The 72,089-nt window shown below is 25.4% G+C and overlaps 14 protein-coding genes across 14 annotated transcripts in view; 9 read left to right on the forward strand and 5 right to left on the reverse strand.

Annotated features, from left to right (window-relative positions):
- Window positions 1-972: 972 nt before the first annotated feature.
- Window positions 973-1,921, forward strand: OCT59_020100 (uncharacterized protein; the record flags this gene model as incomplete). The annotated part of the gene is made up of 5 exons (XM_066148951.1): window positions 973-985; window positions 1,074-1,139; window positions 1,213-1,294; window positions 1,386-1,401; window positions 1,880-1,921. The coding sequence occupies 5 exons, from the start codon at window positions 973-975 to the stop codon at window positions 1,919-1,921; spliced, it is 219 nt and encodes a 72-aa protein (XP_065989909.1).
- Window positions 1,922-3,478: 1,557 nt separating this feature from the next.
- Window positions 3,479-5,552, forward strand: OCT59_020101 (uncharacterized protein; the record flags this gene model as incomplete). Its single annotated transcript, XM_025320759.2, has 6 exons — window positions 3,479-3,602; window positions 3,682-4,146; window positions 4,223-5,198; window positions 5,273-5,311; window positions 5,400-5,435; window positions 5,509-5,552. Exons 1-6 carry the CDS (start codon window positions 3,549-3,551, stop codon window positions 5,550-5,552), a joined length of 1,614 nt encoding a protein of 537 aa, XP_025170587.1. The 5' UTR covers window positions 3,479-3,548.
- A 14,842-nt stretch (window positions 5,553-20,394) lies between these two features.
- On the forward strand, window positions 20,395-21,811 carry OCT59_020102 (uncharacterized protein; the record flags this gene model as incomplete). Its single annotated transcript, XM_066148952.1, has 7 exons — window positions 20,395-20,433; window positions 20,520-20,532; window positions 20,657-20,719; window positions 20,788-20,991; window positions 21,386-21,408; window positions 21,476-21,518; window positions 21,588-21,811. The coding sequence occupies 7 exons, from the start codon at window positions 20,395-20,397 to the stop codon at window positions 21,809-21,811; spliced, it is 609 nt and encodes a 202-aa protein (XP_065989910.1).
- Window positions 21,812-23,521: 1,710 nt separating this feature from the next.
- Window positions 23,522-24,233, forward strand: OCT59_020103 (uncharacterized protein; the record flags this gene model as incomplete). The annotated part of the gene is made up of 3 exons (XM_025333630.2): window positions 23,522-23,575; window positions 23,665-23,794; window positions 24,229-24,233. 3 exons carry the CDS (start codon window positions 23,522-23,524, stop codon window positions 24,231-24,233), a joined length of 189 nt encoding a protein of 62 aa, XP_025170591.2.
- A 3,393-nt stretch (window positions 24,234-27,626) lies between these two features.
- On the reverse strand, window positions 27,627-28,085 carry OCT59_020104 (uncharacterized protein; the record flags this gene model as incomplete). The annotated part of the gene is made up of 2 exons (XM_025330694.2): window positions 27,627-27,959; window positions 28,023-28,085. The coding sequence occupies 2 exons, from the start codon at window positions 28,083-28,085 to the stop codon at window positions 27,627-27,629; spliced, it is 396 nt and encodes a 131-aa protein (XP_025170593.2).
- Window positions 28,086-28,622: 537 nt separating this feature from the next.
- Window positions 28,623-28,829, reverse strand: OCT59_020105 (uncharacterized protein; the record flags this gene model as incomplete). The annotated part of the gene is made up of 1 exon (XM_066148954.1): window positions 28,623-28,829. The coding sequence occupies one exon, from the start codon at window positions 28,827-28,829 to the stop codon at window positions 28,623-28,625; it is 207 nt and encodes a 68-aa protein (XP_065989911.1).
- Window positions 28,830-29,435: 606 nt separating this feature from the next.
- On the forward strand, window positions 29,436-29,753 carry OCT59_020106 (uncharacterized protein; the record flags this gene model as incomplete). The annotated part of the gene is made up of 1 exon (XM_066148955.1): window positions 29,436-29,753. One exon carries the CDS (start codon window positions 29,436-29,438, stop codon window positions 29,751-29,753), a length of 318 nt encoding a protein of 105 aa, XP_065989912.1.
- A 5,561-nt stretch (window positions 29,754-35,314) lies between these two features.
- OCT59_020107 (uncharacterized protein) lies at window positions 35,315-36,853 on the forward strand (the record flags this gene model as incomplete). The annotated part of the gene is made up of 8 exons (XM_025327573.1): window positions 35,315-35,447; window positions 35,514-35,591; window positions 35,665-35,699; window positions 35,781-35,903; window positions 35,989-36,143; window positions 36,234-36,507; window positions 36,595-36,631; window positions 36,714-36,853. 8 exons carry the CDS (start codon window positions 35,315-35,317, stop codon window positions 36,851-36,853), a joined length of 975 nt encoding a protein of 324 aa, XP_025170594.1.
- A 6,242-nt stretch (window positions 36,854-43,095) lies between these two features.
- On the forward strand, window positions 43,096-44,709 carry OCT59_020108 (uncharacterized protein; the record flags this gene model as incomplete). Its single annotated transcript, XM_025332542.1, has 8 exons — window positions 43,096-43,291; window positions 43,372-43,449; window positions 43,529-43,563; window positions 43,667-43,789; window positions 43,871-44,025; window positions 44,103-44,367; window positions 44,447-44,483; window positions 44,567-44,709. 8 exons carry the CDS (start codon window positions 43,096-43,098, stop codon window positions 44,707-44,709), a joined length of 1,032 nt encoding a protein of 343 aa, XP_025170595.1.
- A 4,954-nt stretch (window positions 44,710-49,663) lies between these two features.
- Window positions 49,664-51,324, forward strand: OCT59_020109 (uncharacterized protein; the record flags this gene model as incomplete). The annotated part of the gene is made up of 8 exons (XM_025327574.2): window positions 49,664-49,853; window positions 49,921-49,998; window positions 50,090-50,124; window positions 50,234-50,353; window positions 50,444-50,598; window positions 50,670-50,943; window positions 51,026-51,062; window positions 51,158-51,324. 8 exons carry the CDS (start codon window positions 49,664-49,666, stop codon window positions 51,322-51,324), a joined length of 1,056 nt encoding a protein of 351 aa, XP_025170596.2.
- A 1,571-nt stretch (window positions 51,325-52,895) lies between these two features.
- On the reverse strand, window positions 52,896-53,576 carry OCT59_020110 (uncharacterized protein; the record flags this gene model as incomplete). The annotated part of the gene is made up of 1 exon (XM_025327575.2): window positions 52,896-53,576. The coding sequence occupies one exon, from the start codon at window positions 53,574-53,576 to the stop codon at window positions 52,896-52,898; it is 681 nt and encodes a 226-aa protein (XP_025170597.2).
- A 4,947-nt stretch (window positions 53,577-58,523) lies between these two features.
- OCT59_020111 (uncharacterized protein) lies at window positions 58,524-60,181 on the forward strand (the record flags this gene model as incomplete). The annotated part of the gene is made up of 8 exons (XM_066148956.1): window positions 58,524-58,713; window positions 58,783-58,860; window positions 58,951-58,985; window positions 59,060-59,179; window positions 59,279-59,433; window positions 59,518-59,791; window positions 59,873-59,909; window positions 60,006-60,181. The coding sequence occupies 8 exons, from the start codon at window positions 58,524-58,526 to the stop codon at window positions 60,179-60,181; spliced, it is 1,065 nt and encodes a 354-aa protein (XP_065989913.1).
- A 4,995-nt stretch (window positions 60,182-65,176) lies between these two features.
- OCT59_020112 (uncharacterized protein) lies at window positions 65,177-67,633 on the reverse strand (the record flags this gene model as incomplete). Its single annotated transcript, XM_025330695.2, has 8 exons — window positions 65,177-65,229; window positions 65,306-65,415; window positions 65,481-65,526; window positions 65,609-65,773; window positions 66,035-66,273; window positions 66,347-66,434; window positions 66,491-66,545; window positions 66,623-67,633. 8 exons carry the CDS (start codon window positions 67,631-67,633, stop codon window positions 65,177-65,179), a joined length of 1,767 nt encoding a protein of 588 aa, XP_025170600.2.
- Window positions 67,634-70,871: 3,238 nt separating this feature from the next.
- The window catches only part of OCT59_020113 (uncharacterized protein), a gene marked incomplete at both ends in the record, with an annotated part of 1,497 nt that continues 279 nt past the window's right edge, over window positions 70,872-72,089 (reverse strand). Inside the window, one exon of the mRNA XM_066148957.1 lies at window positions 70,872-72,089. This exon is cut by the window's right edge and continues 279 nt beyond it. Coding sequence (XP_065989914.1) covers window positions 70,872-72,089 — 1,218 coding nt within the window.

Raw genomic sequence — 72,089 nt, forward strand, 5'->3', positions numbered from 1 at the left:
TGTAATGTATAAGAACAAATTATTTAGCGAAAATCAAGTTAAGTATAAATACGTGATCTATTATAGCGAAAGTAATAAGTAAAATGTAGTATCTTAATAGTTTATTATATTATTATATTAAATAATAAATTAAAAGTACATGAAATAAAACATTTTTTGCCAATAAAGAAATACATCACGATAAAATAAAATTACCAAAAATAATTTAACACAAAAATTTTTTTTGTTAACAGAGGTTTAATTATACAACTTACTGTATTTGTTTAATATAATAATTACAGAAAATAATCGTCCCAGATGGCCAGATGTATTCATGTAGATCATGTGTAACCATTTTTTATGGTAATGCTAGGGTCGTTCAGGTTATAAGCGATTAAGTTGATTTTCTCACATTTTGATTTCTTGTAAATTGACGATAACCTATCGCGATAACTTGAAGAATATCTTTATTATCCGCTATAAATATATAAAAAATAAATTATTCCCTAAAAAAAATTGTTATTTTTTTTTTTTTACAGAGATAGTCCGGACTCCGGATATTCTTTAATCTATAAAAACTTTACGATATCAAAAAAAGAAACGAAAAATTTAACGAATACTATATTAATATCATCGTTATTAGTTAATAATTATCTTTCCGGTTATCTTCAACAAAAGAAAGTGTCCATACCACTACAATCATATTTACTAATTTGTGTAAGTAATGACAGTAGATTGCGTTTGTAAACCCGGTCAATATAGGTTTCTCAGAGGCCATACGCTGAAAATTTCAAATATAGCCTGGTCTCTTGCCGGGATCACACCCATTGTCTCCCATTGTTAAAGAATTAGTGGTACGTTATCATAGTCCACTCCATAAGGGCAAGGGATTGTCATCATCTCGTGATTTATATATTAGACGTGTTTTTTAAAAATTTTTTTTTTCTTTGATCGATCAATTAGTCAAGAGAATTAGCTATTGGATTGGCGTTAATGTATCCTATAAGTAAGTCATATTAAAAAATGAGAAAAAGATTTTTTTTGTTTTTAATCTTTTTTAATCTCTCTCTTTTTTTTCTTATTAACATGTACAGCTTCAATAAATAATCAAAGAATGAACATACAAATAATAGTAATAAAAAAGTTCCACCAAATAGATAGTATATAGTAGATATGATAGATTTTTATTGATATCGCCAATATCAACATTATTTTCATTCGCATGGATAACAGGACATTGTGTAGATATTAATGATTTAGATAAAGCGAGTTCAACTCGTAGAATACATAATTTAATTTGGGTAATATGGGTGAAGTATGGGTGATGATGATCTTTTTAATAATTTTGATTTAAAGCATTAACACGTAAAGAAACTGTTAGTAGTACTTATGTTTCAACTTTAAAGACGTGCCGCAATTTATGTAAGTGAATACACGTTAATTTTAAGTATTAAAAAAGAAAAGTTTATTATTTTTTTTTTAACAGAAATTTCAAAATTTCATTACTTCTTCAATTTCTTCATTAGTAATAAATAATAATTATGGCAATATTTTTAATAATGTCATTCATTAATGGGCATTTCATTTATCACGTACATTATTCAATTATAATATGAATATTACATACGTAATCGTATAGAACATCGTCATCTTGATCTGGATCAAAATGATGATTGCTGATGATGTTGTAACAATTGTTGACGATATTGATGTTGGTGTTGCAGTAAATCTTGTTGATCTTGTAATATTTGCTGCTGTTGTTGTTGGATTTTACAATACCAACTGAATATTACAAAATTTGGTTCAATTTTTTTTCATATCAGATATTACTTATCATGCTGTTATATTAACTCATTTATATCAACAATAATAACAATTAACAATCATTATTTTATTTTAGAGCAATAAATCGAAAACACTAAAACACATCAATGACGAATAGATTTGCACTAGCGAATGATTAAAAAAAGACGTGATGAAAGAAGAATGACGTGATGATGAATATTTGATAGGAGGAAGTGGTGGTGGCACGTTAACAACTACTTCTATATTGACGTCATTATTTGTTTCTTCAACTCCACCAGTAACAAACACAATGTCATCAACAAATACCAATAATATTGATTACTTTAATCATTCTAATTCAAATGGATTGAATTCAATGACAAAATAAGCTAGTGGTGAAATAAATCGTAATGTAGCGTACAAAAGGTGAAAATAGTAATGTTGGTAATGGTAAGCGAATTAGCGGAGAGAATACGGGAGTAGTAGAATAAGTAATAAAAGTAGCAGTAGTATAAGAATAAGTGTAGGAACGAATACTATTTAATATTAATAATAATGATTCTTCAAGTAATTTAGGTATAAGAAGAATTTCAGGACATATTAAACATCAAAAATCATTCAAAAGAGATTAATTGCTGAAGAAAATTCTGATGGATCACGTCGAACAATTATGACAAAAAGAAATCATAATAGTGCGAGTGTAAGTAGAGAAGCATCTGACGCAACTTCTACTACAATAGTATTATAGTAACTACCGACCTCAACCACATATATACTGCTAGTACTATAGCATCAACCACTACTACTGTAATAAGTCCCATAGCGGAAGCAGCCGCTAAGGCTTCTTGGAATAAACCTGATATAAATGATCATTTGAGTGCTGATGAAAGAAAAGATTATCAGATTCAGTGGAAAATGTGAATGGTTAACTAAACGTCCTGTCGGTATCATTTTTCCTTAGAAGAAAACTTTATCAATTTACTTAATTTATAAAAAAAAAATAAAAAACAATTATTTACTTTAATTTGTATCAATGTATTTATATATAAATATGCAGTATATTATATTATTCTTTTTTATTATCATTTTTTTTTATTTTTACGGGTGGGAGTTTGTTCTTCTTTATTATTATTTTTTTTTGTATTATATATTTTTCGATGGGTTCGGTTACATATTATATATGTGTATATATATATATACACTTGTATTTATGTTTAATATTGAATCTTTTAATTAAAAAAAAAGAACTTTTTTAGATATCATGCAATAATCCATGATATTTGAAAATAGAAAAATTTTTTTTAGTTATCAAATATTAATTTTTTCTAAAATAAAATTATCTCACTCTTTAATTTACGTAAATATACATACAGTACATGAATGTAGTGGTTTAATATTCTTTACCATATTAATATACCAAGAACATATAAAAGTTGAACAATATTAATTTTTTTTTTTGTGATGATCAGATAATGCCTATAAATTTATTAAATTGTTGAATTGTTAGTCCGATCTTTATTAGTGCTACATTATTTAAATTAAGGTCACAAAACGGTACAGATAAATTGAGTGTATCACAAATACTATTATTGAAACATACAGTAAATACTTTGTTCTCTTGTAATAGTTTAAGCTTAATGTAACTGTAGCACAAATTTTTGCTTTTTTATATTCCTGACCAACCCGTTCGTTTTAACTTTTTTTTTTACGTATATATAATTCTGAAATTTGTTTTTATTACTCACATATATAAAATTATAATTCATATAATTCAAACTAATAGTATGGAAAAAAAACCGAAGAAATTATGGAAGAGTGTTTATTATGAAGAGCATCAGGTATTATAAATTCACATTTATTATTATTAATTATTGAATTTTATAGTAAAAATTGTAATAATTTTTTGATCATTAAAAGGACCATGTTACAATTTCTACTATTGATTCAACTACTGAATCAGATGAAAGAATAGTTTATATGGACGATTTAGAAAAAAGAAAACAAGTATACGGAATATGTGGAGAATGTAATGAACCTGGTACAGGAGAAGCATGGTGTCAACCTTGTAATTCTAAAAGATTTAAGGATAACTTTAAAAATTGGACTAGTGGAAATAAAGACATTGATGAATTTATACAACACTCACAACTTAATGCTTTAAGTTTTCGAAAATGTCTTGAATGGGTACCTTTTGAAAAATTTCAAAATATCACTTATGTTGCCGAAGGTGGTTTTGGTAAAGTATATTCAGCTAAATGGCCTGAAGGATGTATCGAATATTGGGATATTAAAAATCAAAGATGGAAACGTAGTGCTCATAAAAAATATGCATTAAAAAGCTTAAATAATTCTTCTGATATTTGCTCAGACTTTTTAAATGAGGTAATTTATATTTACTTTGAATTTAATAATTGTTGCTTGTATTTATTTATTAGAAAAATTTCTATTTATAAATTAGATTAAAACTCACCTTAATATTCATCTTAATGATGTTATTGAATGTAATGGAATAACTCAAGATCCAAATACTAAAGCGTATATGATGATTTTATTTTACTGTAATAATGGAAATTTGAGAAATTATTTAAATAAATCCGAAGAATATATAGGATATGGATTGAAAATTTTTGAATTACTACTAATTGCAAGAGGACTTTTAGATATTCATAATTCTGGAAAAGTTCATAAAGATTTTCATTCAGGTAATATATTATTTGGGGATGATGAGCCATATATAAGTGATTTAGGAATGTGTCAATCAGCAAGTAAGCAAAAAGTTAAAGAAGAAGGAATTTATGGAGTATTACCATATATGGCACCAGAAGTTTTACGTGGGCATCAGTATACAAAAGCATCAGATATTTATTCATTTGGAATAATAATGAATGAGTTTCTTTCTGAAGAAATTCCTTATGGTGATATTCCTCATAATGAATTTTTAGCTATTACAATATGTAAAGGACAAAGACCAAAAATTTCTGAAGACGTACCAAAATTACTTGCAGATTTGATTATAAGATGTTGGGATGCCGAAATAGAGAACAGACCTACTACCAAAGAATTGTATCAGATATTAAAAAAATGGAGGGATGAAACTTATGATAGTGATGATAGTGATGATGGCGACGATGGTGAAGATAGTGAAGATAGTGAATATGACGAAGATAGTGAAGATAGTGAAGATAGTGAAGAAGATGATGAAGATGATGAAGATGATAAAGATGGTGAAAATATTCAAAATAGTGAAATTTACTCCCAAATAAAAGAAAGTGATGAGATTAGGAGGAAAAAATTTAATAACAAGCCAAAAGAAGATAAATCCAAAAATATTCAAACACATCCACAAGCCATTTATACTAGTAGACTTATAAATTTTAAAAATATTCCAAAACCAGTAAATTCTTCAGATTTATCATCTTTTCAATTTAATTCAGGTAATTTAACTTAATTTGCTTTTTATTACGAAAAATCGTTTACATTATTAATTTTATTATGTTTTTCCCAATAGATACTAATTATACTATTCAATCAACGTTAGCAAATCCAAGCAAGTATTTCTTTTAATTATCGTTACTATAAATAGTATTACATTTAAAATTTATTAACGGTCAAATACCAATTTATTAAATTTACAGTTTCAGAATGTTTAGATGTTCAATTAAGCGAATTAGGTAAGTTATTATTATTTATAACTTTATTAATATTTCTTATTATCTAATTTATTTATTTACTTATTTTTTATAGAACTAAATGAAATTTGTCAAGATAGTGAAAATAATATTGAATGAGACTTCTTTTACTTAAATCAATAGTTAAAGTACCATTCTTTTATCTTTTATCTTTTGTTTACTTTTTTATATATGTATCAATTTAAATAGAATTTTTAAAATTATATTTATTTAAATAAAGATTATAAATTTACAATTATTAATCCCGATATACGTGTATTTCCGGGGTTAGCATTATGATGGAATGCTGATGACTGGAAGAGAAAAATCTATACGACTATCTCCAATCAGTAATTCTGAAATATCGATCAATAGTCATCACAATTATCTTAGAAATAGAAAATAGAAAAGAATTTTATCATATTTTAATTTTCTTTTATTTGAAATAATTTAAAAGTTTTGAAAATGGAATTAATCGATAAGGATCTGCAGAACATGGGAAATCTGGCGTGGCGTCAAATAAAAGTAAAAAATTATGTAAAAAAAAATTATTTTAAAAAATAAACTATTTTGTACTTTGAGATAAATACTATGTATTAAAAATATGTTAGTGTTAAATCCACATAAAGAGCATTATTTAAAGAATGAAAAATCGACGTATGCACCAAAATCATGTTTAACAAATTTTTTCTTTTACTATAAAAATATAATAAAAATATAATAATCTTTTAAGTATTTAAAATGAGTGTGTTCAATAATTTAAAGTTTAAACTAAGATATTGAGATATTTGATAGTAAAACTTTAAAGAAAAATTTTTTGCTATAAATTTTTATAATGTAGTAAATTCGCAAAAAATAATCATTAATAAATTATTAGCAGTTTATCTATCCTAAAGAATTATTAATCAGTTAAATTCGTGATCCGTAATCTGGCATGCACCAAATAAAGGTAAGATCTAAGAAAATATTAGCTAGTGATGATATACGTCTTTTTTTGCAGTTTACTTTACTTACCGATCACGAATTAAAAAAATCTTTGAATACGTTTTTAAAATTTAAGTACTGTATTCATATTTATAATAAATTATTAAATATGAACTCGAAATGTGTAAACATTTTGAAATTACGACAATTACTAGTGACGGAAAACGTTAGTGTCCGAAGTGAGCTTCACGGCTTTGATTTACACATTGGATTAGTTTATTTTTAGTATATTTCTAGGTTTCATTTTTGGCAATGAATGAATGAATGAATGAATAATTATATATGTATTTTTGCTTAATTTGGTTCACACGATACTATGTTAATTTATTCATATATATTTCCGATATATCAATATCAAATACAAGTGCCGCCCGTAACGAATTATTGTATAACGACATGCCATTTGTGGATTTCTTTGGTGTCGTTATATAAAACTTAATAAATCACATTATAACGATAATTACTCGATAATTAGAAAATTTTACTAATATCCCGAAAAATGTCGTTATAACGGGCAGCACTTGTATGAACAAAATACTCATTATTAGCACAATTTACAATGTGATAGTTATATAGTAGTTATATTTAAATTTTTAATCATACTGCTCCTTATTTATTAGGTGAACTCATTAAATATTATAACATTAAATAACAAATTGATTATAAAAAATTTTTATATCAGTATTATATATTTACATATTTTATTTTTTAATCATTCTTAAAAGGAAGTTAGAATAAAGTGACTAAATGAAACTTAATAAGATCAAAAAAAATTATTAACTGCTCATGTTCACACGATATAACAAGTGATTACATTGCGACTATAATTTCGTATTATCTTACGGACAAAGAACAGGACGCTCAACATTTTTCAAAAATTTTAATGTGGTACAATCTAAACAAATTTCTGCTAAAACGCAAGAGCGGCTTATTTGATAAAGTGGAAACATGAGAATCCATATCTATTTAGTTATCTCAAATTCCAATTTTCTAAAATCCGATTTTTTCTGTATTTTATGTACGGTCACATGAGCTAGGACACGGTTTCACTTTGAGTTAAAACTAGTTTAAAAAAATTTAACTAATGTAATTATTTATTGTATTATTGAAAATTTTCATTTATTCTAGATTTATTAATTTTCGTAACTTCATGTAAAGCCTTGGCTAATCGACCGCCGACATTATTAATAATTATTTTTCTCAAAGGAAAAATAATCTTATAACTTATATCACCAAAAGTTAATCGAATTTTTTTCTTAATGAAATTTGAAAAGTGACGTTACTAATGCATATGAGCGATGTGTTTAATACAATGATAGTTGACTTTAATATTGCTAATATACGTACGATTTAAATTTTTTTTTTTTTAAAAAAAAATAAAAAAAATCCTTCGACTTTTGGATACCTTATTAATTGATTCTCACCTTTCCTAAAAAAGAAATCAATAAATCACATGATAATTTATCAACTTAAATAAGCGAAACATTCTGATCATCATGCTTTTCTCACGATTTGATTTCTTGTAAATAACGTGATGTAATAATGTTTGCAATAATTTTGTAATATTAATTTAATTTCTTCGCGATAATAATTAAGGTAGATATTTAATTTTCTTTTTTTTTTCTCTGAATTTTGAATTAATTTATTTATACAATAATATAACGATAATAAAGTTTAAATACAAATACTAATAATAGCCTTTATATAAAATAGATACATGGCAAAAGTTAGAGTTCATCATAAAAGGGTTGTACGGTATACTTGTAGTGATGAGCATAAGGGTGGCTGAGGTATACCACTTGGGTCACTACCATATATATGGTGACCACCTTATCGCAACTACGGAATAACAGAGACTAGGTAACCTTCGTCTCAACATCCAAACCTACTCACCCACGATGATGGTCACGCTTATGCTTAACTTATAAATAAATGATGGTCTACCACGAATTTCAACTATTCTTCTTTAATTACAAGTATAATAAAACAATAAATGAAATCTATAAAATAGTAAGAAAAAAAAGTCGTTAGTATGGCTGGTACCAGGTGGAAGAACCACCACCATACGCGTAAAAAAAAGTCTCCAGAAAGGTGATGGTATCATACTACTCAAGTGGAGACCCTAGAACTTGCACAATAAAGATTTTTTTTTTTTTTTCATTCATTTCTTTTTACTTTTTTTTCTATTTTTTTTTCTTTATTTTTTCATTTTCATTTTCATTTTTTATTTTATATTTTTTTCTTTATTTTTTCATTTTTTTTTCTTCACTTTTTTTTCTTTTTTTTTGTCACTTTTTTTAACCTCTACTGTAATAGTCCTTTGGGATACCACTGACAATATGACACCATGCATACGAGCCAGGTGCATAGGCTAACCCTCTTCCAGGAAAGCCAGTTTCTCATATATACTCCCTTTCAACTTTTTTTATCTGTAAGCCTGTATCATTAAAACTATGCAAGCAGGGAGCGCATGCTTACCTTAATATTGGTCTACCGTAAATCTTAATTTGTAAATACAATCCATACCGTATTACATTCTTTCATCTTCGGTAGAAAATTCAAGATTATATTCTTTATTTTCAACCTAACCTTAAACATTGAGTTTGAGTATTGTTTTATATTGCTTTGTGTTATTTCATTGCCAACCAAGAAAGAATTGTCACGAGTCTTGCCTGGAAATAATAAAAATAAAAAAAATTCATTTTGAATATGTTTTCATAAAATAATAAAATGTATTTTTTCTAATATCGAAAAACAAAAGAAGACCTATATAGTAAAACATATCCTTGTTTCATCTGACGAGTTACCTATTGAAGAGAGAGTTCGTAAAAAGGAAATATTTCATATTGAATATATTTTTCCATAAAGTACGAGTTTAATTTCTCTAAGTTCGGGAGTTCGGTGAGTTTGTTATATAAATATATTTATTTGGTTTTGATAAAAAAACGATAAATGAAGTATTGAGAATATATTTTCCATAAAGTACGGAATATATTCCATATTTTAATTTTTCTGAGTGAGTTCGTTATATGAATATGTTTATTTGAAGTTTTTAAAAAAAATGAAAAATGAAGTATTGAGAAATTTGAGGGAGTTTGGGGTATATTTATACTTTTTAAAAAACCTTTTACACAATAGATGATATGGGAACTTCAATGTACAAAATTTACAAGATCAAGATTTTTTTACTATATTGTTTCATAAAGGAAATAATGACTCATAAAATCTTGAATCTTGATAAAAAAAATCTCTTTTTTTTAAAAAAAATGTAAAAAAAATGTAAAAAAAAGCTTAATATTCATGAGTCATTACTAATATTTAAAGGGGTATATCGATCGTGATTTATCATATCGATCGATTCCTAATTTTCTAATGTATTTAATTAGATCTGGAAACTAGTAATATTACCGTATATGTATGATTTTTGAATAAATTTACATGTTAGGTAGTTGTAAAGTTTGGAACATGTGGATATGACTTTAATTATCCAAACTTTTTTTATTTTTTTTCACTCGAATAAATATATATTTCCGCAGCAATAATATATTAAATGTCTGAAAAGAATGAATGGCTTAACTGGATTGTAGAAGCCATTTCTAAAAAACACATTGACCATTATGAGTATAAACATTTTAAAAATATTGAAGAAATTTGTACCGATGCTTTCAGAAGAGTTTACCGTGCGAAATGAAAACAATATTTTGCGTTAAAATCTCTTCGTAAGTGTAACGTCGCTATATCAAATCGATTCACGTGATTGAAAGTTTCCATTAAAGAGTTTTCTTTTCTAGATTGAAATCCAACGTAAAGTTACTTTTATAAATAACAAGATATAATTGAAACTTGATGACCTAACTGTGAAGTGTAACAAAGGACTAAATATTTCTATACAGTCTTGTGATGTATATAGAGTTATGATAAAAGTTACTCACGCGTAATGTAACACATAATCTTGATGTGAGTTTCATCATGACTCATGAGTAAATGAGTATAATATAAATATATCTCATTACCTTTAATTTTTTTCGTCTTTTTTTTAGGTCTACCTTTTCTCTGTCTAGGTCTTCTCTGTTTGTTGTCTTCTCTTTATTAGGTCTTCTCTTAGGCCCCTTTTCTTTACGTCTTCCTTTAGGTATGTGGGTTGGGAGTGTGAGTTTGTGTGTATGTTTGTGTATTTCCTCCCTTTCGTATTTTCGTTTTCCCCTTTCCCTTCGTTCTCCCTTTCCCTTTCGTATTCCTTTCCCTTTCGTACTCCCTTCCCTTTCGTATTCCCCTTTCCCTTTCGTTCTCCCTTTCCCTATCGTTCTCCCTTTCCCTTTCGTATTCCCCCTTTCCCTTTCATATTACCTTTCCCTGTCGTTCTACCCTTCCCTGTCGTTCTCCCCTTTCCCTGTCGTTCTTCCCTTTCCCTTTCGTATTTCCCTTTCCCTTTCGTATTCCCTTTCCCTTTCGTATTCCCTTCCCTTTCGTATTCCCTTCCCTTTCGTATTCCCCTTTCCCTTTCGTATTCCCCTTTCCCTTTCGTATTCCCTTTCCCTCCTGATCAATGTTGCTGCACCTCAACGTGGTGATCAGGTGACAACAAGTTTTTAAAAGACTTGGCTAAGTCAGCAACAAATAATAATTACGTCTAAATTGATATTTACAAACATTTTTATATTTATATTAAAATTTTTTTTTTCATTTATAATTTCATCTTACTGTAACTTGTGTTCAACATTTTCATAACCATTTCTTTCTATTATATGAATTAAATAAAATAAATTAGTGTCAGTTACAGTATACTTGCTCTTGGCCAGATATAGTAAGTAACAAGTGGAAAAAAATGGTGAGGGTAAAAAAAAGGAAAATTGCAGTTACTTACGTAGACAAGCTTTAAGAAGCGAGATCAGAAGTGACCATCATCGCGGGTGAGTAGGTTTGGATGTTGAGACGAAGGTTACCTAATCTCCGTATTCCGTAGTTGCGATAAGGTGGTCATGGGCATAAGGGTGGCCGAGGTATACCACTTTAGTCAGTACCGTATGTATGGTCACTACAAGTATACCATACAACCACCATCTGTATGGTCACTTCATAGAAAACTATATGGTGCTGCAGAGTCACTTACCCACTTTAGCTTCGCCAAAATGCTTGCTTAGGTTGGTGAAAAGGACTATGAGAACCTTGTCTATGGTAAAGCTGTGGATGCACTCGTGAAAGGCCCCACGAAATTGCTATTAAAAGTTCGGATCCTGTAAGGATTTAGAAAGCTTATAACCTTAGTTTTTGTCCCCATATGCCATATGGGAAATGTCCTTCGCAATAATCTTCTAGATAATTGCGATTGCTCACAACAAGGAAGTCTCGACTTTTAGTCGTTCTTCTGAAGATCTTTTAGATCGTATTGTGATTTTGACATCCATATCTATGCTAAAAGTGATGTTTATGTCATAATTTGGTTTAAATATCTGAAGATTTAAGGAAAATTATTTCGAATCGCGAATGATCGTATAGCACTTATGAACAAATACTAAATTTGTTCAATGACGAGATTCAACAAAGAAAAATCGAAAAAAATCTGACAATTGCATTCAGAAACTTAGATTCATATGAAAGTAATAAGGCAATTCAAATGTAATTTACTGACGTAAGTCTTATCACTGATCAGGGGTGAAGTAGAAGATCACCGGGGCATGGCGTGCTACTGGTTGAGAACATGTTGCCTTATTGATAATGAAGGTGAAAAGTAGGTGACAAATTCGCGACGTCAGTCAATGTCAGAAATTATAAGATCATCAATTTCGTTAATTTCGTTTAAGGTTATAACACAACATTGCAATATTTTTATTGTAAATTTTAAATAATATCTTTGATTTCTTTTATCGCAATATCGCGTTATAAATCTTCGCGACAACATACAAAATCTGTTCAATGGAAAGCGCCGATTCATACAGAAATCTCGTCATTATGGTAAAATTGCTACCAAGACATCTCCTAAATCACTTAAATAACTGCAAGAAAAAAAATATTTTTTTTAATTATCGTTATTGTACAACAAAGTTAAAAAATTCGCGATCTTATTGTATACCCAAAATAAAGCTTTGCTATGATTTTGTACTTTAATTCTTATTATCATTTGATTTTTTTGAGGATTTCACTTACTTGAAGCTTTCACTCACATTGGCTTGTATTTTTACATGTTTGTAATTTACTTTCGAAAGGTTTTACGTTTGGACTAACTGAATGATTAAGAATTTTTTAAAAAAATAATTTTTAACATGATTTTTGTAAATATAAATGCAATCTTTAAAAATGCCCAATTTGCAAAAAAAAAAAATAATATTTCTAATAAAAAAACTATTTATTTAATTATATATATTATACTATATTATTCTTTTTATTATTAACATTTTTTTTGTCATTTTCATGGTGGAAGTTTATTTTTTTTTCTTCACGTTATTTTTTTTTTTGTATTAAATATTTTTCGTTGGGTTTGAATTTCTTCGGTTATACACTATATGTGTGTATATATATACATTTATTTATGATTTTATGTTTAATATTGAATCTTTTAATAAAGAATGGAATCCACGATATTTGAAAATTAAAAAAAAGACTTTTTTATTCTCTTGGAGAATATATGTCATCAATTATTAATTTTTCTCACTCGCTCTTTAATTTACGTAAATATATATGAATGTAATGTTTTAATATTTGTCAACATATATTAGTTTACCAAAAATATATTAATTGAGATTCTACAGAAGCTTGTATTATCACCATATAGCATAAAATATTAATCAAGTATCATAATCAGGAAATTTTTTAAAATCTGAATACTTTTCCAAATACCCTGTGTCAAAACACGTTGGTATTTTCGGCGTAGATCTACAAAATTCGATGATGGACCGGACCGATCTACCTAAAAATTTCTGATAGTCATTATGAAATTTTTCAAATATTTTTTTTTATAAAATTTCTATTTACGAGTATTTTATTACAATAATATTAATAATATAACACGTCATTGGCATGTAACAACTCCTGAAAATCATTTGAACTTACGCTTGTTTGAAAAAAAAAATAGGTACATCCTTGTGAAAATATAACCAGTGAGTTACACAGCATTTTCTATTTCTCTAGAACATCAGTAATCAGACCATGTGTTACTCATGTTTTCATTTTGATTGATTGTTTTTTGTCTTTGCAATTTAGGATATAAAGAAGAAAAGGAAAAATACCAGAAATACTGTGTTTGAACCAATCCATAATCATTCAATACTATTTGCAATAAGGTACAGTATGTCAAATTTATAAGCTCATCATTCTTCTATCCAGAGATTTTGGAAGTTTTAAGTGTAACAAAATAATGAGTGGCGTTTGTGCATCAAAAATAGATTTAGCTATTACGAGTGATTAGAAATACCAAACGTTCGATTATAACCGACCATAACCGGTTTTTACCGTTTGGTACCGACCAGTTAACCCGTTGGTTTTATATATAAAGAAACCGATAAAAAACCCGATCAGTTACAGTAATTGTAAATTTTAATATATTCAAATAAAAAGAGATTGAGAATATCATTAAAAATTATGGTTTTTAGTATTTATAGCAAAATTTAATTTTTTTTTTTGCGTGTTGATCACGTGATTTTTCGTTTCGCCGAAAAAATCACAAAATCGGCATTATTTATTATAAAAAAAAATTATTTAGATTTTAAAAAAAAATAAAATTATAATTAATATTTTTTTAAACATTATTTTATTTAGTTTTGCAATAATTTTACAATCGGTTAATTTTTTCGATCGATTTTTACAGTCTATTCTGTTTTGGTTGCAAAACCGCAGTTTTAAAAACCGAAATAAACATGATCCTTACCTGTTACGTAGTGATTGACGGAAAAAAGAAATTAAAAAATTGAAGTATTGAACAATATTTGTGATTATCAATCATGTTTAACAATGCATTTTACACGTCCATATTTAGTCTAATGTTATTCTCCGCATAAAAAATTTGTATTAGTAATAACTGTGGTACAAATTTTCGCACTTTTTATACTTCAACTTTTTTTTTTTTTTTTTTTTTTACGGATTAATAATTCTGAAATTTATTTTGATTAAATAACTCCGCATAAATATAAAATTATAATTCATATAATTCAAATAAATTAGTATGGAAGAAGAGCCAAAGTGGTTATGGGAGGATGTTGATTATAATAAATATCAGGTATTATAAAATTTATAGTAATATTGTAATATTGAATTTTTATAGTTAAAATTTTAATATTTTTTTTTTTTTTTGATCATTAAAAAAAGAGACATGTTGCGATTTCTACTACCGAATCAGAAGATGTAGATGATACAATAGTTTATATAGAAGATTTAGAAAAAAGAAAACGAGTATATGGAATATGTGGAGAATGTAAAGAACCTGGTACAGGAGAAAGATGGTGTCAACATTGTAATGCTAAAAGATTTAAGGATAACTTTAAAAATTGGACTAGCGGAAATGAAAATATCGATGAATTTATACAACAATCACAACTCGATGCTTTACATTGTAAACAATTTCTTGAATGGATACCTTTTGAAAAATTTCAGAATATTACTTATATTGCAGAAGGTGGATTTGGTAAAATTCATTCTGCTAAATGGTCTGAAGGACATATTGAATATTGGGATATTAAAAAGAAAAAATGGCATAGACATAGTTGGGGTGAATATGTATTGAAAAGTTTAAATAATTCTACTGATATATGTTCAGATTTTTTAAATGAGGTAATATGAATTTACTTTAACATTGAAATTATATTTAATAATTGTGTACTTGCATTTATTTATTAGTAAAATTTCTTCTTATCAATTAGATTAAACCTCATCTTCAGATTCATCTTCATTTCGTTGTTACATGTTATGGAATAACTCGAGATCCAAATACTAAAGAGTATATGATGGTTTTAGAATATTGTAATGATGGAAATTTGAGAAATTATTTAAATAAATCCAAAGAATATATGGGATTTGGATCGAAAATTGATAAATTACAAAAAATTGCAAGAGGACTTTTAGATATTCATGCAGCTGGGAATGTTCATAAAGATTTTCATTCGGGTAATATATTATATTATTATTCTATTCCATATATAAGTGATTTAGGAATGTGTCAACCAGCAAAAAGGCAAGGTAAAGAAGGAATTTATGGAGTATTACCATATATGGCACCAGAAGTTTTACGTGGACAACAATATACAAAAGCAGCAGATATTTATTCATTTGGAATAATAATGAATGAGTTTCTTTCTGAAGAAATTCCTTATTATGATATTCCTCATGATGAATTTTTAGCTATTAAAATATGTGAAGGACTTAGACCAAAAATTCCTAAACATATACCAAAATTCATTTCAGATTTAATAATAAGATGTTGGGATGCTGAAGTAGAAAATAGACTAGCCACTAAAGAATTGTATCAGATATTAAGTAAATTGGGTAAGGAAATATATGATAAAAATAGTGAATTGTATTATCAAATAAAAGAAGGTGATGAAATTGGAAGTAAAAAATTTAAAAACGGCAAGTCAAATGACGATAAATCCAAAAATATTCAAACACATCCACAGGCTGTTTATACTAGTAGACTTATAAATTTTAAAAGTCTTCCAAAACCAGTAAATTCTTCAGATTTATCATCTTTTCAATTTAATTCAGGTAATTTTAACTTACTTTTTATTATGAAAAACCAATTTACATTATTAATTTTATTATGTTTTTCCCAATAGATACTAATTATACTATTCAATCAGCATTAACAAATCCAAGCAAGTATTTCTTTTAATTATCGTTACTATAATATTGCATATAAATTTATTAACGGACAAATGTTATTTTATTAAATTTACAGTTTCAGAATGCTTGGATGTTCAATTAAGCGAATTAGGTAAGCTAATATTTAATATTTATTATTTATTTATAACTTTATTAATATTTATTATCTAATTTATTTATTTACTTATTTTTATAGAACTAAATGAAATTTGTCAAGATTGCGAAAATAATATTGAATGAAACTTCTTTTCACACAAGTCAATGATTAAAATACAAAAGTGTATGTATGTTGAAGTTAGCCTTATTTTTATTAAATTTAAATTTTATACTTTAGTTTTCTTTTGTATTGTATCAGTTTATTAGGATTTTTATTTTTAAAATTATTTTTATATAAATAAAGATTATAGGTTTTTATACTAATTAACTAATTGTTTGTGCATATTAATCTCGACACTTATCATTGCTAGACGCATTTAAAATTTACGTGTATTTTTGGGGTTAGTATTATGCAATGCTGAATGGAAGAGAAAATATCTACACGACTATCTCCAATGAGTAGTTTTGAATTATCGATCTATAGCCATTACATTATCGTAGAGGAGACAAGAAAAGGACTTATCCTATTTTTAATTTTCTTTATTAACAATTTTTATTATTAGTAATAGGTTCGAAAATGAATAAGCGAATTTATGTTTAAACGACATATTCGTTAATACGCTTAACATTTTAAATCAAAATATTGTCAATTTTTTCTTTTAGAATTAAACAAAGAATTATGACATTCAGTTACTGGAGTTTAAAGCCAAGGCATAATAATTGAACAAAAGGTAAGCATAAAATGTTGCAAATAGTTATATTATAACGTGTATCCATTAGTCCGATTTTCATTTCTTAAATACTTTTGCTCCTATGTGAACCAATTCAACACTAAACATATTTTAATACATAATATTTATCCTAAAATGTCAAATAGATTATTTTTTTGAAAAGAATTTTTTTACATAATTTTTTATTTGTTTGACGCCACGCCAATTCCCATTTTCTGTAGATCCTTTGCAGTTTATTCATGAACGACATAAATTTGCATCGAAATCATATATGAATTTTTTGCACTGACTCACGGATCACAAATTAATAAAACAATTTAGAGTTGTGAGTTATTATAAATCATATTAAGATAATAACTGAAATTTTCATATTATTAATTTATTAACAGTACAGTTTATCCTAAAGAATTATTAAACACAAAAACTCTGGGTACGTTTTGATTTTAAATATTCATAATTATATAAAATTTTTATATAATTTATGGTGATGACTTTCTTAAATATGAACTTTGAAATGTGTAAACAATTTGAGAAGGGAAATGTTAGAGTGACCGAAGTGAACTTTACGGCTTTAATTTTCACGTGGTATTTAATCGAATATTAAATTATTTTTTATTCATAATTTTTCGCAAATTTTACGATGAACTCGATAGATGTATACAGTATTGATGCGGTTTAATTTATTAATAATTATATTTGATTGAATCAATATTTATAGTCTCTTTTTTTTCAACGTATATTTATCTCTCTCCTTTGTAAATGGAAAATGGAAAACAATTCATTTTCATCATATTACAAACTATTGATTTTTTGTCATAGAATCTCTTTTATTTTACAAAATTTTTATTAATTCCCATATACACATGCCGATCAAAATTATCCGGCCACTTTTTTAAAGTGATAAACTTACATATGCATAATATTGTGAAATTTAAAATTTAAAGTTATATATATTCATTGTGCCATTGTTTGTTAATTTAAATAAAAATTTAATAATGAATTCTATTTTCATTGGTGGCAATAGCTTCTTCAATTCTATAAAGTATGCTATCAATAATATTCTGGAGATATATCTATCCATGCGTCCTTAACATGCTTTTCAAGTATTTTTATCAGAAAATTTAATAAGGTTAAGTATTATCCATTATGAAATAATATTATATAAGATTATGGCTTGACCTATGACTACTTACATAAACATATTATTATGTAAGTTTATGAAAATTTGCGTAAGATTATAGATTAAAATTTAAAAATCGGATATCAAGAATATTTCGTTACTCAGTGATTGGATCTTCATGAATTAAGATTTGTTAGATTCGTCTCATTAAGTGGATTCGAATGGTAATAATTGCATTCTTGTAGGATCGATATTCGATATGTAATTGCACTTTAAAGATTTAAATAAATTTTATAATAAGTTTTGATCCAGTGATCGTATAGCCATGATTTTTAGCTTATTGGATTCGTCTCATCGAGGCGATTCGAATGGTGATAAATATGTGTTTATTAGATTAATATTGACAAAGTTACGGGATTTTTTAAATCTTTTAATTTATCATCACGTAAATCATAAATTTACTCAGTAAATGATTTATATTTCTGAAAAATTTTGAAGAATATGAAAAATGTGAAGCATGGAAATTTGTTTATTGTAATTATAAATATAAAATCGTATAATATTTTTGTCACCTTAGCACGTGATGATCTGCATAATTTTGGTAAAACAAAGTGGCCGGATAATTTTGATCGGCATGTGTACGTAGCAAATATTTTTTTTTTCGACTATTCCAAATGTTTCTTGTTGGTTAAAGGGAATTGAAAAAAAAAAAACATTCTGGTGAGATTAACGTGACTCATAATTCTTTTCTTACGAATTCATGCAAGAATTAAAAAAAATTTCAACTTAATTTTAGATAAGGATTAAGGAATTTTTTTCGATAATATTGAAAATATTTTTGCTCCATATCTTATAAATTAAGTTGACCTGAAAAAATTGAACGTGTAAAAGTGTAAAATTATAAAATGTATTAAGCATACATTACAATACATTTCAACTTTGTAAAAATAATTATTCAAAACAATAACTTTATGTATGTAAAATATACTGTACGTATATATATCATATAGTACATATATATTTATTTATTATATGGACACACTAGACTGTCATACTAATTTATTATGAAAATGACAATGATAATTACACGTACATTTCTTAGTCGAGAACTAATTTAAACTAATGGAATTAATTGCATTATTGAAATTTTTTATTTATTCTAGATTTATTAATTTCAGCTGACGCTATTAGCAATTTTTTTCTCCTCGAATTAAATGAATGAAACATTTATACGGAGCTCAGAATTAAAAAGGAAAATAATCTTATAATGATAACACCAAAAATTAATCGAAATAAGCTTAATTGTTTTTCTTAATGAAATTTGAAAAGTGACATCACCGATGAGCGAAATTCTGTGTATTGCTGCTGTATTGTTGTCTTCAAAAAATTTGTATGTTTAATAAAATGATATTTGACTTTAATATTGTTAATACCACGTACGGTTAAACACAATCGGGGATTTTGACAAAAATATTTGTTTCCAAAAAAAAAAATTTATCGGATTTCTTCCTTATAAAGTTTATTCGCACCTTTCCTAAAAAAGAAAGTTAGTTTTGCAATGAATCACATGATAATTTATCAGTTTAAATAATCGAAATGTTCAGTGATCATCATGTTTCTCTCATGATTTGATTTCTTTGTAAATATAACGATAAACCTAATTGATGTAATAATGTTTACAATAATTTCATTTCGTAATATTAAATTTTAATGTTCGCGATAATTTGAAGAATATACTTTATGTTACATCCCTTTTGTATCGTCGTTTACAAATACTGTTCACCGTTCATTCAAATAATTCTACTACATTGGAGCGTAATTAAGGTACATATCTTATTTTTATTTTTTTCTTATATCTGAATTTTCTTTTTTTCTTTTTTTTCTCTTTGAATTTGAATTAATTCATTATTTAATTTGTTTATATAAATTATTCTCCTATAGAAATTTTTTAATTAGCGATAGTCTTTTTATAAAAAGATATCCGAAGAAACGAAAAATTTAACGAATAATATCATATCAATATCATCATCATCATCAGTAAATAATCATTTATCGAATTTGGAATAAATTTTAGTAGATGTGAAGAGGAAAATTAAAAGAATTACATTGAATATTAGTACTATAGCGATAGGATTTTTATATTATAAAAATTGTATCATATTAAAACAATCCTTTTGATTATCTTCAACAACAAGAGGAAGAGGTTATTTAAGATCTAAATCTCATGAAGTTATTAATACTACTACAATCATATTTGATTTATGTAAGTAAATTGGAAAGAGTGGAAGTGTGGCAAGTGTCGTTTCGTAAAGCGCAGTAACTAATCATCATTTTTCTTGATTTTTGTAGTTCGATATTAATGGTATTATTTGACGCGTATCCAAATTATATACTACGGCGGAATGTAAGTGAAATCAATTCAATATTTTAAACAAACAAAAAAAACCAAAAAAAAAAATATTAACTAATTTTTTTGATTGATCAAGTTGATCAAAATTTAAGTAGAGAACTAGCCATTGGATTAGCGTTAATATATCCTATAAGCATAAGTAAGTCATATATTAAAAAACGAGAAAATTTTTTTTTTCTGTTTTTAATCTCTCTCTTTTCTTATTAGCTTATACAGCCCTAACAAAAGAATCAAAGAGTGAACTTACAAATAGTAGTAATAATAAAAGTCTACCAAATAGATATATAGCAGATGTAATAGATTTTTTATTATTAATATCACCAATATCAACATTATTTCCATTCGCATGGATAACAGGACATTATGTATATATTAATGATTTAGACTCAATTCGTAAAATACATAATTTAAGTTGGGTGATGATCTAATAAGTTTGAATTATAATCGATATAAATTATATGGGATCATATTAAGGCATTAAAAACGTAAAGAAATTGTTTAGTGGTACTCCGGACTGTTTCCACTTTAGGACGTGCCGAAATTTAAGTAAGTGAATACGCGTTGATTTTAATTATTTTAATTACTAAAAAAAAAATTTTTCCTTTGAATTTTTTTATTAACGAAAATTTCGAAATTTCATTATTCCTTTCTTTCTAGTTGTCTTCATTAGTAATTATTATGGCGGTGTTTTTAATAATGTCATTCACTTATGGATATTTTAGATATTTCACTTATCTCGCTTACAATATAAATATTACATATGTAATCGTATGGAATTTTACAATACCAATAATATAAATTTTAGTTCAATTTTTTTTTCGTATACAAGTAAGTTATTTATCACGCTGTTATATTAAACTCATGTCAACAATAATAATGAACAATTATTTTTTAGAGCAATAAACCAAAAACAAAACACTCGAACATATCAATGACGAGTAAATTTACACTAGCGAATGCAGGATGGAAAATCTTTACGTGACGAACTGATGATGAATCTTTGATAGGAGGTGGTGATGGCACGTTAATAACTAGTACTACCTCATTAACTTCACCATTTGTTTCTTCAACTTCACCAGTAACAAACACTACCACGATATCAACAAATACAAATAATATTGATTATTTTAATCATTTTAATTCAAGTGGATTTAATATAACTGAAATGAATTCAATGTCAAACAAAATAAGTCTAGTATTGAAAATTGTAATGAAACGTATAAAAGGTTAACTTAAGTTTTTAGTAGAGTTAGTAATGATGAACGGATTAGTTGAGAAAATACGGAAAATACGGGAATAAAAAGAATAAGTAAAAGTAGCAGTAGTATAAGAATAAGTGTAAGAACGAATAGTAGTATTAATTTAGGTGATGATTCTTCAAGTAATTTAGGTATAAGAAGAATTTCAAGACATTAAACACCAAAAATCATTTGAAAGCTCAATGGGATTAATTGCCGAAGCAAATTCTGATGGATCGAGCAATCATATTTGTGTGAGTGTAAGTAGAAGCAACTGATGCAACTTTTACTATTATAGTGACTACTTCGACCATGTATACTGTCAGTACTACTGTATCAATTAATACTACTGTAATAAGTATTGTAGCAACAGCAGCCGCTAAAGCTTCTTGAAATATACCTGATAATAACGATCATTTGGGCGCTGATGAAAGCAAAAGATTATCAGATTCAATGGAAAAACGTGAACGGTTAACTAAACGTCCTGTATTATATATTTCTAGATAAAAATCAGTTATTATTTTAATTTGTAATAATGTACTTATATATAAATATGTATTATATTATTGTTTTTTTATTATCATTTTTCTTTATTTTTATGGGTGGGAGTTTGTTCTTTTCCTTCTTCACGTTAGTTTTTTTTTCGTATCACATATTTTTCGTTGGGTTGGATTGCTTCATTTATATATATTCATGTATTTTAATATTGAATCTTTTAGTTAAAAAACAAACTTCTTTTTTGGATATCACACAATCCACGATATTGAAATAGAAAAAAATTTTCTTAGAGAATATATGTTATCAAGTATTAATTTTTCTAAATTAAAATTATCTCCTCTTTAACGTAAATATACATGATATTTTTTATCATATGTTAGTTTATTAGGAAATCTATTTATTAAGATTCTACAGAAGCTTGTATTATGCATAAAATATATAGAATAAATTAATTAATCAAGAATAATAAAAATTTTACCTATAATTCATTAGACGTCGTGAAATTTTCAAATAATTTTTTTTATTTAAGAATATTTATTACTGTATTATAGAATATTAATTTGGACAATAAATTTAAAATACAGCAGGTCCATGCAACTCCTGAAAATAAAAAAAAGGTACATCTTGTGAAAATCATATAACCAGTGAGGTACACAGCATTTTCTTACCCGATAGCTCATTTTGACTATTTCGTGTGAGCTTTTTTGTCTTTGCAATTTAGAATATAAAGAAGAAAAAAAAAATATCAGTAATATTGTATTTGATACTATTTGTAAGATATATAAATTTATAAGCTCATCATTCTTCTATCCAGAGATTTGACAAACTTGAAAGTTAAGTGTAACAAAATAATGAATGGCGTTTGAGCATCAATGCAATCAAATTTAGATTTATTAAAAATTTAGCCATTATAAATGACCGGCATTATCAAATTGATTGAAAAATGAACAATATTATTTTTTTTGTGATGTTTAACAAGCATCATTTTGTTTTTGTAAATTGCTATATTTGATCTAATACTATTTTTTCTCTGCATAAAAAATTGTTTATGCTTAGTATAACTGTAGTATAGATTTTGTGCATTTTTATATTTTGAACAACCCGTTCGTTTTAACTTTTTTTTACGTATTATAATTCTAAAATTTATTTTGAATAAATTACTTGCATATACAAAATAATAATTCATATAATTCAAACTAATTATTATGGAAAATAAGCCAAAGTGGTTATGGAAGAATGTTGATTATGATAAATATCAGGTATTATAAATTCACATTTATTATTAATAACTATAGTAATATTGAATTTTTGTAGTTAAAAATATTAATAATTTTTTGTCTATTAAAAGTGGCATGTTACAATTTCTACTATTGATTCAACTATTGAATCAGAAAATGTAGATGAAAAAGTAGTTTATATAGAAGATTTAGAAAAAAGAAGACAAGCGTATGGAATATGTGGAGAATGTAAAGAACCTGGTACAGGAGAATATTGGTGTCAACCTTGTAATGCTAAAAGATTTAAGGATAACTTTAAAAATTGGACTAGTGGAAATAAAGATATTGATGAATTTATACAACAATCACAACTTAATGTTGTGCATTATTATAAATGTCTTGAATGGATACCTTTTGAAAAATTTCAAAATATCACTTATATTGCAGAAGGTGGTTTTGGAAAGATTTATTCAGCTGAATGGCCTGAAGGAAATATTAATTATTGGGATATTGAAAATCAAAAATGGTATAGATACAAAGATTTTGATAAATATGCATTAAAAAGTTTGAATAATTCTTCTGATATATGTTCAGATTTTTTAAATGAGGTAATTTAAACTTACTTTGTCTTATATATAAAGATTGTTATTTGCATTTATTTATTAATAAAATTTTTCCTTTTTGATGATAATTAGATTAAATCTCATCTTCAGATTTATCTTGGTGATATTGTTCGATGTTATGGAATTACTCAAGATCCAAATAATAAAGAGTATATGATGGTTTTAATTTATTGTGAAAATGGAAATTTGAGAAATTATTTAAATAAATCAAATAATTATATTAATTATAAATCAAAAATTGATCAATTACAACAAATTGCAAGAGGACTTTTAGATATTCATAATGCTGAAAAAGTTCACAAAGATTTTCATTCAGGTAATATACTATATAGAGGTGGTCCATTTATAAGTGATTTAGGAATGTGTCAACCAGCAAATAAGCGAAAAGTTAAAGAAGAAGGAATTTATGGAGTATTACCATATATGGCACCAGAAGTTTTACGTGGATACCAATATACAAAAGCAGCAGATATTTACTCATTTGGAATAATAATGAATGAGTTAATTTTTGAAGAAACTCCTTATAATGATATCCCACATGACGAATTTTTAGCTATTAAGATATGTAAAGGACTTAGACCAAAAATTTCTGAAGATACACCAAAGTTGCTTGCGGATTTAATAATGAAATGTTGGGATGCTGAAATAGAAAATAGACCAACCACTAAACAATTGTCTCAGATATTAACAAAATGGAATGATGAAATTGATGATAGTGATGATGGTGAAGATAGTGAAATTTATTCTCAAATAAAAGTATGTGATGAAATTGGAGAAAAAAAATTTGGAAGCAGATCAAGCAAAGATAAACCCAAAAATTTTCAAACACATCCACAAGCAATTTATACTAGTAGACTTTTAAATTTTAAAAATCTTCCAAAACCAGTAAATTCTTCAGATTTATCATCTTTTCAATTTAATTCAGGTAGTTTAACTCATTTATTTTATCAAAATTCTATTTTATATTACTAATATTTGTTTACTTTAATATGTACAGATACTAATACTCAATCAGAGTCAGCAAATCCAAGTAAGTGCTTCTACCAATAATTACTATAATATTTACATTCATATTTATTAATTACTATATTATTTAATTTATAGTCTCAGAATGCTTGGACGTCCAATTAAGCGAATTAGGTAAATATTATTTGTATAATGTATTAATACATTTGCAATATAATTAATCTAAGTTAAATTCTAACGATTTATTTGTTTTTCAATAGAACTCAATGAAATTTATCAAGATAATAAAAATGATATTGAATGAGTTTTCCTTGTAGTCTCAGTTTAATTATTTAAAAAACATATATTATAAGTTAGCTTTATTAACATATTTTTCTTATATCGTTATACCTTTATATTGATACCTTGATTTTTTTAATATTTCACATTTATATTTAAGATCATTTTTATATGAATAAATTTTCAAATTTATACTTATTAGATATTTTTATTATTTGATTTTTTAATGAAAAGTGCGTTCGTTTGATATGTATAGTATAATAGTACACTAAGTATAGTATATAAATATTCTTCATTTTTATTATTATTTCAAGGATGGGTAATATGATTTAATTTATAACTCCATAATTTCTTATACTACATAATATGTGATAATTAAGCTGCGTTTAAATTTCAATTTGGTATAGTATATAATCGTCGTTTTTTAAATCAATTTAAAAAAGGACACCAGGACGGTTATTAATATAATGCAGTTAGTCATACCAATATCAACCCTTTCTTTTTAAACAATTAATCTGATTAATCTGTGATTTTAATAATCCTCATGACTAACTTTTAGTTTCACCAAATAGTTTCACGTCCATTCCCCAATTGTGGAAAGAATGTTAATATTATGGATCCAAATTTTACTAGGAGCATTCACCATCATCTCAATCAAGTGGAACTTCAGCATTATCTAATTTGATGGGTGAAAAGTTTCTCTGAAGATCCAATGGAGGGTGTCGAGAATGTTCTATTTCAAAATCGAAAGTTGTGTAACTGTAACATGCGCCAAATGTGTTAAAATTTCCCGAAAGACACTGTCTTTTATCCTGTAAATATGCTGTCCCTATGAAAAAAAATTTCTTTAAAATATACTTAAAATGTACTTATATATTTTAAAATATATCTAAAATGTACTTAAAATTTTCAAATGTACTTATAATATACTTAAAATTGCAATTTTAAGTATATTTAAAGTATAAAATTTTATACTTAAATTACATTTAAAATATACTTAATTGCAATTTAAATATAATTTAAGTATAATTTAAGTGCAAAATTTTATACTTTAAATATACTTAAAATTGCAATTTTAAGTATATTTTAAGTATATTTTAAAATGTTAAGTATATTTTAGGTATATTTTAAAAATATATAAGTATATTTTAAGTATATTTTAAAAAATACATAAGTATATTTTAAGTACATTTTAAAGAATTTTTTTTTTATAGGGTGTGCATTATGATTGCATTGACAATTGAAGCAAAAAGTGTCCTATCCGCCCAGCTAAAGATTCAGAATTGTTTCAAGTAGAACAGGCTTCGAGCACCACGCAGAAAAAACGTTCTAGGAATGAGTCTGACGTATCTACATCCAGTAAATGACAAAGTCCGTTGATAATTCCCTACATTGCAAAGACTGATTAAATAATTGTCTACTACTGATCGTCTGATCCTGAAAATGAAGAAATCTTGCAAACCAACTCACCTCTGAACCGAACGGTGACTCAAATATTTTACTCAACTTATATAATAAAATTTTTGATGGTAAAGACCTTCTTAGAACGACAACACAAGATATCCTTCGACACTACTATGATTTTGGTAAAGCATTATCAAAACAATATGATTATTACAGAGAATTAAAATATGGAGATTTGGCGTCTCAGGCTCTAGTTGCCAAATATGTGAGGAAATAGCTTCCTTCAAAAGGTCTATGGCATCGATGTGGTTGCAGATAGGGGTAGGGCAATGATAGGTCGAGTTAAAACTTTTTCACTATCAATTATTATGGGTTTGTCTTGGGATGACATTAAATATGTAATCGCTAAAATGCTTCGTAGATAATTTTATTGTATTAATAATGAATCTTTAAACATTTTCTGCCAAATTGTGTTTGAATAGATTTTTATAATGCAAAATTATCTTTCGGATATATGAAAAAAATTTGCAACTTGCATTAATTTATAAATTTTATTCATTTAAGCAAAGGGTTTTATACTAGGTTTTAGTATATAAGGAAAGAAAAGTAGAACTGATAAGCAAGATTGCAATTATGGAATGTGTGTTTGTGGGATGTCTGAATGAGTTATTTATACACTAGATATATAGTTACTGTAAAAAAGATCTAAAAATTCTACGTATTTTTTATGATCTTCAAAGAAAGCGATCGTCCTAACTCTAATGTGCCATAGCATCAAACGATGCCAATTAGGTAAAATTAACGCGAATAAGCAAAAAGATTTATAGATCACCTGGCTGAATTGGTGGATTTAATGTCAACTCATTCCCATCAAATTCTCTGATATTGACCTCCAAATTTTTCTTGATGTAGTTTAGGAGATTCAACCTTCTTAGATCGTTGAGCATCTTTTGTAAGAATATTGGTTGGGATGGAAATTCCGTTTGATTCAGTTTTTTTACCACTACATTTATCGTTTTTAGATGTGGTAGTAATTTGTTGTCTTCGGGTTCTTTGAGGTGGAGGCGGGCTTCCCTTTTTGGATATTCCATTAATGTTGGGATAAACCCATACATATTTCCAATTGTTCGTTTATCATCATCGTCATCTGGTTCCTTAAAAAGTAAAAAGTCGTGTGAGTTCAGCTTTATTAATCAAGAACATTATAACAGACTTACCAATTGATCTTTTTCTAGTAACCTCACCAACTGATCCAGAGTTAGTGGTGGAGTTAGTACCATTCTTGTGATCTTCGCTTTTCTTAGACTCGAGGTATGCTAGAAGTTCAACGGATAAAAGTTTAAAATTTGAGACTTTGTAATGTTATAAATAATTATAAATACCTAAAATTTCTTCTTCTTCTATAGTAGGTTTTCCAGCTTATTCCCACTTTTTAAATGCAGTAGAATTAAAATTTTTCTGAAAAGATCTCTCATTCCAGGCTTTTCTAATAACTCTAAAGCTCTTTGGTGCGTGTCGTAAAGCTCGTAGTTCATCCATGTTGATTAGTCTTTTTTTTTTCGTGTTAAAAAACATTTAAATCAAACCAGCATGATTTCGAATACCTCGACATCAAGGTCTAAAATAGGATTGTGATTTTACCGGAAATTTTCCGACATGTTTTCAATTTATCGGTTTTTTTAAAAATTTATCGGAAAAAATTTAAAAAATTCCGGCTTATTAATTTTTATAGCCATTTAGTACTAATTTTTATTTATTTCTATTTTATGTTGTTCATTTTTTTTTATTATTTTATTTGATTCTATTAAATTCCTCTATTACATCTTTGATACCAAATTTTTAATATACGAGATTTTAATGTTTTTTCTTTTTTGAGAAAATGAAGTGGAACTTCTATGAGGATTTGCTTCGTCTAATTTATCTATTTCTTCCTCTATGGAAGTAGTCCTTTTCATTTGTTTATTTTTATTTCTATTATTATTTGCATTAGTGTTAACAGGTTTATAATAATGAAGAAGTGACATTTTTTAAAAGTTCGTGTTTTGATAAAAAAAATTTATAATTTACGTAAAAAATCATTTTCAACATAATTTACGTAAATAAATTTTTCCAGGCAAAAATCCGATTAACATAAAAATTTTCGGATATTTTCAAAATACGTCGGTTTTTTAGACCCTGCTCGACATACTCGCCCAATATTTACATTATCAGCTATGGACGGAAATTCTTGAATAGAATCAATCATGCTTGACGGCACGTTTGACCACAAAGCCCAAGATGTACGGCATGTTAAACGTTTTCTTTTGATGTACACCATTCGAGATTAGACGCCCTATTGCTTGTAGCAATATGGTTCACATATTCTTTACCTTCTTCATTCGGAGAAAATGCTAACGCCACCAAACGATGAACCTGATATTTATAAACCCGGCCAATTCGGTAATAGCCTGCATGTAATGATCTTTTGGTAATTAAGACGTTGGTTAACTGAACCCTTCCTAAGGATGAGACTCTGAATTTCTGTGAATTAATCTCTATTTCTCTCCATTCTTCATCAGGATTTTGTTCTACATAATCTTCATAATATATCCAACATCAACCACCATCGGTATTTAGCTTTTTACTACAACATGCTGAATATAGTTGAGACATTACCAGAACTAGCATCACCATCATTATCATCACTATCATCATCGTCGTCATCATCATCATCATCATCACCATCACCATCATCAATATTATGGTCATCGTTAATATTAGGTAATAATCCAGAACCAGCACAATATTCGCCATCATATCCATTATCTCAATATCCACAATATTCTAATATTCACCACTACCACCGCCATCATCACAATTGTCATCAACACTATCACTTCCTTGTATATTATCAACGAGCTGGCAGGTTGACCGTCATGATCGTCATAATCAGACTTATCAAGAAATGAAACTTTGGGATGAGCGAAAGATGAATGATGAATTATATCCGCAATCACAAAAACTAATGCTATTTTTTGAGATTTTAAGTGTATCACCAGCAATACGGATGAAATTCCAGACTCGAACAACATTTCCATCTAACGTTTTCTGAACGATTTGTCTAGAGTTACCTTGACCATGACTAGGATCTGGGAATAGCATTTTCTTTAGGGGTTACCCATTCCAAATTAACAGCCGATTATCATGTCTGATGTCGTTAACATGATTAACATGGGGCTTTTTTTCTGGATTAGGAATGAATGTTTCGTGCAACTAAAATATGGACACTGGTATGCTCCGTAATACCAATTTTTGGTGCAATATGAACTTTCGTAATACCTAATATAAAACTATATGGTTAAAAAGCCACTGTTTTGAACTTCTATTTTTTGACTTAAAATATTCTCCTTATTCAATATTTTTGGTTTGAAACTTTTGTATGAAGTTTTAAAACTTTCACGAATGTCTATTTGTTTTTGCGAATGTGAAATAAAGAATATTACTGGTTTCCATTTATTAGTTTAGTTTTGAGTCAACAATAGCCATATAAAGTTTATTTTTAGAAATATATCCATTATGTAAATATACACTATTTTTTTTTTATTTTTTATTATTTTTAAATATTAGTTCTTTATTCTGTATACTTTAAAATGATTTATTTATTCTTACGTTTTAAACTTGTTTAAAGACTCTTTAAACATATATATGGTATTTTAAATAATATTAGATTTATTTATTAACTTTGTTTTTTCTCTGTCTTCATGTCTTCGTCGCGGTTAACTAGGGAGGATACTCTACCCTTAAATTTACGCAATTTTTTTTTGCTGATTTTGTGATTTTTCAGGGAAACGAAAAATCACGTGATCAACGCGTAAAAATTAAGTTTTGCCAATAATTCTAAAAATGAGAATAAAAAATAAAAATGAGAATACCATACAACCACTAAAACTAGAATTTTAATGGTATTCTCAATAATAGAGAAACATTTTTTTTTTCGGAATAAATATATTAAAAATTTACAACTGATCGGTTTTTTGACCGGTTTTTTTATATATAAACTGACCGAACCCATAACCGAACCGGACAGGATTCTAACAATTTTACTGCCTCCTTCGGCGCTCTGTAATATTCGGAAGATCCTTCTTTACAAGTGTTAACAGTAAACTACTCGAAAAATAAACCAAAATCGAACTTAAACTCACATTTCCCTTTTGTTTCCTACCCATCTTCGATTTGCCCAAAGTCCAATTCTGCTCTGAAATTAACGTTTTCAAGTGATAATCGCACCTTCTCCATTTAAAAATATTATTTCACGGGTTTTTGAGAAACTCATTTTTTTTATTTTATTTTTCCGTCTAAAATCCCGAAACTCAAAATCCTGACAGGTGAGCGACTTTCGGGCAGCTTTAATGTGGGCTAATTTTCGGAATTTTGTACCTGTCAGGATTTTGAACCTGTCAGGATTTTGGATTTCGGATTTTGAGTTTTCGGGATTTCGTACCATATCCTTCCTATTTACACTGTTTACGGTAATTCTTTTATTAAACAAATATACTTCTAGTGGGGGACCATTCAAAATCCTGAACGATCAAAATCCCGTGAAAATTCAGAATCCCGACACTCATTATCCCGACACTTAATTATTTTTCGGATGCCGCAGAATTGTACGAAATTTTAAAACATCGAATACAACACAGCCGAACGCGCTAAGGCGGCAATAATTTTGTCCATCATTTAATGGCTGAACCTTATTTTTTTTTTTTTTAGGCGAATATTTTTATTGATATTAATATGTAAAGTTTTGCAAGAATTAATGTTTTTTATTATAAAAATTAATATTTTTTTTTTTTATATGTCGCTACTTTAGAATATAAACACATAATTGAAGGTGTTAACATCAGAAGAAACACAACATCATTTAATGATTACAAAACATTAAAATCTAAAGTTTTATGCTATATTCGTAACAAATTTTATATAAAGTATTGATTTTTCTTTAAAAATAAATATAATTGTGGATAAATATGGCCAGCTACTAAGTAATTATTAATTTTCGCGGCTATGCAAAACTGACCCTTAGGTCAATCTTTACTAGAATTAGATATCAGATATGATCAGCCACTTGTGTAATTTTCTCTTTATGGGTAAAAAGAAAATATGTTATGCTAAATTCTAAGTATGGATTTATAAAAATAGTAACCTCATACTACAATAGTCATGAAATTTTCAGCCTCTGGCAACATCCGATCGAATGAAAATTTTTAAACTGTCGGAGAATTAAATCATGATATAAACCGTCGAAATAAATAACTATGTTGATAATCTATTTTTACCTATGTAAATGAATAACTACGTTTGATAATCTATTTTTACCTATGTACCACAGTAAGGTTGAACGTAACTTCATTGTAGGTGATAAAATATAAATATAATAGGAAAATACTCCGTTTAATATTTATTTATGCAAAGAAATTGTAAATACGAAAATGAAAATAAAAATATCTGAATCATATGATTCATTAACTGGTAAAGAAGATGAGAAGAATTTTATCTGGATGATGGTCTGATCGTATTGAACCAGTAATTACAATGAATAATCTTGAAACTTAAACTTTACCCGAAATTCCATTAGCGAAATAGAAATACAATAAATACAATAGAAAGACTGAATGAATCGAAATTTTTCGGAGAGCGGTGACACAAAAGCTAAGGACATTGCATACAATTAATTATATTTAAGAAGGGTTTACATAATAGATTGATTAATTACGAGATCATTAAAATAATCGCCAAGGGTTTTATTGAAATATTATTTTGGGTAAATTAAAAACTCAAACAAGGGGAAAGACCATATTTGTTTAAATTTTGTTTATTTATTTACAGTATTATTCACGCGACAATAGGTATATTGTTGATTTGAACCGTTATGAATAATATTATATAACCAAACTAAGGTATTATTAAATAAACAAAAAAGGTAAAAAGAAATGTCACGCAAAGTTCTTTTTTTTTCATTAACAGGGATCCTTCATGACTTGAATCGTACAATAGAATCGAATTTATGTTACGGTGATTTGAGAATTCCGTTTTTACTAAGCGATTACTATTAATTTTGACCAGTCTATAAAAAATTTTATCCGTTATTTCTGTAAAAACTCCGTAAATATGAGCCCTTTCACGGGTCCCATTCACAAAAAAATATATATAACTCCGTAATATAAGGTTATTAATTCCGGAAATGTGAACCTTTTACGGAAAAAAAGATGGAATATCGACTTTTTTTTACAGGTCCAGTAATTGTTCTAAGATCCATTTGTCTCTTAATCTAATTTGCGTGGTCCAATAAGATTACGAAAAACTTATTTAAGATTCATTAATTATGAAATCGTCTTAATAATAAGAATTCATTTATATAGTTTAAAGTGACATGTCAATCGTTACATAATTGAACTTACATGTCTAATTGAAAAAAACTACTAAAATAACGAATTAGAGAATTCCCCTACGATGATTGGACGGCTGACGTAACACATAAATTACATTATTGCAACTTATCTAATATATGATTAATTGAAAAAAAACTACCAAAATAACGAATTAAGAGAATGATTGGACGGCTTGGACGCCTTAGAGCGCAAATTAATAAATTATGATATATTGAATCAACAAATTTAGTTGACTAATTATAAGTAAATTATAGATGTAAAAGATTATTACCAAAAAAAAAATAACAATGTTTTATTACAACATATGATATAACGTGAAAATATGATCGTTATCAATTAATAGTATTATCTTTCACACAAAAACTTTTATGAACCACTTAAGATAATTATTACTGTATAAAATTGAAGACAAATAAAATCGAGAAAAGGGAGATTAATTACTAAATATGAGCGTGAATTTTATTTATTTATTTATTTTCTCCGTAAAAAAATTTATCCGTAATTTCTGTGATTTTGATACGTTTACGGAAATAACATGGAATAAAAAAACACGGAATAAATTTTTTATAGAGTTTTTTAATCCAGGATAAGAATTTGTAAACATAAATTCATAAATTAAATTTACACAGTTTCGAATTAAATATAAAAATATTATGTACTGCTGTAAAAACTTCCGTTATATTATACTTTGCTATATACGATGAATCCGTTCCATTAGTAATTTTCAAAATTCGTTATATCTAGAAATTGAACAAATTTATAATAATCCGGTTCAGACAATTTCATATTTACTTATGGTTCGATATACCGAATTTCGCTGTATATATGATCATATATACTGTATGCACTAATATCACGCATCGATTGACGAATTTTAGAGTTTGGTCTATAAGATATTAAAAGTTACACAATCAGGAAGAATTTGGCCAAGCAAATAATAATTGCAATTTAAAATAATAAATCATTTATAATAAACAAATGAGTTATGGTTTAATTTATTGCATTAATTCGTGATTGGTTATCATTAAAAAACAATAATATCAATAATAGAATTTTTAGACCCGTTGACTCAAAATGACGAATAATCATTAGTCGGTGTCGTTACTCCGGACATCTGATGAACATCATCGTAACACGTGAATTATTCTTATTCTAAATTTCTAATCCTGGTAGGATGAATTTATAATCATTATTCTAAGAATTTTCCTATTATAAAATTTTTTTTAAAAAAAAATTCTTTAATAATTTTGCTAAATTTACGTAGAAAAGAATTATTTGAGTGGTCGTAAATATTTTTAGAATATTTCCATTATTGAATATTCTTATGAAAAGGAGTAATTACTTAAATAATGTGTGTGTAACACAGTTATGTCATGTAAATATTTTGTATATGTAATGCATTAATTATTTAATAGATAATCTTGTGATTTGTTACGTTATAACAACAAAACGGCATAGTATTGAGCCATTGACAAATTTGTAAATTCCCGATTAGGGTCAACAAATGTAGTCAATAACATTTAAGTTCAGAAAATTAGAATTCTAGTTATACTTAATGGAGTTTCTTATCCCCGCCTTCTCCTTTTATTTATTATATTAAAAATCAAGTTTCAGTAAAAATAAGCAACCCAATTTTAATTTTACTATTAGGATCATCAGAAAAGGATCCACATAATTATTTTGAAAAAAATTTTCTGTAACTGTTATCTGTTTTATATGATCTTCGTGAAGTTTATACTAAAAAGTTTAATTCTAACTTTAAAATCCCGCACAAACCTATCAATAAATAAAAAACATTGTTATATTAGAAAACGTAATATATATTTGTAATATATATTAAATAAATTAAAAGTAGGGCACACAAACAGTAAGTATAATTAACTTTTTTAATACAAAACAATATATATAAAAGCCGATCAAAAGTCATTTGCACTTCATGATATTCATACATAAATGTACAATAATCTTCCATTCCCTTATAATTTAATCCTTTTCAGTACTTTATAAGAAAAAAATAAAAAAAAATGTATCTACATTCATCTTCGATTCATATCATTATTTTTATCTCATCATTTCTTTTTTTTATGATACCTTTAAATAATGCTCAGGAGCATTCATCCTATGGTTATGGTGCTGAAACCGATTTTTACATTATTGTTACTATTCCATTATTAGTTAATATCTTTAGTTTTTTAGGAAGTTTATATATTTTTTATCGTAAGTAATTTGATTTATTTGAAATTAATTTTCGAATGAAATCAATTAATATTTTTTGATTTTTAGGAACATTTGTACGATGGAAAAATGATCGTAGAAATATTTCTTTATCATTTAGATTTCCATTTTATATATCAATCACAGGTAAATATAATTTCAATTGTTTTGTATAAATTTATAATAAAAATTTTAAATAATTTTTTTTCTTTTTTTTTAGATTTTGTATATTCTTCATGCATCTTAATGGAGTTTGTAAGTAATTAATAAAAAATTTTTTAAAAAAATTATCACGTTAAATACATTTTAAAACTAATATCATCAATTTATATACAGACATATGTGACGTTTAGTAAATCAGAATTCGTAAATAATAAAGAGTCTGTCACATGGCCATATCTATTCTGTGAAATTATTGGATTAGGCTTTACGTTTATTGTTCTGTTAAATATTTTATTGGTAAATTTTCTTTAAATTTTGTATTATTTTTATATGTATTATTTTACTCTTGATGAACCAACCATGCATAAATTTTCGTTAATAGGTTGGAGCTATATCCATTGTAACTTGGTTAAGAGTAGTTCGAGAACATTATTTAGATTTGGGAAGATATGATTACAAAGTTTGGCTTCCAATCCTTTTCGTATCATCAATTATCCCTCTTAGTACAGTATACGCCCATGGTTCTCGGGGTTATTCGTACGTTACATTTAATATTACATCACAATCATTACGCTTCACAGTGAACGTAACTTGATATATTTATATACACACTATTTGTTTTACTAGGTGCGGGACTAAAATTGGATATCAAATTGTTGGATTCATTGTTCTTGCTATAATACTCGTTACATTAACAACTATCATAATTTGCTACGCATCTGTAATGAGAGCGATTCGTAAAATTAAAGAAGTTAATGAATCCATTACAAATTCGCATAATAATTTGATCCAAATTAACAGTGTTGAAAGAAAAACCTTTAAAAAAATTTTAACTTACATCTTAGTCTTCATTTTACAATACGTACCTATTATGATTTATAACGTTTGTGGATTTTTAAAGGTAAAAAGATAAATGGATATTTGAAATAATTATGATGTTATATTCAATAGTTATATTTAATACAATGATTTGATTTTTTATTTATAGGTTCGCCACGTTATACTTGACGCTCTTATCCCAGCAGGTACAGTAATTTGAATTTATTAATATATAATTATATTAAAAAGTATCCCATTCTAAAATTATTTATTTTTTTATTTTTTTAGTTATAAGTTTAGGAGGAATAGGAAATATAATCCAATTTTTATATAATGAAGGATTATCAGCTAATAAATATACTTCAAATTATAAACTTGAATCGAATGAGCAATCACAGAAATCAAATAATACAATGAGCGAACTTTAATTTTAAAAGAATTAATTTAATTTAATTTAAATAATTATTTTTTTTTTATTATACGAGTTTGATTTTTTTTTTAAGATTTAATATTTACTTAACACTAGTATGATTAAGAATGTTGAATACAAATATATGTATAATTTGTATATATTGGTTTGTTAATTAATAATAAATTTATGAATACAAATATATGTATAATTTGACATAATTTACTTGCAATATGACGAATTTGACGACATTAACTCAGAATAAGTCATCAACAACTATCATAAAATCTCGCCCACTTCCCGCTACCATTCAAAATCCTGACAATCAGACAAATCATAATCTCGAAAATTCTAATCCAGACACTCATTATTCCGACACTTATCATCTTTATTTTTTTAATTTTACATTAATAATTTTTTTTTTAGACATAATAATTTTGTAATACTTTGTAATAATTAATATTTTTATTGATATGTAATGATATTAGAATGTTTCGCAAGAATAAATTTTAATTTGTTATTTAATTAATTAGAAAAATACTAATAAAATTTCTTAAAATATTGATTAAAATTTTATAATAAATAAATTTTAAAAATTTTGAATTCATAAGAATATTAATATCAGGATAATGATTGTCGGGATTTTGGGATGTCGGGATAATGATTGTCGGGATTTTTGATTTTCGGGATTATGATTTGTCAGTGTGATCGTCTGGTTTTTATTATAAATCTTCTGTATTTCAATAATAAGTTCTCGCTTATTACCTTTGGAATGTTTTCTGATAAATTTTTAAAAGACTAATATAATTTGTAAAATTATTATAGAACATACTGTTTTATTCTTTAAGGTTTTGGTTTGTTACCTAAACTAAGTCCAATAAATAAATGATCATCCTGACTATTTGCGCATTAAATATGCATCTATGCAGTTGTTTGTTTTTTATATTAAAAAAACAAATTATAATAAAGGAGAAATATTACACAAATATAATAAATCCCCTGTAAATAAATATGTACCAAATTATTAATTTTTTTCTAGAAATTTTGAAAATAGTAACCCCACTTAAAAAAGGGGAATAAATGTTCTCGCGATTTTTTATTATTTATTATTTATTATTATTAGTATTATTAAAAATATTAAAAAAGAAAATAAATAAATAAATAAATAAAAAATAAAATTAACTTTTATTAGACGGAACTTATCTAACCTTACTATTGTAATATATATGATATACGGAAGTAAAAAAAATAAAATAAAATGGTTTAATTTCTATCCGTAAATAAACTTAGTAAGCAGGAAGAACAATATAAAGGATTAAATAAGAAGATATTTTCCTAAATTATCGGAATTATTCGGGGGTAGGGATACAAAAGCTAAATTAGCAGATATTTTTTTTTAAAATTGTCGGGATTATTCGGGGGTAGGGATGCAATGGTGATATTATGGAATTAATCTAATTTATTTAATAATTATCTTCGTGTTTGAAATGACATTTTATGGTAAATTTAAATAAGAAAAAATATGCCAAGACGATTACTAGACTAATTTGGAATTCATTAAAAATTAGATAGAAAAAGATAATGGTTGTTTTCTTTTTTTATTTATTTTGTGTTAATAGATAAATGTTACATAATGCAAAGTTAAGTTTCAAGATAAGTTCATTATAATTCAAAAAAAAAAACACATAAAAATCTAAAAATAGTTAATAAAAATAATTGTACAAATTATTTAGATTTTTTCTTCAGGTTATTTGTATCGATTGATTATGCACATTCTCAAAAAGAGTAGGAAGAGAAGGGAGATGTTTGAAAAAAAGTGTGGTAATTATAAATTTCAATGAAATAAAAATTAAAACAATTATGTAATTGAGGATATTGGTATATAAGAAGAATGACAAAAAGAATGTAAAAGAATGAGTTCTTAAAATCTCTCATCCGCTTACTCAAAATTCGTCACGAGCACGTGTTGCGAAACTAACATGTTTATAATAATGAACTCTAATCTCATTAAAATTCGGTATCGGGTCATTCGCCGAAAGCCATTTCGCCGAAAGGACGTTTCGCCGAAAAATAGGACCAACATTATGCAGAATTATAAATAACTCAGGCCAAAGATTATTTTTCGGCGAAACGTCCTTTCGGCGAAATGACCCGATACCTGCTCGAATACCACTTTCATCAATAAACAATAATTAAAATTTACTAATCTTAAAAATCTTTTAATACCTCACCAAGTTAGATTCCGCATTGAAAAAAAATAATTTGTTTCGTTTTCTAGCAATCCATTATAATCGTAAATTATTTTTAAATGCATTTCACATTAAGATCATTGCGTATGGAATATTTTTCTGTATCTTTATTATAATTGGATAAATTTTGAAAAAAGTATATAGCACAAAGATAGGCAGTTCTGTAGATATACTATATGGTCCGTGCCTATGAAAAGTTACTGCTGTACCACAAACTTTAAATTTTATAATTTCGTTTTTATCAGCTGTAAAGATATGATTATAACAGATAACGTACCAGAATTAATAATCAGATTATTTAAATTTTCGTCCCCGTAATTTCCAGTATTCTGCATCTTTATAAATTATCGCCTTCGTCATCATCAATTGACCATCACTTTGAAATTCAATATTGCCAAATAGCATTTATTTTTTCCTAGTCTACGAAAAAACTTTTCCGAAAAACCATGTACTTAATGATCAAATTTTCTATTTAATTCTTGACCGAAATTACCGAAATTTAACTTATCATTCATTAACTCTGACCAAACTGATTTTCTTATATCTTTTTTTTAAATAAATTATATAAGATATTACATAATAATATAATTAAAGATTATCGTCATAAAATTTTGCAATTTAACTATCATAAATTGGTTAACTTAAATCATTTTCATTCAAGCATTTCATATTCTTTTTAATACATTCCAATTTTTTATTTTGATATATGTATGTATATTTATATAAAATTATAAAAATTTTCAAGATAGTCTCATTTTGAATAAGAGATCATCAAATTACTACAATATTATTACATGTAATAACAATCTAGATTTTTATAATTTTTTACTTTGTATAATATTGTAAAATTTTAAATGTTTAAATATTGTTTCAATTATGCATTTATCGAAAATCAACCAAGTATGGTTACAAGGATGATCTAAATTATAACACCAATTTTTTTTGTTTCATTAAATATTAAATCTTAAAATTATTAATATATTAATTAAATAATAATACTTGAATAATAAAGTTGTGACACATAACTCCGGTTCGGATCCTTATAATTCCGGGTCAGCATACATACCAACTTTCCGGGTTGTCGGGTTATTGGCAAGCATGTGACAATCATGACATTTAGTCAATCAATTTTACATCCTTTAACTGAATATTTTTGATTGTAACAAAAAGTTGGGTTTTTTTCTATTTACCGATAACCCAACAATCCGGCAAGTTTGTCGACTACAAATATCCAGTATATTATGGATTATCAGGCCCGGTCGGATTTAAATATGTCCAAATGTAGAAAGAGTATATCCGGGTCAAGATAATGAATACTATTAAAGGAGTATAACTCGAAATATATAAGTCAATCAATATTCACCTCCTTTCCAAAAAAATGTTCATAATGTTAATACACTTTCCTATTTCATATGAAAAAAAAACAAAATAGTACTTTAAATTACTATAATAGAAGTAAAAAAAAAAAAAAAAGAGTTCACCAATTATTATTCGATAATCAAAATGGGATGCAAGCGGTCGAACTTCTCGAACGTATCACATTTGCACAATTTTGATTTGCCGTAATACGATTAATAACGATTGGTTCATATAATTTTACGAAATCATGTGACTATCTAGGCGGATTAGCCGGTAAATCCTTTGTTATTAAAGACATTTATTTGTGTTACGTATCGGACATATAGTTTATTTGATCAGCATGAAACGTTGAAACGAAAAGTTATAAAACAATAGAATAAATTAATTAATAGATTCTTTTCTAAGTTAATAAAACTCGAAATTTTTCGGAAGGATGGTAATGCAAAAAGCCATATTAAGTAAGATTACTAAAATGTTTCAAGACCAATTATAATAATTATAATAATAGAAAAAAAAATCTCATGATTTTAATTTCCAATAAATTTAATCTTCTAATATTCTTTTCCTTATTATGTTATACAAATCAAAAAATAAAAAGGGAAAGAAAAGAAAATAAACGAGAATGAAAAGAAAACATATTATTTAATTCGTCAAAGTTAATTTTTAGATTATATTAATATGTAAACAAACAGTCTTATTATGTAAAAGAAAGAATAAATAATTACAAATTTTATTAATTATTTGTTGTATTAGATTTTATTTCACCTTTATTCGATTTTTCGATTTATTAAAGTTTAGATAAATTTGCGTGAGGTGATGGATAGCGCGCGTCGCGTGACAGATGTCAATTTCGAATAATTTCTAAGAAAACTATTTTATTTATACTCTAATTTTATAAGGAAACTTTGCGCTATACTGTAACTATTTGTATGTATTTTATTATTAATTCTAAGTCATATGCTCACTAGAAATATTTGTACGTATCCCCAAATAAATATTATTAATTCCAAGTCAAAATATTGCAGGTATCATTATTTAAAATTTATAATTATAATTAAATATTAAATCTATCAGTCTTAATGTACTTGCACCTTGTTAGCTAAATAATCAATACGGTCAGATTCATATTGTGAAAATTACTTTAAAATCTGACGCAAATCGGCATCTGAAAAACTTTCATCCGCTTACTTGTTTTAAGTTTTATAAGTTTAAATTTCATCGTCCGTGCCATATCACGTGAGATGAATAGTTTAATTTCTATTGTTTTATTGTTTTTCTCATTCCAGTTTTTTTTTAAAAAAAAATACTTGAATTTTATTAATATTCTCATAACAAACAGTAAAACAAGAAAATCTATTCTAAAATTAAATATTAAAACTATTGGTGGATATATGATAGCTATTTATTGTATATCAATTAATTGTTATATTAAGACTTTATGCGTTGTGTATATCAAGTCGCCTTAAAATTTGTGATGCATGAATTTTTGATCCATAATTTATTTAATAATTAGAAATTGGATCTAGAATCTGGGGATGAGATTTTTTAATGGATTTAATGGATTTAATGAAGTTTTAATAAATAAACTTTATAATTCTTTAGTATAACTTCAAGTATTTGAATTTTTAATCTTCTTGAAATTCGTTCACTTTGACAAATTTTTTTTTTATAATAATTATTATTCTTACTTTCTTTTTTTTTTAATATGACGTGAGAATTAATAACTAATATGAAATAAACTTTTACTATAGTTCATTGTAATTTTACTTAATAATCTGAAACGTTGTGCAACATAATTATGTAATGCAAATATTTGTGTACATAATACATAATGTTACGTTACATTTTTACTTTTTATAACGAATACAACGAGCGACGCCGAATTGACTAATTTAATTTTGTAAAGTTTCAGTAATATTTTTCTTCCTAAATGCAAGATTAATAATGCATCAATGATTTAAGGTCCAATCAGATCCAATGAAATTTTTTTTCTTTTTTTTTGTTTCTTCCCCTTTGTGATCTACCAGTAATAAATGAAATTCAATAATTTAATATCCTTGATTTTCAACAAAATAAACAAATATACCATACCTAAAAATTCGTATATTGTCGTCATGTTTACAATTTTCAAGCTTTGATTAGTTTTTTACAATTAATAGGATGAATCCACCTATTATTTTATTGCTCCATACACCCTGCGTTCATCATAGTTGTACAAAATTAAAAACCGATACCGATCTATTAAAAAACGGTGCATAAGGAAAAATGTAATAAATATTATCCGTTATATAATTTCCGAAATTGTTTATATTAAAAGTTTGTGATAGTAGTTTACAATAAAAAAAGTTGTATTACAAACTTTAAAATTCGTTATTCCGTTTAACCGAACCACATTAACTAGGTTTTGATTATCTCATTGTTATGTTAGAAAACGTAATCATAGATCGTTCCTTTTTCGTAAATATTATAAGATATATTTATGTATAATAATTATTAAACTGAACGCACGGATCAAAATAAATAAATGTCACACAACAGAATGTCGGACTTTTTTTTTTTTTGGTATATAAAAGACGTTCGCCCATCTTATTTATAAATATCATTAATAAGAATTTCAAAATTTCACATTCCTTTAAATTTTTAAAACAAAAAAATGAATTCATTCTCATTTTCGATTAAAAAAATCGTATTTATTTCGACATTTCTTTTTTCCATTATACCAATAAATAAAGCACAAAAAGTTGATCCAGATTATGGATATGGCGTTGAAACCGATTTTTATCTTGTGACTACTATCCCATTAATCTTCTCTGTCATTAGTTTTTTAGGAACTTTATATATCTTTTTTCGTAAGTAATAAGTAATTTTTTAATGATCTTTTAATCTATGATCAATTTTTAAAATTTAAATATATTTGATTTTTATTAAGGAATGTTCTTACGATGGAAACGTAGTAAGAGAAGTATTCCTTTGTCATTTAAATTCCCATTTTATATAGCGATTACAGGTAATTTTTTAAAATTGTTTTTTTTTTAATAACGATAATTTTTAGTATAATAATTATATGTAATTCTTTTATATTTAAGATTTTCTATATTCTTCAGCCATCTTAATTGAGTTTGTAAGTAAATTATTAATAAATTTTTTTCTTATTTAGAAAAAAAAATGGTCAAATTAACCATGATTTTAATAACTAATTATTGTCGTAAATTTATTATATAAAGGCATATACAGCTTCAAATAAAACAGATTTCGTAAAAAATAATGAAACTAACACATGGCCATATCTATTCTGTGAAATCCTTGGATTTTTAATAGTTTTTTTCGTTTTACTAAATATAATATTGGTAAGTTTTAATAATAAAGAATTTAGTTTTTAAAATAAAAATTTGATTTTTAATAAAAACATAAACTATTTTTAATAATAGGTAGGAGCTATATCTATTGTAACTTGGTTACGAGTAGTACGAGAATATTACTTCGAATTTGGAAAATATGATTATAAAATTTGGCTTCCAATTATTTTCATATCATTAATCATCCCTCTAAGTACATTAAATGCCTACGGTTCTCGAGGATATTCGTATGTCACGTGCTATTTTTTTTTGTCATATTAATTATCACGCGATCAGCATTCATTTTTATTCTGTTTTTAATTAGATGTGGAACTAAAATTGGATCCGATCTTGTAGGAATAGTGGTTTTTGTTCTAATAGTAGTTACATTGTTAACTATCATTTTTTGTTACGTACATGTATTAAAAACGATTCGCGATATTCAAGGACATATCCCAAATTCAAGTATTGAAGCAGTACGAAATTCTAATGTTGAAAGGAGAACTTTTAAAAAAGTTTTAACTTATATTTTAGTTTTTATTTTACAATACATTCCCATTTTGATTTATAACATTTCTATGATATTAAGGGTAAAAAAAAAAAAATTTTTTTATTTTTCAAGTAATTGTAATTATATTACTATATTAATACAATGTTTTTGATTTATAGGCTCGACATATTATATTAGATGCTCTCAGTCCAGCAGGTAATTTATTTAAAAGATAGTATAAAATATGTAAATATTTCAAATTATTTATTAATATATATATATATATATATTCTTTTTAGTTATATGTATTGGCGGAATAGCGAACGTATTTCAATATTTACGTAATGAAGGATTAAAATTTTCACATACTAGTAGTAATAATTCTTCAAGTTATAAACTTGAAGTGGAAGAAAGATCAGATGATACTACACAAGACGCTTAATTGATAGGATTTTTTTTTTTAAAAAAATAATAATATTTTTTAAGTATAATTTATTAAGATTATTTTAAGATTATTTTTAAGATTTTAAAATTTTGTACTATATTTTTTAATCGTTAAGTTAAATATATTACTAGTTAATATTAATTGATTTAATAATATTTAGTGATAAAATATATTGTCATACGAAATACGAATCATCATTATATTATTATTAAAAAGTTTTTAGGGTCGGAACTCGTGTTATTTCACGGGGATACTATGGATATCATCAATTGATTTCTCTCACGGAGCAGCCGTGAAAAATCCTGATATTCCATAGTAACTCCGTGAAATAACTATTATTTAGATTACATTAGTATTGTATTATGGTCATTATATCATATTTTATTTTTTTCTATTCCTCTCCCGGATACTTAATGATCAGCGTAAATTCCCAAACGTATACAAAAATGAAATACAGGGGTACGATGTACGCAAATTTAGGGGTATTTCCCGGTATCGCCGATCATAACTAGAATAGTTAACTGGACCTTATTTTTAATTCCTTAATTTTAATTTTATTAATTTGATAATTTGAGCACCACCAATTGTATAATATTTACATCATACTAAATATAGATAACATTTTTTTCGGGTTCTGCCGAATAATAAATTTTTTTTTCAACCGAACCGAAAAAATTGATACAAATGATATGGTTGGATATAAATAACTATTTTTCTGCATAAATTTGTTTTTCTTATTTAAATGGAAATTTCTCTTGTTATATAAATATATTAGTAATGTTGTTTCAGTTTAAATATTTGTGTGAATTTTTCATCCAGGTAATGACATGGAATTGGACTTGTATATGCAATGAATAAGCCCTGTTGTTTTGTAACCGTGCGTGAACAATTAATTATCTTAAAAATATCAGAAGGGGTTAATTAATTATATTTATTATAATTAAAATAATTTAGCAAAGTTACATAAAAAAGTTTGTTCAATTTTTAATTTTAATAAATTAGGAATTTAAACTCCATATTTGTTTAAATGATTTGACCGATATATTTTTTTTTATTATTTTGAAACATTATTATGTAAAGTTATTAGATAAATTTCTCGCGAATTTTCTTGGCAATCAAAAAATATAAAAAGTAATATTTCAATCATTTCAAAAAATAAACAAAAAAAAGAAATGTAACACACGAAGTCCAATTTTTGGGTTCGCGATCGAATTACGTCCAATCGTCAGATGATAATTGAACTCACATCACATGAATATTACCTGAATCGCCTAAATCGTATAATATAATCATAATTTGACCCCAATAATAATTTATAATTTTTAGGTAATATCAAATATCGATATATAAAGTAAATAGGCGTTTAAAAATTGAACTCAGTATCCCAAGTATGACGAACTTTAATTTTGAGAATACAATGATTACAATGATTGTAAATTTATTTATAAATTTATGTATAATTTATGTATAAACATTATTGTGTTTAATTGATAAAATGTGGAATTTTTACCAAAGTTATATAATTTATTCTATATTTTTTTTTTATTTATTATAAGAAATAATTTGAGTGGTTGTTAAAATATTTTTTTTAAAAAAAAATTTTTTTTAACAGGTTAATTCATATTATAAAAAAAAAAGAATAAAAGCGTAAGCGTATGTGTAACAACATTATGTCATGTAAATATTTTGTGTATGTAATAATATATATAATCATTTAATGGTAATCCTGTGGTCCGTTACGTTATTTTTTTTTTTAGTACAGCATTTACTAATTTGTAAATTTCTGATAATCATCTACAAGCAATTCATATTTTTTTTAAACAAATACAATACGTCAATTTAAACAAGTTAATTTTATTACTTCATTTCCTTCTTCCTCATTTGTAATATCGTATATAAACAAACTGAATTTTTTTAATTGGTTAACGATTACAATTAGGATCGTCGCAGATGGATCCACATGATTTACGAAAACATTTATCTGCTATCTGCTAACTGTTATTATTTATCTGCTATCTGTTATATGATCTCCAGAGAAATTGTATCACAAACTTTAATTCCCGAAATAACTATCATTATATCATTGTTAAAATGTTAGAAAACAAACATCACATAGTGAATAAAATAACAGTTTAATCACTTTCTTACGACACATACATGTATATGATTCATTATTATTTATTTTCCGTTTTATATAACAATTACAGGTTAAAATATGACAATTGTTTGGAGCGAAGCGACAAATTTGCGTTAATCCATACATTTTCCATTGACAGTATCTACCTAAATAATTTCGATTTTCTAAAATTTATCTGTTATGAAGTGCGATGAACTTTTAAAGATTCTTTTTCTTGTAAATACAATAACTAATAAACAATTGATATTAAGATTCCGTAAATAATATCTATTCTTAAATTCTTGAAATTCTTTAATTTAATTTTCGATGATGCGTAAATAAACGTTACGAGAAGTTCAAGAACGCTATTTGACATTGTGAAAATATACATAATTACAAAATTTAGCTTCCAATTATCATCAATTATTCAGTAAGCGTAAAAGTTGTTCGATCGTTACGCGTCACAATAAACATAACGTAATATATTCATATACAGTACGTACTTTTATATGAGCCTAAAATTGATATAATACTGTCTAGTAATTATCACATTGTTAATTTAACGTGTTTTTTTATGTACATGTAATATTGGATACGATTTGTAATGTTAAAAAGAAAATTCATTCATTACAAACTCGCATAGTAATATTACACAACTTACCAATATTGAAAGAACTTTAAAAACAGTTTCAAATCCTTTATTTTATAATAAATTATTATATGATTTATAACAACGTTCATGCATTTCTAAAATAAAAATCGTATTAGTATATTATACTTAAGTACTTAACGTTCTCATTCCGACGAGTAATTTGAATTTGTGAAAATTTACTTGCTATTACTAATGAAATTGTTTCGAATTGTATCTAGAATAATTTGATTAATGCATTCAACATCATAAACATTTACAATTCTTGGAAAATTTTTTATCAAATATTTGCTTACCCTAAAATTTTATTATTATGAAATTAAATTACAAGATTATGTAAATTCAATTTATCAGTATGAGATAATAAAATTATACTAATCGTAACAGGTAAAATATTCAAAAGTTTCGTAGTATATTAATGTATCATTACTAAATCTGGTTGTTATGTTTTCATTAAATATTGTGTGTAATTTCTCACTTGATAACAAATAATTATTACATATTAAAAAATATTAATTATTTTATATTTACAAATAATAATGCTATCTATTTTATTAGATTAAAAAGGGGAATTTATGCCCGAAATATTCGAATGGTAAGTTTTTTATAGTGATTTGCGGAATTCTGAAATACGTTTAAGGTTTATTATTTTGATTATTTTGATTATATTGGTCGGCTGAACTAAATAGGAAATCATCAAAAATAATCGCATTATTTTTATTATTTTTATTATATGATTATTTTTATTGATTACAGAAAATTGCAATCCGCAATAAATAAAAAAAATTAATTGTACAGTAAATAGACGAGAATAAATGGTTACGTTTTTGCACGATTTATTTTTCCCAAAGCTCTCAGAAATAAAAAAAAAATTATTTAAATTAATTATAATTTACGGCAATTATACGGAAATTACGTACGCTTATACTATTTATGCCAAGAAAATGTACTAATTACTACCATTTAACTAAATGATTGAAATGTAACTCTTAACGAATCAAGTGAATAAGGAATTTGTAAATAACCTGAGACAATAAATATTATAAATAATCTCGAAATTTACCGAAACCTTATTGCTGTGTACAATATAAATTAAAGTTATATCAATTATATCGCAAATATCGCAAATAAACCGTTTTAAATTCTTTTCCATAAATAAATTTATTAATAGAGCAAAAAAAAAAAATTCTGTAAAAATATGTGATATGCGACAAACTGTATATCATAGTTTAAAAAAACCAGTTTTTTATGTTTTATAAATTCACCATTATATGTAATCATTATTGGATGATCACAAAACAAAACCATTTATGCTTATTTGTTTATTTTGTGTCAATAAATAAAAGTAAAATAATCAGATTATTCAGATAAGTGATATAAATGAAAACGCCACACAAAAGTCTAGACCTTGTTTCGTAATAAGTACAAACTATTTAGAATATTCTTTTTTATTTTTTTCATCAATTTTATATGAAATTTCGCTTCGGCATATTTCATATATCACATACCTTGAATTTTAATTTCTGTATTTCAATAAATATTATTATTTGTATCATTAATAATCTATATAATTAAAAAAAAAGTTTTATTTTTGCAAGATTTTCGAAATCTAATCTTTAATACAAGATTTTATCGGGGTTAATAAATTCCGTCAACGCAGGCACGTGAAGTAGAACTTACCAGAATAATTATACATATTAGTAAATGGAACATACCTTAATATCCCCCACCTAACTATTTCATCACCTTTTTCTTTTTATTTATGCGTGATATTTGTTTTTAAATGTATTTTGTTTTGTTAGAACTCTCAATGATAAGATTAATACTCTAGATATAATTGGATAAATTAAAATAAAAAAAATTCAATATTAGTACAAAAATAAACAAGACCCGTAGGGCCGTGCTTATGGAATGTTTGTATCAAAAAAATTGTAGCACAAATTTTATAAGTAATATGTTTGTTTTAATTATCTCATATAACATGTTATAATACATAATCAACCGTTTTATTTTCGCACAAATTATATAGTATTATACAGCGTATATCATTTAATTTTTATTTTCAGTAGGAGTGCAAACTATATATAAAAGCTCCCAATCGTTTATCGTCATTATTACTTACACGTTATTAATTTTATAATCATATAATAATTTCAACATTCGCTTAATATTTTTATAGAAAAAAAATGGATTTAATCCCAATTTTATTTCGTATCACTATTTTTATATTATCGTTTCTTTATATGATACCTTTAAATGAAGCTGCTCCAACACATTCGTCACCTTATGATGCTATAACCGAATTTCACATTGTGTTTGTTATTCCAATAACTTTTCATTCCACTAATATTTTAGGAACTTTATTTATCTTTTACCGTAAGTAATTTTATTAATCTAAAAAAAAAAATAGATTTTGAATTCAACCAATTAATATTTTCTATAGGAACGTACTTACGATGGAAACGTGATCATAGAAGTATTGTATTATCACTTAGATTTCCATTTTATTTAGCAATTACAGGTAAGCAATCTCAATTTATTTTCATCATGTTTTACTGTTTTAATTATTTATAATAATTATTATATATATATAATTATCTTTATATTATAAGATTTTCTTTATTCATCGTCAGACCTAATCAATTATGTAAGTAAATTAGCAAAAATATTTATTAAGATTATATTAACTAAAATTTAAAAATAATCATTATCGTTATAGTCATTATTTAAAATATTCATTATCGTTAATCTTATAGTCATATTCGGCTTCAAATAAATCAAAATTCTTAAATAATGAAGTCATCACTTTACCATCTCCATTATGTGAAATCATGGGATTTTCTATCGTATTATTCGTTTCTTTTAACGTGTTATTGGTAAGTTTTTTAAAAATTTGACCTTATAAAAACCCTCGACACATCATGTTTTTCGGAATTACGTTTAATTTTTAAAAATCTTATCAATAGGTTGGAGCTATATCTATTATCACTTGGTTACGGGTAGTGCAAGAATACTATTTCGAATTAGGAAAATATGATTACAAAATTTGGTTTCCAATTGTTATCTTATCATTAATTTTCCCTCTAAGTACGCTAAACGCCTATGGTCCTACAAAATACAAGTATGTCACACGTTAATCATGTCAGTCAAATGATCAACCGCGTGATATTCTTATACTTTTTTTTTTATTAGTTGTGGGGTTAAACCTGAAGCTAGTGCTATAATGAAAATATTTTTTATTCTAATAGTTCTCACATTAGCAACTATTTTGTTTTGTTACATACATATATTAACAAAGATTCGTAGAGTTAAAGAAGAAAATTCATCAGTCTCAAGTTCGAATAATAGTTGGATGTATCTTAACAATATTGAAAAAAAAACTCTTAAAAAAGTTTTAACTTATATTTTAGTATTCATATTACAATATGTTCCTGTTCTAATTTATAACATGTGTAGATTATTAAAGGTAAAGATAATGTCCTTTATTTATTTATTTTTATTTGTTTTTTATGAAATTGTTTATAACAATATAATTTAAAAATAATTAGATTCAAAATTTTATAATTGGTGTTATCGTTTCTTCAGGTAATTTTTTTTTTAAAATATACATATATATATATATATATTTGTTTTATATTGATCGATATTTAACAAAAAGTATTAATTCTATTTTTTTTTAGCTATATCTTTAGGAGGAATAGGTAACGTAATTCAATATATATGTAATGAAGGATTTAGATATCAATCATCAAGCGTTACTTGTTCAGATTATAAATCCGAAACAAAAGCTGAAGCAGATGATGAACAGAAATCAAATGATGATTCAATTATTACTAATAATGTATGATTGATTATTTGATAATATAAAATATGTAAAATTATTTTTTTATGTTTGTAAGAATTTTATTAAGTTTTAATATAATAATAAGTTCAATGTAATAAGTATAAATTTATTTATAATGTATAAATTCGTATTAAATATAAATGTATAAAATTCGATTATACAGTTAAACGTAATGATTAAAGATGTTAATTAAATAAATTATGTTATACAAATATTTATTGATTATGAAAATGAAAAAAATATTAAAATAAATATTATGATTTACACCAATCACTAAATTGATCGATATGAATACAAAAAAGGAAAAAGTCAAAATTAACTGGAAATGTATTATGTAGTTTGCCAAACATGAGATCGACAATTAAAATTTGTGTATAGTATGTATACGTATACGTAATTACGTATCGTCACTTCTCGATACTTGGCCTGACGACCATCTCGCCAGGACCCAGAAATATATATACAGGGGTAGGGTACACAAATGCGTCGCCATCATAGTGGAATTAGACGGAGTAAAGTTTTGATTTGCGTACAATTTTAGAATTTTTCATCTATAGTTAGGTCATCAAGATTGCGTATTTTTTATCAAAATTTTTATATGTAAAAAATTAGTTTGCGTATTTTTGACCTAAATTTGGCTAATCTTATATATATAATATATTTACTGTAAGTACTTATTTAATTAACCGAATTGTAAGAAATTTCTAAGGGTTAAAAAGTGAAATTTTAGAAAAATATTATAAAAAAATGGTAAATTCTATTTTTTCACATTAGTATTTTGTTTTATAAATAATATAGAAGCCATGATAAAATAATTAATAACTTAATGTCTGAAATTTTATTTGCGTATTTTTGCAGGATTTTCAATATCAGGTGTCAATTATGCGTACTACTCATATAAAAAGTCTCTGCGTACAGCTCATAGTAAAAAAATTTTTCGCCACCTGACCCCTATATATATATTTCTGGGTCCTATCTCGCCAACCCTGCTACCCGCTGAACAGGGGCATTCATATAGAATTATTTTACCTTTGCAAAAACTGTGGAATAGCTAATTTAAAAAGTTGATTAAAAAAAGAGGTTACTTTTAGCATATGAGAAATTAACATTAAAAACAGATTTCTTCAGATTTTTTTTTTCTTTTTTTTTTAAAAAAAAATTAGCAACGCGTTTATTAATTTATTAATCAATATATAGAAAAGATTACATAAACATTAAAACACTAAGAAAGCAAATTAAAAATTAATTTACTCTCTATAACTAAAGTATTCGAACAATACCTATATACTAAAAAACTATCTAATCTAATCTAAAATGTAAACTAAACTAATTTTGGTATTAAATTCCAACTTTTCGTATCTTTTCCTTCTGTGAACCTACCAATTATTTTACTAATTTAATATCATTTTCTCTCTTTTTATATTTTTCGTTAATTTTTAATTATTTTCTTCGATTTCTATATTTTTATCTTCACTCTCTATATCTCTATCTTTAAATTTTCTAACTCTTTTATCTGATTTTTTAATACCTAAACTTTGTTCTAACTCGTTACTAACTTCATTACACCTTTTGATCTAAAATTCCTTCTTTAACGCGTTAAAACAAAACACCCAAAGCTCATTTATCAGTTCTTTCTCATCTTTATCTTTTGATACTTTATTAAATTTACCATTATAAACTCCTCTAATCAATTCCCAATATTTATCTTTTCCGATCAGAACTTCTGATTTTTCATACAAAATCTTTAAAAAACTAAAATTCATGTTCTGTAATAATTTTACTTCCTCATGCTTTTCTTCATTCAATAAATGTTCTTCGAAATCACTAATCGAACGTTCTATAACTTCTTTAATCGTTAACTCGTTCTTTTCACAGATCCATAAATGATCCCAATTTTCAACTCCATTTTTACATCTAATACATTGATCTGTTTCTATCATATTCACATCTCTTTTGTACAATATCTCGTAGGTCGGCAATTCTTTTAAAAAATTTTTAATTTTATATGAACGTTCCCATACATCTTCTTTTTCGATTTCCCATGATGTACAGTTACTATTTCGATTACTAATAAATTGTAACGTTCTATTCCAATCAAATTCGCCTTTATGATTATAAAAAAACAAATCTTCCACCTTCCTACTGTTAAGCATTTCATTTTTCCAAATTAATTCAGAACATTTTTTACGCCACGCTCTAATGCCTCCAGGAATTAAATGTTTTTTCCAATATAGATTAAAATCGTCGAAAGACATTGCTTTCAGATTTTTTTTTTCAGTTTCATCAATTAAAACTAAAAATGATTATCAATTATGCCGAAAATAATCAAAGAATTTTTTTTTATCAAAATAAAATTTTACTTCGCATAGATTTTACTAATGTTAAATTATTTTTTAAATTCAAATTATTAAAAATCCGAATCTGATGATAAAATGATCAGCAGTATACCAAACTTATACTAATTTTTTTATAGTGAATGTGTGATGACCAAAGATTTATTTTTGTTTAAAAAATGTGTTGTATAACTGAAAAAGAAAACCATAATAAAATTTTGTAAGTTCTGAGGAATTTGGGAAACTTTAGAAAATTTCAGAAAATCATAATTTAAATTAAAAACTCATAACGAACTTTTTTTCTTTAAATCAAAACCATTTATAATTAATTTTATCACTATATACCGACTTTATTATAAATTTCGCGATATTACCGAAGTTTAATTATAAATCAGTCATATTTATTTATTCGCGATTAACTGATACCTTCTTAATTCCGGCCGGAATTAACTTAGTCTCGGCCGGCACTATTCAACGCAGCAGATCAGTCACCTGATATCTACGAGTCTTAAAAGTTTCCATTATATAGTATTGATACTATAAACATATTTTGACAAGATAAAATATCTGACATTACTTGATAATATATTTAAGTATACCGAATTTTTATATTTAAATCGGTATAATAAAAATATATTGATTTATCGAATATTTGATATAACGACCAAAAATCAGGACCTGAACGGAGGGTTCATATCGAGTTCTGATTGTAGATGTTTATCAAAATTTAGATTTTTTTAATAAAAGATGTGTTAAAAGTTGGAACGGCCCTACTGTACTATTCTTTTAAATATATTACTTGAAAAATACACCCGTGTTAATAAACACTCATAATATTTCCACTCCAAAAAAAAAAATTCATTTCCAAATGTTTGAATAAATTAAAACACCTTATGGTTGAAATTAACTATAAGTAGTAGCGATAAGTCACATGAAATTCCTAACGTTAAGTTAATAAGTTATGTAAACGGAATGATTACATAAAATCTTGATCTTTTGATCTTTCATATAAAATATATATGTCCTGATACCGATTGTTATGCGTATAAGCGTATTTTTTTCCCTCAACATGATCATCTCTTACGATAATTTCGTAATGTAATCGTGCTATATTCCCATTTTTTATATCCAATTTGCTTATACGTTAATATACAGTATATTTATTTATTTTATTCTTATTTTTATTTTTTTTCTCGAAATATTTTTCATGTTTAATTATTAATTTATTCAACATGTGGGATATTTTATGGATATTGTACGGTGTTGTATTTATATTGATTAACGTCACGAATTGAAACATTATTATGTAAAGTTATTAGATAAATTTCTCGCGAATTTATCTTGGCAATCAAAAAATATAAAATAATTTCAAATTATACAAATCATTTTAAAAAATAAACAAAAAAAAGAAATGTAACACACAAAGTCCAATTTTTGGGAACGTGATCGAGTTGCGTTCAGTCGTCAAATGATAATTGACTCGCGTCACCTGAATATTGTCTGAATCTCCTGAATCGTATAATATAATCATAATTTGACCCAATAACGATATTATCTTGTGACCCATTTTATGGACTTTAGCTTAATTATAGCTTAATTATAGATTATTTTTGATTTTTAAGAATAACAAAATTATCGGCAATTATGTTTAATATACGGAGCACGATAATAATTTATAATTTTAGGTAATATCAACATATAAAGCAAATAGGCGTTAAAATTGGCCCAGTATCCCAGTATGACGAACTTTAATTTTTGGGAATACAATGATTACAATGATCGTAAATTTATGTATAATTTATGTATAAATATTATTGTGTTTAATTGAATTTTACCAAAGTAATATAATTATTCTATATTTATTATATGAGTGGTTGTTAAAATATTTTTTTTAAAAAAATTTTTTTTACAGGTTATAAAAAAGAAATAAAAGTGTAACATTATGTCATGTAAATTATTTGTATATGTAATAATATATAATCATTTAATGGTAATCCTGTGATCCGTTACGATTTTTTTTTTAGTATCAGGCGATGCAGGCGTGCAGCATTTACTAATTTTGTAAATTTCTGGTAATCATTTACAAGCAATTCCCATTTTTTTAAACAAATACAATACGCCAATTTAAACAAGTTAATTTTATTACTTCATTTCCTTCTTCCTCATTTGTAATATCGTATACCGTAATATGATTTTTAGTAAACAAACCTGAATTTTTTTAATTGGTTAACGATTACAATTAGGATCGTCGCAGATGGATCCACATGATTTACGAAAACATTTATCTGCTATCTGCTAACTGTTATTATTTATCTGCTATCTGTTATATGATCTCCAGATTAGAAATTGTATCACAAACTTTAAATCCCGAACTAACTATCATTATCTCATTGTTAAATGTTAGAAACATAGTGAATATATATGATTTATATAACAATTACAGGTTAAATATGATTTAAATGTAAAGATAGTAATTGTCTGAGCGAATCAACAAATTTGCGTTAATCCATACATTTTCCATTTATCTACCTGATATAATACTGTCTAGTAATTATTTCATTGTTAATTTAACGTGTTTTTAATGTACATGTAATATTGGATACGATTTGTAATGTTAAAAAGAAAATTCATTCATTACAAATTCGCATAGTAATATTGTGCAGCTTACCAATTGAAAGAACTTTAAAAACAGTTTCAAATCCTTTTACTTTAGAAATGATGAACGTTATGTAAATCATATAATAATTTATTATAAAATAAAGTACATTTTTCGACGTGGTAGTATATTGTACTTAACGTTCTCATTCCGACCGACATTCGATGAAATTGTTTCATTAATGCATTCAGCATCATAAACATTTACAATTCTTGGAAAATTTTTTATCGAATATTTGCTTATCCTAAAATTTTATTGTTATTATTAAATTAAATTACAAGATTATGTAACTATATGTATAAAAATTAAATTTGTTAATATGAAATAATAAAATTATACTAACGTAACAGTAGTTTCGTAGTATATTAATGTATCTTTACTAAATCTGATTGTTATGTTTTCATTAAATATTGTGTATCTATCTGTGTAATTTCTCACTTATTTTGTAAAAAAACAAATAATTATTACATATTAAAATATTAATTATTTTTTAATTTTTCCAAATAATAATGTTATGTATTTTATTAGATTAAAAAGGGGGAATTTATGTCACCCGATTCTGCTAGTAGTAATACCCGAATGGTAAGTTTTTATAGCGGTTTGCAGAATTCTGAAATACGTTTAAGGTTTATTATTTTGGTCAACTGACTGAACGAAATAGAAAATCATCAAAAATAATCGCATTATTTTTATTATTTTACTACATGATTATTTTTATTAATTACAGAATATTGCAATCCGTAATAAATTAAAATGTAATTTGGTACAGTAAATGGACGAGAATAAATGATTACGCTTGCGCGATTTATTTTTCCCAATGTTCACAAAAAAAAATATATTTATATTAATTATAATTTACGAAATTATATTTCTCTTTTAATGGGAATTACGTACGCTTATACTATTTATGCCAAGAAAATGTACTAATTACTACCATTTAACTAAATGATTGAAATGTGACTCTTAACGAATCAAGAGAATAAGGAATTTGTAAATAACCTGAGACAGTAAATATTATAAATAATCTCGAAATTTACCGAAACCTTATTGTTGTGTACAATATAATTAGTAAAGTTATATCAGTTATATCGCAAATACCGCAAATAGAACGTTTTAAGTTCTTTTCCATAAATGAATTTATTAATAGAGCAAAAAAAAAATTCTGTAAAAATACTAAATAATTCCAAAATTATCAAAATTTTTTAGGGGAAGGGACGTAAAATCTAACATATTTTAAATGTCTATGCAACAAAGTACTGTATATCATAGTTTAAAAAAAAACAGTTTTTTTTATGTTTTTATAAATTCACCATTATATGTAATTATCATTGGATGATCACAAAGAAAAACCATTTTTGCTTAAATTTTATTTATTTGTTTATTTTGTGTCAATAAATAAGAGTAAAATAATTAGATAAGTGATATAAATGAAAACGCCACACAAAAAGTCTAGACCTTGTTTCGTAATAAGTACAAACTATTTAGAATTTTCTATTCAAATTTATTTGAAATTTCGCTTCGGCATATTTCATATATCACATACCTTAAATTTTAATTTTTGTATTCAATAAATATTATTATTTGTATCATTAATAATAAAGTTGAAAAAAAAATAGTTTTATTTTTGCAAGATTTTCGAAATCTAATCTTTAATACAAGATTTTATCGGGGTTAATAAATTCCGTCAACGCAGGCACGTGAAGTAGAACTTACCAGAATAATTATATATATTAGTAAATGGAACATACCTTGATATCCCCCGCCTAACTATTTCATCACCTTTTTCTTTTTATTTATGCGTGATATTTGTTTTTAAATGTATTTTGTTTTGTTGGAACTCTCAATAATAAGATTAACACTCTGGATATAATTGGATAAATTAAAATAAAAAAATTCAATATTAGTACAAAAATAAACAAGACCCGTAGGGCCGTGCTTATGCAATGCTTGTATCAAAGAAATTGCAGCACAAGTTTTATAAATAATATGTTTGTTTTAATTATCTCATTAACATGTTATGATATATAATCATGACCGTTTTATTTTCGCACAAATTATTATTATACGGCAGATATCATTTAACTTTATTTTCGGTAGGAGTGCAAACTATATATAAAAGCTCCCAATCGTTTATCGTCATTATTACTTACACGTTATTAATTTTATAATCATATAATAATTCAACATTCGCTTAATATTTTTATAGAAAAAAAATGGATTTAATCCCATTTTTATTTCGTATCACTATTTTTATATTATCGTTTCTTTATATGATACCTTTAAATGAAGCTGCTCCAACACATTCGTCACCTTATGATGCTATAACCGAATTTCACATTGTGTTTGTTATTCCAATAACTTTTCATTCCATTAATATTTTAGGAACTTTATTTATCTTTTACCGTAAGTAATTTTATTAATCTAAAAAAAATTGATTTTTGAATTCAATCAATTAATATTTTCTATCTTTAGGAACGTACTTACGATGGAAACTTGATCATAGAGGTATTATATTATCACTTAGATTTCCATTTTATTTAGCAATTACAGGTAAGCATTCTCAATTTATTTTTTCATGTTTTACTGTTTTAATTATTTATAATAATTATTATATATATATAATTATCCTCATATTATAAGATTTTCTTTATTCATCAGCAAGCTTAATTAATTATGTAAGTAAATTAGTAAAATATTCATTATCGTTATAGTCATTAGTTAAAAATATTCATTATCGTTAATCTTATAGTCATATTCGGCTTCAAATAAATCAAAATTCTTAAATAATGAAGTCATCTCTTTACCATCTCCATTATGTGAAATCATGGGATTTTCTGTCGTATTATTCGTTTCTTTTAACATGTTATTGGTAAGTTTTTTAAAAATTTGACCTTATAAAAACCCTCGATCGACATACAGTATCATGTTTTTCGGAATTACGTTTAATTTTTAAAAATCTTATCAATAGGTTGGAGCTATATCTATTACCACTTGGTTAAGGGTAGTGCAAGAATACTATTTCGAATTAGGAAAATATGATTACAAAATTTGGTTTCCAATTGTTATCTTATCATTAATTTTCCCTCTAAGTACGCTAAACGCCTATGGTTCTACAAAATACAAGTATGTCATTACGTTAATCACTTAAACCATGTAATCAGTCAAATGATCAACCACGTGATGTTCATACACTTTTTTTTTTATTAGTTGCGCGACTAAACCTGAAGCTAGTGCTGTAATGACAATATTTTTTATTCTAATAGTTCTCATATTAGCAACTATTGTGTTTTGTTACGTACATATATTAATAACGATTCATAGAGTTAAAGAAGAAAATTCATCAGTCTCAAGTTCGAATAATAGTTGGATGTATCTTAACAATATTGAAAAAAAAACTCTTAAAAAAGTTTTAACTTATATTTTAATATTCATATTACAATATGTTCCTGTTCTAATTTATAACATGTGTAGAATCTTAAAGGTAAAGAAAATATTTTATTTATTTTTTTATTCATGATTTTTTATGAAATTGTTTGTAACAATATAATTTAAAAATAATTAGATTCAAAATTTTATAATTGGTGTTATCGTATCTTCAGGTAATTTTTAAATACAGTAAAAATATATATATATATATATTTGTTTATGTATTGATCGATATTTAACAAAAGTATTAATCCTATTTTTTTGTTTAGTTATATGTTTAGGAGGAATAGGTAACGTAATTCAATATATGTGTAATGAAGGATTTAGATATCAATCATCAGGCAATGTTTATTCAGATTATAAATCTGAAACAAAATCTGAAGCAGATGAAGCAGTTGATGAACAGAAATCAAATGATGATTCAATTATTACTAATAATGTATGAGATAGTAATATAAAATATGTAAAATTATTTTTTATGTTGGTAAGAAATTTATTATTTAAGTTTTAGAATCTTTTTTTAAATTTTTAATATAATAATAAGTTCAATGTAATAAGTATAAATTTATTTATAATGTATAAATAATTCGTAGTATAAGTATAAATGTATAAAAATTCGATTATGTTATTTTTCTACAGTTAAGCGTAATGATTAAAGATGTTAATTAATTAAATTATGTTATACAAATATTTATTGATTATGAAAATGTAAAAATACTAAATATTTTGATTTACACTCACTAAAATTGATCGATATGATACGAAAAAGGAAAAAGTCCAAATTAACGGTTATGGGTCTAAATCGCGACGGGTCAAAATCCCGAATGTGTCAAAATCCCGACAGTTGGCCCGCGTTATGCAGAGTTATGCGTAATCACGTGATATTTTTGACCAGCATTAGAATTCGATATTTTGACCGGATCCCAAATTAACACGGTTACACACCCTTCTCAGTGATCATTAAAGGTTATAACCTATATACTTGTGACATAAATAGTAAGGTTATAACCTTTGATGATCACCTGAGTGGGGTGAATTAACAATGGAAATGTATTTGTAAATCAATGCCAAACATGAGAAGTTCGGCAATTAAAATATACGTATCTAAAGTATCTTGTACGTACGTCTCGATACTTGTCCTGAAGAGTGACGACCATCCCGCAAGTCCTGCCACAGGAGGCATTCAAAGAGGTTACTTTTAGTATATGAGAAATTAACGTCAGTTTCATCAATTAAAACTAAAAAATATCAATTATGCCGAAAATGATCAAAGAATTTTTTTTTTTTTATCAAAATACAATTTTACTTCGCATAGATTTTTACTAATGTTAAATTATTTTTTAATTTTTATTATTACTAAACTAAAAAAAGACATGAGTTTTCATTTTTAAAAAATTAAAAATCCGAAGCTGATGATTAATACTATAAAATGATCAGTAGTATACTAAAATAATATTATGTTTAAAAAGTATATGATTTTTTTTTATAGTATTGTGTGATGATCAAAGATTTATTTTTGTTTAAAAAATGTGTTGTTAAAAAGAAAATCATAATAAAATTTTGTAAGTTCTTCAATTTGGGAAACTTTAGAAAATTTCAGAAAATCATAATTTAAATTTAAAGGATGGTATTTAATCATATGCAGTCATAACTCAATATAACAGATAACAAACCGATTTTGGCCCATAACGAACTTTTTTCTTTAAATCAAAACCATTTATAATTAATTTTATGACATATAAGAAGTTTAATTATAAATCAGTCATATTTATTTATTCGCGATTAACCGATACTTCTTAATTCCGGCCTGAATTAACTTAGTCTCGGCCGGCACTATTCAACGTAGCAGATCAGTCACCTGATATCTACGAGTCTTAAAAAGTTTCCATTATATAGTATTGATACTATAAACATATTTTTTTACTGTAACTTGGTTCGCTTTGTGATTTAAAAATACTATAAACATATTTTGACAAGATAAAATGTTGCTTGATAATATAGTTAAGTATACAGAATTTTTATATTTAAATCGGTACAATAAAAATATATTGATGATTTATCGAATATTTGATATAACGACCAAAAATCAGGACCTACGGAGGGTTCGTTATATCGAGTTCTGATTGTAGATAATTATATGCTTATCAAAATATAGATTTTTTAATAAAAGAGGTGTTAAAAACTTAAAAGTTGGAACGGCCCTACTGTATTCTTCTAAATATGGGCTGACTCACAGCAAAAGGTGGCTCGGCCAAAATTTTTTTTTGAGATTTTATAATAATTATATTAAATTTTTCAGAAAAAATATTTTTATTTATAATGTTATATTAAAAAAACAAGATTTTAATATTTTTTTATTATTTGCATTTTTCTTCTATAGTATTTAATGAACGATATAAATATATTGAAAAAAACTTATATTTTTAATGAATTCCTTGTTAGTTTATTAAAAAATAGATTTTAAAAATCTTTAAAATTCATGAAAATAGTAATGATTTTCCAAATTGATTATATAATTAAGATTCTAGTTTTCTGTTGCAATCCATTCGGGTCTATTAGGACCCCGAGCTATACATAAAAAGGTAGAGTAAGGGTTTGCGTAGAATTGACCAAAATAATCATGTAGATCTTTCCTTTTATAGATAATGCCGGCCAGAATTTATTTCATTTTTTAGACGCTGACTGGCATTATCATAATTCCGGCCCTGTAGAGCTATTAGTAATTTTTTTTGGCTGCAACCTTACCTCTATATATATAGCTCGGGGTCCTGGTCTATCTGTTTCCTGTGCCACAAAGCCGCATTGGAAAAGAGCTCGTTCTACTGCTACCTGTTGCGAAAATAGTGTAGTTTTTCCTATCGGCTTTAAATAATTCTTCATCTGTATCAACTTCCCTACATTCTTTTACTGCCTTATGTCTGCCCATATATTACTAAATTCATTTCCAAATGTTTGAATAAATTAGACACCTTACGATTGAAATTAACTATAAATTAACTACATGGAATTCCTAACGTTAAGTTAATACCGTAAGTTACATAAACGGAATGATTACATAAAATCTTGATCTCTCGTTCTTTCAGATTGTTATGCGTATATGCGTATTTTTTTTCCCTTAACATCATCTCTTACGATAATTTCGTAATGTAATCGTTATAATTTATCAAGAATATGTGTGCTAATATTTCCATTTTCTATATCCAATTTGCTTATACGTTAATATATATCTGATATTTATTTTTTTTTTACGGTATTTATATTGTTTAATGTAATTTAAAGATCAAAATGTTATACAATGACTTATCTCGTGTTATCCTTATATGATAACATATTATCACCATCATCTCCATCATTATCATCATCATTCATATATAATTCTTCATTATAGATAGACTTGATATCATGATGTGTTTATTATTTCAGAATAAATATCTTGAAAATTTATTAATAGGACAAGAATTTATTCATTCGATCACGATAATTGAGAAGAAAAGTGTCATAAATCGTATAGGGTAGTAAGTGATTTTATTTTTTAATTTGTAGTTCACTGATTCATATAATTATCATGTTATTTGGCGCGTAGTTAGAAGTTTTTCAAAAACTTATGGAAAAAAATAAATTTGAAGAGAATAAAATGAAAATGAAGGGAATAATTTATGACTTCATTATAATTTTATTTATATATGAAAATATTCTATAATTTATAAAAATGCGGCATGCTTTGAAATAATGCTAAATAAGTGAAATAATGAGAATAAATAGTGCTTAATAAAAAGGTTCTAATATGCAAAATTTAATAGCTTAGATATCATCGGGTTCGCCTCTAGAAGGTAAGATAAGTGCAGCCTTGACTGTGCCGTTTTTTTCTTTCGATGGACTTTTGTCTTTTTGAGCAATTCCTCTTTAATGATTAAATTAATAAAATTAATAGATTTCTTACGTCGATTTTTAAAAAAGTATCAATATAGTATTTGTATTTACCTCTTAGTTAATTGATATAAATTCAAAGGAGAGGAGGCTGTTACGATAGCAGCCATAAACACAATCAAGAGAGCAAAGAAGATTTGACGCGAATTCATTTTTATAGTGTTTTGGATATTTTTTGTGTTGGATATTTTTAATTTCTTTTTTTGTGATTTTCTGAATCAGTGAGGGGAAAGTCATTTATATATTGATATATTGATTTTTTTTCAATATTATTAAATAGGGCCTATATTCCTTAAATTATCAACAAAACGAATTTATTTATCCGAACCGAAATTAATTTTAATAAAGAATACTCCCAAATTAAATACAATTAATGTATTTTTTATCTATAAATAATTGGAATAAAACTTTTTCAAACATTACTTTCATCTTTTAATATAACGACGAAATTTAACAATTAATTTAGTCGAGCTTTGTTTTTTTTTTAGACGAGTGATTGGTTGAGATTGTTTAATGGTAATTTTTATCGTCCTTTGTTAAACAAAGAAAATAAAATTTTTGTTAATCTATTTTGATTTTTAGAATGGTATTTTTATTTCTAATTTTAGGTTATAGGAGTCCTTGTTAAAGGTTTATTTTTGTGTAACGATAAATAATAATGCATCATATACTAGGTCCCAATATGATAAAGAAATATCACATGATCAATTTATAATTAAGTACAATTTTTATAACCAAAGTTTTATGTGATAATTTGAACAAAGAATAATTAAATATTATGAATTCAAATGGAAGATTTGGTCATAACTCGAAGCGCGCCCAATCATACGAAAAATTGATTTGGGTTTTTTATATAAAATGGTCGAAAAAACTTTTTCCGTTACCTTTTTTTAGAACTTTTTAACAATAGTCGAAATAAAATTTTATTATATTTTTTAAACCTTTATTTCCTTGCTTTTAAAGAAAGAAAAGTAAAAAAGAATAACATAATAATAGTATAAGAAAAAAATCTTTATGTAATTTCCATCGGATATATATTTCAATATCTTATTTGAATTTATTTCGATAATATTTGTAGATTCCTCATCTTTTATAATTTGTCTTTCAGAAAAACTACGCAGGGCTTATAAAATGAATGAAACATATATTTAAAGAAATATATATCTAACTTAATAAACTAATAAATCCTCAATGATATTTAATACATATTGTACTGCTAATTATGTATATTATAAATATAAAAATAACAATAAAATAAATAATAACAATAAAATAAATAATAACAATAAAATAAATAATAACAATAAAATAAATAATAACAATAAAATAAATAATAACAATAAAATAAATAATTAATTTAATAAAATAAAATCTCCTTCCTAAATAATAAAATTAATCTTCCGTCTGGCCATCCATCACCTGACTATCACCTGATTTCATCAATTTTTCGTAACAATAGTCAATTTTGTACACATAAGACGGATAATTTTTTTGCGGGATAAGTACAAAATACTCAATTATATTCAACATTATTCTCATCTGAATTATCATTTTTAATATATTTTCCTGTTTTAATTAGAATAATAATTTAAAGTTGACACAATATATTAAAATATTTATAATTAATAAAAATTTTACTTACTATTTTTTTGAATTTCAACCTTTAATTCTTCAAAATTACGTTTCCTTGAAAAATTTACAGGTACAGCAGTTGTTATGTTGTCAACGGAATTTGTATTTTGCGTGTATGATCTAAAAAATGAATAATTATATTTTTTTATATTATATTATTAATATTTACTCATTATATTAATTACCTTTGAATATCATTTATATCAAATGCATATTCTTTTGTGATATAATCTAATAAATTAATAAGAGATATCTAAATTAAATGTAATTTTAAAAAGTTTAAGGAAATGAACTGGATTAGTATTTGTAATACCTTTAAATACATTAAATGAAAGCATTAAAGATGAATCTATAGTTGTAATCTTAGAAATAATAGAACTTAATGGTCTACTTGTATAAATTGCCTTTGAATGATATTTTTCACTAAATTCAGGACCAAGTTGCTTAAATTTTATTAATTCCATCCTTCTTTCTTCAGCTTGTACAAGAGTTTTATGATGTATATATATATTTTTATATTTATAGAAATCCACAATAAAAGAATTATATAATTCATAAATAGTTGGTCTATTTGAAGGATTAGAATCCCAACATTTTTTCATTAAATTGGCAAAATATTCGGGGGTATCATTTGTTATTTTAGGTCGTCTTCCATCAATAATTTCATAGATAAGATCAATATTGTGTTCAACATTAGCAAAAGGTTTAGAACCTGTTGTAAGTTCCCACATGATCATACCCAAACTATATATATCAGATTCTTTTGAAAATGCAGCACCTTTAAATATTTCTGGTGCAATATATGGTATTACTCCATATACTTCATCATTTGATGAAGCATTATTTGTAGGTCGTGATAATCCTAAGTCTGCAATTTGCCAATTTGAATAAGTTTTATCACGAAATTTTTGTGATAATAATAGATTCCCACTATGAAAATCCCGATGTATATAATTTTTGCTGTGAATAGTTTGAAGGCTACAAATGTATTATTCATTGTTAATAAACTTATTATTTATAGATGATATATTAGTATATAAAATATAAATACCCATATAAAATATCGTGTAAAATATCCAATTTTTTCGTCCATGTAATATTTTTAAATTCTTTTTGCAAATAATTATGTAAATCACCACCTTTTGCATAATTCATTATCAACATATACTCTTTTGTTACGGGTCTTGGGTTATACCATAACAACCAATAATCCAATTATTTCCATCATTACATTGATAAAGTGATTTTAACTAAATTTAGTAAATTATAAATATGTCAATTAATTAAGGTATTACAAAAACACATCATAAAAAATAAATAAACTTACCTCATTTAGAACATCTTTACTGATATCTTGTGAATTAATTAATTTTTTTACAGCAACATCAATAAAGTATGGGTATGAACTTACTGACCAAGTTGCTTTATAAATAACACTAAATCCTCCTTCTGCTATTTTCTTTAAATTTCTAATTTGAGAATATGGGATCCATATTATAGAGTTTATTCCTGAATAAAATTTACTCCTAATAAAACGATATACATTAAATGGATCCTTATTCACATAATCAGCAATAAAATGGTGATTTTTATTCTCGATTTTTATAGAGAAAAGAAATTCATCTATAATACAATTTCCACTAATATCAATATTAAGAAATGATACTCTTTTACAATTCTTGCATTGCGATTGATTTGTGATTCCAATAATAATATTTGTTGTCAAACAATAACTACATCCAATATAGATAATAAAGCAATGTGAGCACCATTTTTGACAATGAAATTTTGACTCTTGCTGTATATAATCTAGTTCTCGTGGACAAATTGAACATCTATCATGATTGTCCCACCATGGTAAATATATAATTAAAACGGACTTTTTAGACAAAATTGTTGACTCTACCCATCCGAAAGATAATTGATAATACTGTGGTCCACGTTTAGATAAATGTTTATCACATACCTCGTAATTAAAAGGTTTAGTATTAATAAATGATAAATAATCTGAGAATACTTGTCTAAAATATGAAATCTCAGAGCAATATTTACACCATTCTTGAATATTTATTGTACAAAAGTTATTTCTAGTTGCTTTATGTTCAATACATTGAGCATTATTTGTCATTATTATATGTACATCCAAATATGTATTACTGCCAGTTGTATATTTATACTTCAACAAACAATTTTTGCAATATTTTTGTTCAAACTTAAGTGTCTTGGAGTATAAATTTCCACAATTATTACACTCGTATTCATTATTTTTAAAGGGAATAAATAAAATAGGTACAGGACTGGGTTGCATAAGGTCAAATGAATTATTATCTATATTCATGATGTTGCCATTTAAGAAAGCCGAATTTTGAAGTTAAATAGCTAAATATAAAAGTTATGATATAACACAGTGAAATTAATTCTATGGGAATTTTCTTTAAAGAACCAAAAATTCTGTAGAAACTTCTAAAATTTACGTATCTTTTAAATTTTACGTTACACTTAATAAAAAATCATGTGATCTAATATAATTACACTATTTTAATTGTTTTTTAAAATTTTTTCGGGTTTTTCAACCTGATTTTTTTTTTGAACTTTTCCTTTTTTCGGTTTAGTTTTTTTAAAACTTTTTTTTTCTTTTTCTCAAACTTTCCTTTTTTCGATTTGGTTTTTCTAAACCGAAATTTTTTTTTTCTATTTTTTTCAAACTTTCCTTTTTTTGGTTTGGTTTTTTTAAACTAAAATTTTTTTTTTCTATTTTTTTCAAACTTTCCTTCTTTTGGTTCACATCTTTTACAGTTTTACTTTTTTTGAAAAGAGGAAAAATATGAAATAATTAATACAAATATATGATATAAAGTTTAACAAGGACTTTTTACACAAAAACACAGGTTGCCATTAAGAAACATCTTTTTATTAAAAACATTTAATAAGAATAAAAATTTGATATAGACAAAACAAATACAATGATCGACCATGAAAATTCCATCTTAAGGAAAATTGGAAAAGCTGCAACAAAAAAGAATTATAGAATTCAAAATTATCGAAATCATTAAATATTTTAGCAAAATCTGAAACAATGAAATTAAAAAAAAACAAGAAAAAGACAATAATAGTGTGTCAAAATGTTGTTAAGAAAAAAGGCTTACAAAAAGAGAAACGAAAGTGAAAAAAGGATTTGAAGATCAATGAATAGGTTTTTTTTTTTAAAAAAAAGAAAATGTTGTGTGAAATAATTTAATTTTTATATCTTTTATTTAATAATTATATTAAAATATAATAAATATAGTAAAAAAATTTTAATGTCATAGCAATATTATTTCTTTAAATTACTAGTAGTAGATAATTATTACACGAATTTATGAAATACCCGTCATGTCAAATTAAATAAATATTTGACAGTATTTTAGTCACCAAATTTTTTATTCAAGTTCCCAAATTTATTAGTGAACAGTCAAAAATGAGCTCAAAAAATTTTTTGTACGATACCCCAAATCTGGCGTCAACCAATTTTCCCATTATCTAATCCATTTTCCCAGTGTTAAAGGCGAGTCATTCGATATCACATGTTTCTGTAAGTCAATTTTAATTCCCGAGGGCGCAGCAAGTTTTTTGCCAAATTTCATAAATCCGCCGCAATGTTTATATTACAAAATGTTTAATAAAGAAAGAAAGAAATTACCATTATATATATAACTGATATTTATGATAATATTGAATAAATTGCATATTTTATTTTGAAAATTTAAATAATTATCATGAAAAATTATTATTATATTTTTCTGAACCTTAAAAAAATGACCATCTGGAAAAAGTAATGAAATATAAAATGGTAGCAAGCAAATATAAAGTCAAACCAAATGAAGTATGGGCTTTCATTACTAACAATCTTATCAAAGAAAAAAAAATAATCAATAAAACAATTTGGGTAAGTTATTTTTTAAGAAAAGAATCTTTTTTTTTTCTTAAAAAATAATTATAGCACCCCAAATTATTTTGGATAAAATAATAGTTCCTCAAGTTTCGATTCGTCTGTAAAAAATTTTAACGTGGATTTTCATTATAATATTCATAAAATTGAATTTACTTAAGTATATTGCGTTTTGCAAAAAAAAAATAAAAAAAAAAAATTTACTCTAAAAACCTAACAAACATTATTTTTTAAAAACATAAACAGAATTAAGAATTAATCGGGTTAGTAAAAAAAACTTTATAAAACAAATTTTTGAGGAGGACCTGGTATTTTTTCCTTTTTTTAAAAAAAATGATATTCTTTTTCAAATTAATAATTAATAGTTTATTTTTTAGCGCAAAAGCGAAATCTTTTGCTGATAAAACAACGGATATATATGATGAACCTAATAACGCTACTATTGATAAGAAATATGTAAGACTTAATTCTGAACTAGTAGATGATGCCGCACGTTACCATTTAACGTGAAGAATCTAAATTACATGGCGTTGGAGTTGCGACCGGCGGTGCAGGTATAATTGTATCATAATTATTTTTCCTTAAAAAGAGTATTTAAAATTTTAAAGTTCGGACTAAGTTTAGCCAAAGTCAAATCTAATGAATTATCATAGTACTAAAATACATGAAATTCTGTTAAATTTTTTCTAGCATTCTAATGAAAAAATTGACCACATAATTTTTAAAATCTTCAATTATGAAAATAGAAATACTGTAACTGACCAAAATTAGAATTATCAAACAATTGTGAAAATGCAGTTGCACGTGATTTATCGACATATAAATATTATATTTAGTTCTTGTAAAATTTTCAATATAGCTATAAATGATATATCTGATATGCGTTTAAAATAATGTTAATTACGATAAAATAATCCTTTCGTTAATTATACATTATTAACTTTAACAAGTTACGACTTCTGATGAGTTGCTCAAATATTTAAATATTGCAATTTTAAATTATTTTGTAAAGAAATTATCTATTTGAAATATGAGAACAAAATTCTATATATAATGATTGTATGTTATGACATACTATATTTGAGCCATTTGATAAAATAAATTCAGCATAAATATTCGATTTATACATTTTAAATTCTACTATGAGGTTTACTAAGCAAAGTTTTGCTTCAGGTAAATAATCTTCTGATGACACTTCAAAGCTTTTAATAATGAAATATAATTAACTTTTTTTAAATATTTAATTGCTATTTTTCAAGTGTATGTTGAATCATATCATCAATTTTACAAAGTGAAATAAATAACTTTTCAAAATGATGCATAATTAAACAATAGAGATTTCTGAGTTAGTAATATTAATTCCATTCTTATGCAAAAGTCTGATTCTTTAGAAAGACAAGCAATTAAAATGTTAATGACCAACCAAATTTACAATTTTGTCAGAATTAATGAAGTTATGTATAACAGTTAATCAGTTATAATTACTAATTTATTATAATAAGATATTTCACAAATTTCCAGAAAATAAGCTTAAAATTATTTTAAAAATGAACCAATCATGTGAATTTATTTTATTTGTTTTATTATTGTTATCCATTAAACTATAAATTCCAGTATATAAAATTCTAATATAAGTCTGCTAGTTCTCTTAAATTGAAGTTCGGAATTCACTAGATGGGTCAATAAAACCACATTGCTCAGTTTCAAATTTTTTAATAATGCCTAATTTCATATATTTATCAATTGTTGTTTTCATACCCTTTCCATTCACTTCTGAAATAACATTTTTACTAAAACCAGTATTAATAATTAATGAAAGTGATCTTTGTGATATACGATCTTTCCAGTTTATAAAAAATTCTTGTAATTCTTCATGAAGATTATCTACTATTTTACTATGATGACAATCTAAATTTAAACCATAAAAATATTTTTGTGAAAAATTTGCCAAAATTTTGAAGATGGTTTTACCATTAAACCATTCATCATCATAACGAACTTTAATAATTTCTAAATATTGACAATTATTTAGAATTAGTTTCAATGTTTCTGGCTCATTCTTCTTAAAAAGGGTACATAGATTTTTAAGATTTGGACAAAATTTAGATAAAGCTATGTTTAATGAATCATCATAGTATTCATATATATGAAATTGTGTTAAAAATTTTCCATTAATTTCCAAAAAGTTAATTAGCATTTTACCATGATGGGAGGGATTAAGGTCTATTGGGCGTATAATCTTTATAATCTTTAATTGTAAAAAACGTATATACTGTAATTGATCAAAATAAGAATTATTAAAATCGTGATTATATAAATTAAGTTCTTGTAAATTTTTGAACACAGCTATGAATGATAAGTTTAAATCACAACTATATAATATTAATTTTGTTAATGAAAAAGAATGCTTAGCTAATGAATGGATTATTTTATCAAAAAAATCATTTTCTAAGTCTTTTAACATAACAATTTTTAAATTATTTTGTAAAGAAATTAAATCTGCCAATCCATTTGAAATATGGAAATTAAAATCTATATATAATGATTGTATATTATGACATATTTTAGATATTTTATAAAAAAATTCAGAACTAAGATCCGAATCACATTCTAATCTTGTGAGGTTTGCTAAACAGATTTTTGCTCTAGGTGAATAAATAAATTTAAAATTTTCTGTATTACATGAATCACCCTCTAAAGCTTTTAATGATGAAATTTGATTCATAAACATTTTTAATATTTCTTGTGATAAGTATTTAACATTTTCTAAGTCTTTTGAAATAATTGATTGTTGTTTGTCAAGTGTTCGTCTAGTCATTACTACAATTTTATCAATCGAGATAATTTTGCAAAATGATGCATAATT

The sequence above is a fragment of the Rhizophagus irregularis genome, chromosome 3 (genome assembly GCF_026210795.1).
Source record: "Rhizophagus irregularis chromosome 3, complete sequence".
NCBI classification, from domain to species: Eukaryota; Fungi; Glomeromycota; class Glomeromycetes; order Glomerales; family Glomeraceae; genus Rhizophagus; species Rhizophagus irregularis.